Below are 67,683 nucleotides of genomic sequence, written 5' to 3' on the forward strand. Positions count from 1 at the left end.
ATTGAAAAAACATTGTCGTTAACTGAAATAAATAAAAACTAAAATTAAAAGGAAGAAACGACAACTAACTAAAACTGAATTGTGAGTTTACAAAACTAACTAAAACTAACTGAAATTATAGATATTGTTATTTTTTCAAAAGTCTTGTGGATTGATATGAAATCATTTTTTTCCTCTCTCCGAGTTTAAGCTCGGAACGCCGTCGGGCAAATGGGTGCGCATGTGCGTGCGTGCGCACACCGCGCTGCTCCTCAGAGAGTCCCATGTGGAGTGTTTTTTTTTTGTTTTTTTTTACTATGATAGCACAGATAGCAGCGAGTGTCTTGTTGTGGATGATGTTGTGGATGATGTACGGAACACTTCTTAGTCAGGAAAAAAAACACCAACATCAAAGTAGACCTGAGAAGCGCACACAAGGCAGCTACGGAAACCGCTCTCATCCTACAAGGCAACCTGGCCTGCACCTCCAGAGAAACGTGACTACTCGTCGGGTCAACGCAGCCACAACGTTGTGTTTAGTCCTTGTGCGTTTCCGGCTACTTTATCAGTCAGATAATAACAATCAGGACTAATAATCAAAGCATCAATATAAGGACTCACAAATGTCAGCAAATTCCTGGAGGGAGCTGCTGAAACTATGGGAATGGACGTGAAGAAATGAAGAAAGTGAAAAAACAGGGACAAATATGTTTGCACCCTAAAAACTGAGCACAAAGAGCAAGGACCAAAAAACCCCCAGCACACAACCACAAGGTAATTAACACACGCAATCCAGCTATACATGCATAAATGCGGACATGAGGTCGGACACTTCCGTAGGCTGCATAGCCCGCAAAGACCCTGCAAGTCTAATCAGCGAGCATCTAACCAAGCTAGCTCCAAAACAGAAGCAGCATCAGGTGGAGAGAACATCAGGATGCAGCTGGATTTGAGCTTTGACTCCTTCAAGGAGTTTGTTTTTGTCAAACACCACATGTAGCTGTTATTAATCTGCTGCCCTGAGGCTGAACTTTATTGGGAGTTTATTGTAGAATTTATCGAGTTTTGGAGTTCATATTGTTCTTTGTTTCTCCCTGTTGATGTTCATGTGTGTCCTTAATATTACACACATTTAGCATGTAGTTCTGCTGTCTGTGAACAGTTGGTTGCTGAATATATTTCTTTAAAGGGTATCTTTAAAGCGTACCTGATTAAGTATGAAAATACTAAAACTAATACTGAAACTAACTAAAACTAAGCATAAAACCAAAAATAAAAACTAATAAAAACGAGCAAAACCACTCTGAAAACTAATTAAAACTAACTGAATTAGAGAAAAAAAAGTAAAAACTAACTAAAACTAAACTATAATGTAAAATCCAAAACTATTATAACCCTGGTGTGAAACATCCTCCAAAACAAACTGAGGTTTCCTCGTTCCTTTCACAGATGTGCCAGCTCTGGGGTTGATGGAATAACTATACTTCAAATAGGGCTGGGACTCAATTAAAAACATTAATCTAATTAATTAGAAGCTTTGTAATTAATTAATCGATATTAATCGCATTTCAGTATTTAACATGAGAAATATTGATTAAGTTTGGTTGATGAATGAATCAATATACATAAGCTTACACTTCAAAATCTTGTTTATTTTCCCACCAGTCTACTACACAGACCAGCGAAGGGTGGAAGTGCTCCTGTGATAAGCAAACTCAGCATTTTTGTTTGTACTTCCACCTGGAAGTTTCTTGTATTTAAATTTCCCATCCACCAGCGTAGTCTCATCCGTCATCTCCATAGCTGTGTCCAAATTAAGGGGCGGCATCCTTCGAAGGACCCAACCCTCATAGACCGCAAAGGCCGGTTGTGAAATTGGACGGTCTAACCTTCATATCAGCATCACCTGCCCTCACCTGAGCATAGCTCATGTCGCCTAGCAACCGTGACAGCACGAAGCACAGCTGTGTAAAAGCAGCTGGTTAAACGGAGAATGAACCTTTGCTCCTTTTTGTGGTTTGATTTGAAATCTAATTCAAAATATGCTCTTAAAACAAGCATAACACACTGCAACATCAAGGAAGTGAATGATTGAATGATTAATTTCCAACCAGGGGCTGGCTGGGGTTAAAATTCAGCCCGGGAGCTTGGTTTGGAGAGGCAAACAGACAAACCATAATTTTAAGACAAGAGAACTTTATTTGCAGGTGCGACTGCACCTGTGACCAGGAGAGCTGCAGCAGGCAGCACTGCTGTGCTTAATTGGGTAAAAAAAAAAAAAAAATTCTGGCCATCAGAAGGTTCGGGAAACCTCTCAAACCTTCCGATGGCCACTATGCCCCTGTCTGAATGAGTTATATCTGTGTTTAACTTCCACTCAGGGCGAAAACCAGCCGGAGGTTGAAAATGATGTGACAGCAGTCGGACGTTCTCTCCGGCTAAAGCGAACCTCGATAGTCCGGTCAGGTGACAGCTAGCGAGGCGAGCTGCTGGTAGAGCAGCGGCAACGGAAACAGCGGAGCACTTTTTGCAAATACGCGACATGACTTTGCACACAGCTCATCACGCTTATCACATTGTGCGTAGATATAATCTGTATGCCTGGACTCCTTCAGTGAGAAACGTTCCACGGTGCAAAGTGTGATTAAAATGCGTTAAATTTTTTAATTTGTTATTTTCCCCGTAATTAATTAATCGTAATTAACATGTTAAAGTCCCACTCCTAACTTCAAAGTACTTCAAAGAGTGTAAAAATCCAACCAACACTTTTATTTGCTGTGGAGGAAACTTTTCAGACTTTCACTGCTGCTGAGAGGAGAAATGCCTCAGAGAGGAAATCAACTGAATTCAGACAGATTTATAATTAATTATATACCATTTGAACTCACATAATTAAGTTATGTCATTTGTGTTATTAATGACTACCTGTTGTTTGAACTTGATACTCTGAGTTAGAACAGCTCACAAATTTCCACTGTGAATTCAAGAAAACTAGCTTTTTCTTGTCAAAGTAAAATACATTTATATATCCTTTCAACTTATATTTTAAAATTTAACTAAGACAAGTGATATTTATATCACTTGTCTTTTCAAGTTAAGTTAACTCATGTTATTCAGGCAGATCGTTTTAAGGCAGATTGTTATCGTAGATCCTTCCTCCCAGCAGCTGTAAGACTTTATAACCATCACTGCTCCCAACAAAAACAAGAATAGAACCAATAGTATGTACATATTGTATAGTAATACATAGTATATTGTCATTTCCTGTAGTTATAATCCTTTACAGTATATATTATTTTATTTTATTATTTTGACATTTTGCTGCTGTTACACCTAAATTTCCCCTTTGCGGGACAATAAAGGCTGTTTCTTCTTCTTCAATTGAACTTAAAATTGCAATTTAAGCTAACACACATTTTCAAATTGAATCCCCTTTCTCCACTGATAACAGCAAGTTCACCAGTTTCCTAAAAAAACAAAATACACTGAATATACTTACAACTCATGTTCAAAAACATTTTCCAGACTTTTTCTCCATCAAATACAGTTTTCACAGATTTGACGAGCCTTAAAGTGAGTGTAAATCCGAACATTTATCTCCAAGACAACATGTGTGGAAGTTAAGACTATATAAAATGAGAACATTCTAACCACACTATCTAAATCCAATATATTCATAAAGCACATTTAACAGAAGTTTGCTTAAAGTGCTGTAAACATTAACATTAAACAAACTCAATAAAATCAGCCTTCATAAAGAGTCCAATATAATAAAGTGCTACAAGATCAATGTGTTAGCAATCGCACAATGACAGTGATGAGAGGGATGTTTTCTGTAAAGAACGTCATTTCAACACAATACTGAAAGTTTTTGTTTATAGAAAAAGAACTGAACAAATTTTTACAAGAGCACCTTCTAGAAGTGACAATGAAACTTAAAACATAAATGTTACAGTTTGTACCTCAGGATTCTGTTTCTCAATCCATGTACTCGAGCCAAAGCCTGCTCTGGTCTGATCTTCATCACCTCTCTGAAGAAACTCAAAGGAATACTTCATGTCATCTGAATACTTGAGATTGACACAGTACATTACACCCATAAGCACGGCAAAGCTCTGTGCCACATCTTTCATGTTGTGAAGCACAGTGGTCTCCTCCACCACAACTGCCACATCGAAGGTCTCGTGGTGAACGGGATCCCGTTCACCACCTTGACAGGCTATCAGGAGGCCAAGCTGCATCCCCTTCATAGCATCATCAAAAGTGACGAAATGAGCCTTAAAAAGAAGAAAAAATAATACATAAACATTTTTGTGTGCAAGCACAGAATGCCATTACTCCAAGGTATCTTTATATTACAAGTTGTTGGACGCTATTGTGTGGTTTAACAACCTGTATGCCTTGACACTTTAAGGAATAGTTCAGTTTTTTGAAGTGGGGTCATATGATGCTCTTCTGTTCAGTGAGTGAATAACCTGACACACACACACACACACACTCCCAGTTTGTAGAAGCACAGAGCACAAACGTCCCAGAATCAAAGCAATAAAAACTGTTGTGAATGAGGCCAACAACAAAAGATGCATTAAACATGTAAAAGAAGCTCCACCTGAAAACAAACTGTGGAAGTGTTCACCATATTTAAAGTTTTTTTCAGTGCTTTACTTTATTGTCAGGCAGCCCTTGTTTTTGACATGAACTTTTTCATCTACAGAGCTTCTGTTTTCTTGTACATGTGTAATATGCTGTGTACCATATTACACCAAAGATTACCAAAGTGAAGCACTGAAAATATCCTAAATATGTAGGAAGATCAACTAATGCTGACTTTTTTGTTTTTTATAGTAGGACTTCTCTTACATGGTTAAATTGTCCTCTGTTATTGGCCCCATCTTTAACAGTTTTTCACTCAGTTTCTGTACTAACACTGCGCTCCGTTACAACTCCCCACTCCTGCTCGCCCCAACCATACATACTCAAAAAGGTTTTTAAAAATTCAAAGATACCAAAAAAAGTGAAAGAGACAAAAATGTAAACATACAGTTGTTGAATTACAAAATTGTTGACTTACATCACACATGCTGATGAGAGCTGATGGATCTTCCCCTGATGTGTAGAGTGGCAAACCAAGCAGAGCAGCAGCCCGTCTCCTTTCATTTGTGTCCTTCAAGATATGAGACATGCAGTGAGATGAAAATATTTTAACAAACATAAATAGTGCATAATTTTCAAGCAAGTTCTAGACAGGTCCACTTACATCTTTCAGAAGGCAGTCCAAAATGTCTTTGAGAGACTTCTTCTTTCCAGACTTGGTTGCTGCTTTGTCTGCCTCCAGCAGTCTTGGGACCAGGCCATCAAGTCCATCAAGAAAAGATTCCAGAAGGTCTGTAGTGGCGAGTCTCCTGAATTCTGCTCTAATCTGAAGTGATAAAATGTCATGGTTGCCGGCAGAAAACGGACCCAGAAGCAGAGGCAACAGTGAACAGAAAACAAACAGTCTTTAATACAAAATAATGCTGACAGGGAAAACAGGGGTGAGTGAGAACTTTCTGGCAAGTACGGAGAATCTGAAATGGAAAAAGAAAAGAACAGGGTCAGGCAGGAAATTAACTAACTAAAAATTGTGATGGTCTGGGGGAGAAGGTGAGGTGGCTTACTCGGAACTCAGGTTTAACGGTCAGGTCGGGAATGAGGCTGGCGAGTGAGTCGGGGCGAGGTGGTCCGAGGGGCAGGCAGGCAGAGGCAGATGAAGGCAGGAGGAGCAGGTCCGAGTGGATGGGAATCCAGAGCAGGAAAGCGAGGGCTGGTACACCAGGGAGGATTACTAAACGGGAGGAAGGCAAGGCTGGTAAGTACAAACATGAACTTTCAGTAAATGAACCTTAACTAGTTTTACTTTGTGTAGCCGGATTACTACCACGAAGAGCAGAGCAACAATCTGGCGGCGAGTCAACGTCTCAGTCCCTCCTATATACTCCCGACCTTGATGAGCAATCGTTAACAGCTGCCTGCCCCAACGGACCACCTGGAAGACAGAAAACACTCCCAACTACACGGTCCGCCCCGATCCATGACAATAAAACATTTCTCAATAGGACACAGTCCACACTGTCTTAACATATAATTAAATCTCTCTGTGGAATTAATGCAAAGTCGTGTGATCACCTGTCTCTTGTGGAACATAGCTGGCCATCAGGAAATTAGCTCTGTGATGTTTGGTTGATCTCCAATAATCTCTTTTCTGTGCTGGGAAAACGTAGCAACCATCAGATCCTCTAGTACAGGGGTAGGGAACTCCAGGCCTCGAGAGCCGGTGTCCTGCAGATTTTAGATGTGTCCCTGATCCAGCACACCTGAATCACATATAGAAATCATTAGCAGGACTCTGGAGAACTTGACTGCATACTGAGGAGGTAATTCAGTCATTTGATTCAGGTGTGTTGGATCAGGAAAACATCTAAAACCTGCAGGACACCGGCTCTCGAGGCCTGGAGTTCCCTACCCCTGCTCTAGCAGCTGGTGATCAGGGTCTCTCTTCAGTCTTTCAGCCTCCGTCATCTTGCGCTTCTCCATGTTTTCAGGACTCTGTCCTTCAGGTGGATCAGGACAACAACAACAGTTAAAGTTGAAAAAAAGATGTGTGAGCATAGTAACAGTATTCTTAAATGACTTTAGTTAGTAGCATAACCATATCTGTCTGGCTGACATAAGAGGTCATCTTCACTGCTGTTATCAGTGGGGTGGCTGCTTTCATGATTGTGATTGCCCAAATAAGGATGCCTAATGCACTCAAACAACATCAAATATGTTTTATTATGAAGACACAGAGTTCCCTTCTATCTCTGAAAATTCAAGCCTAAAAAGATTTTAAAACAACCAACCGACTCCTCCGAAAAAAGGCTTGGGATCTATGCGATTCACGTGAATGACACTTTTGCCACTTAGTTAAAATAACATCACAGTCAACTCTACTATAAAATGTTATCTTCACCTGTTCTCTGATCTGCTCCACTCTCGGGTTAAAGAAAAGGGATCCGGCTAATTGCTGGCACTAAGACACAGAGTACCCTGGGCGCTAACTCAGCTGCAAACAGTACCAGTACCATTCAAAACTTTAACCAAGTGCAACGAATGTGCTTCTGAGAGAGTGAATCCTATAAAACTCATAAATAATTTTTATAACATATTTACACATTTGATTGCATTTAAAAAGATATCTGATAAGTGCAAGTTACCTTATTTCACTCGATCCTCATCCAGAAAAACTCCAGCTGAAAATCTGCCAGCTCTCATCCAGATCTTGCTGACAAAAAATAATCATCCGCGACTTCGCTTTCCACGTCCTCACTTTGCTCATTTATACAGCAACTTTTCCCTCAACGCATTAAATAAAATATAAAATTATATTTTTCTTCAAAAATGACATCAGGAAAAATGAGAATATTTCAAGCTGATGAAAATTTGCTAATTTTCCAGGTAAAAACTGTGATTTGAATTTTTGCACTTCATATCAACAAACTGGCAGTGTGTCCAGTTTATCAGCAAAAAGTGCAGCTGCAAACACAGCGGTGGAGACCTGCTCTGATTTTCATCCCTGAAGCTGCAGGCAGGGCTATAATAGTTTGGATTTTACATTATAGTTTAGGTTTAGTTTGTTTTTTTTTACTTTTTTTTCTCTAATTCACTTAGTTTTAGTTAGTTTTCAGAGTGGTTTTTCTCGTTTTTACTACTTTTTATTTTTGGTTTCATGCTAAGTTAGTTAGTTTCAGTATTAGTTTTAGTATTTTCATACTTAGGTGCAAGATTCAAGGCACAAAAGTGACTACTGTGCAATAAAAACTCAACAAAAGATACCGTTTAAAGAAATATATTGAACAACCAACTGTTCACAAGACAGCAGCACTACGTGCTAAATGTGTGTAATATTAAGGACACACATGAACATCAACAGGGAGAAACAAAGAAAAATATGAACTCCAAAACTCAATAAATTCTACAATAAACTTCAGCATCAGTGCAGCAGATTAACAGCACCTACATGTGGTGTTTGACAAAAACAAACTCCTGATGTTCTCACCACCTGAAGCTGCTTCTGTTTTGGAGCTAGCTTGGTTAGATGCTCCTAATTAGACTTGCAGGGTCTTTGCAGCCTCTGTACACAACCTACAGAAGTGTCCGACCTCATGTCCACATTTCTGCTTGTGTAGCTGGATTGTGTGTGTTAATTACCTTGCGGTCGCATGTTGGTGTTTTATATGTGGTGGCGGCTGAGCCTTTTTTTGGTCCTCGCTCATTGTGCTCAGTTTTTTGGCTGCAAACACATTCGTCCCTGTTTTTTCACTTTTTTCATTCCCTCACGTCCATTCCGATAGTTTCAGCGTCTCCCTCCCTCATTATTCCTGATTGTTATTCCCTCATTGATAAAGTGAGGCCGTATAAAATTAGATTGCGGGCCTTGAGTCTGACACGGGTTTTAGTTGGATTAATTTATGTATTCCACTGGCCATTTCTAGAAAATTAAAGACAATTTTAATTGAAATCCTTGTAATTATGAATAATATTCTATCATCTACCATCTAATTCATTCCTTGCATTGGCGTATATGTCTGACATGTTTCTCTACTCAAATCTTTGAAGACTGCTTTCTTTGATCTGTGTAGCTTCTCAGTATTTGGCGATTAAAACTCAAAAGACTTCTTCAGTTTTTCATTAAACTCTCTTTAATGTATTTCTTGACATGTTACTGAGCTGCCTAAAATAAAATTGTTCTAAGCAATTGAGAACCACCACTTAACCTAATCCCAGTAACTGCATGTCTTTGGACTGTTGAGGAAACCCACACAAACATGAGGAGAACATGCAAAAAGCACACTCAAAGGCCTGGGCCAAGGTGGATTCAAACCCACACCTTCTAGCTGTGAGAAAAGAGCGCTAACCACCACGCTGCCCTACATATCTGTAACTTTTGTTACATCATGAGTTTGTTTTCCAGCACAGGATTAAAGGCAGTGGGATAAGAAACGTGCTGCACAGGGTTCACAGTCCAAAGTTTCAGCTTTTACCAACAAGCTGTTCAGCCTGAGCTGTTCCTCTGTAATTTCCTCATTGTGGGACTAATAAAGGTAATTGTATTCATATTCCTAAACTCATTTCTAATTCATTTTGGTCACTCCAATGAAATCCTGAACATCTCAAACGCCACTACTTGTTTTTTGTTTCCAGACCATACATCATAGCAGGTCTCACTATCATGTTGTTGTTCTTCTTCTTCTTCTGTCACAAATCACCCTGACACTCATCTCCACCTGCTCCACCCTGCCTGCACTCCCTTCTTCATTCCACTTGTGGAGCATTGTGTTGTTTTGGAAGGTTGATCCGAGGTATTTCAACTCATCTACTTTCACACTTACTTCTGTCTCTGAACTTCTCCATCAACACTGTCAAAGAAAACATCATAGCAGTGCTCTTTCTCTTCGCTTTACTCACAGTTAACCTAATGGAGTTAACTGAGACCTGTGAATAAAAGAGGCTGTGGCATCATTGAAAGTGACAGTGAGGCCAAAAAGGGTTAAACACACAGTATCGCTCTCAGAGCGCTCCTCTTCCTGGAATGAAGCACAGCCTGATAATCCTGTTTCTTCTTCCTGCTCTTAAACACAGCACCTCCTCTCTGTTTCCCTCCCCTTCAGATCTGCAGTGTGAAGATGGGTGTAACTAACATGTGGTGCTGTGTCAGAGCTGACAGGCTCCATTCACTGCAGAAACACATGCTGCTGAGATCAGAGTTCAGACTAGTTTTACTTATAAGGAAGAGAAACTCACACAGTCACTGACACTGAGAGGAGAAATGGCGCAGAAAGGAGTTCAGCTGGACTGAGAAACCTTCTCTTGTTCCATCTGTTTGGATCTACTGAAGGATCCGGTGAATATTTGACCTGATATGAAAGATCTGCCAGCTCAGGGATTGATGTAATCACTGAACGTCAAAGAACACACTGCAAAATTCCAACCGCAGCAACTCTGCATGTTAAAGTGAAAAAAAAAAGGAACTTGAGTTTGATGCAACTGTGACGCTTTTGTTTGCTGTGGAGGAAACTTTTCAGTCTTTCACTGCTGCTGAGAGGAGAAATGGCTCAGAGAGGAAATCAGCTGAATTCAGAGAAATTCTCTTGTTCCATCTGTTTGGATCTACTGAAGGAACCGGTGGCTCTTCCCTGTGGACACAGCTACTGCATGAACTGTATTAAAAGCTTCTGGGATGAAGAGGAGGAGAAAAAGAAAATCCACAGCTGCCCTCAGTGCAGGAAGACTTTCACACCGAGGCCTGTCCTGGAGAAAAACATCATGTTAGCAGAGTTGGTGGAGGAGCTGAAGAAGACTGGACTCCAAGCTGCTCCAGCTGATCACTGCTATGCTGGACCTGAAGATGTGGCCTGTGATGTCTGCACTGGGAGGAAGCTGAAAGCCATCAAGTCCTGTTTATCTTGTCCAGCCTCTTACTGTGAGAGCCATGAAACCATAAAGCCATAAAGGCCATGAAACAGTCCCAGCTGCAGCAGAAAGGACTGAGAAGCAGAAGGAGCTCGAGGTGAGACGACTAAACATCCAGCAGAGAATCCAGGACCGAGAGAAAGATGTGAAGCTGCTTCAACAGGAGGTGGAGGCCATCAATGGCTCTGCTGATAAAGCCGTGGAGGACAGTGAGAAGATGTTGACTGAGCTGATCCGTCTGATCCAGAAAAGAAGCTCTGATGTGAAGCAGCAGGTCAGATCCCAGCAGGAAACTGAAGTGAGTTGAGTCAAAGAGCTTCAGGAGAAGCTGGAGCAGGAGATCGCTGAGCTGAAGAGGAAAGACGCCGAGCTGGAGCAGCTCTCACACACAGAGGATCACAACCAGTTTCTACACAACTACCCCTCACTGTCAGCACTCAGTGAGTCTACACACTCATCCAGCATCAATATTGGTCCTCTGAGGTACTTTGAGGATGTGACAGCAGCTGTGTCAGAGACCAGAGATAAACTACAGGACATCCTGAGAGAGGAATGGACAAACATCTCACTGAGAGTCACTGAAGAGGATGTTTTACTGTCACCATCAGAGCCATAGACCAGAGCTGGATTCTTAAAATATTCACGTGAAATCACACTGGATAGTAGAGAGAGTCTGACTGGACGTTGTTACTGGGAGGTGGAGTGGAGAGGGAGAGGAGTTTGTGTAGCAGTCGCATACAAGAATATCAGCAGAGCAGGGAGCCTCAATGAATGTGGACTTGGATGGAATGATAAATCTTGGGCATTATATTGTGACAGAAACAGTTTTCAATTTTGGCACAACGATGTCCACACTGTCCTCTCAGGTCCTCAGTCCTCCAGAGTAGGAGTGTACCTGGATCACAGAGCAGGTATTCTGTCTTTCTACAGCGTCTCTAAAACCATGACTCTCCTCCACAGAGTCCAGACCACATTCACTCAGCCGCTCTATGCTGGACTTCGGCTTGGTTTCACTGATGGAGACACTGCAGAGTTGATTAAAGTCAGATAGACAGAGAAGATCGGTTCATGTTGATCCTGACCATTATATGTACTTGTGTAGTTTCTAAATGAGGCTTTACATTTTAGAAGCTGAGAAGTTCAGTGGTCCATTGATGTCTAAAAATAATATTGCACTGATTCAAACTGTACTTACATTTATATACCTTACATCAATATAAATCTGGATCTGTTCTTATGGCTGATAATCATGTGAGTTTAAATTATACTACTCTTCATATTCAGCATGTTTTCAGTCTTGAATCAGTCTGGTTAGTGGTTTTATTCTGTAGTTGCTGTAGTGGGTTGTCAAATGTAAAGAATCCATTGGAGCTGCAGTGATTCATCAGTTAGTCGATGATTAGAGAACTGATTGTTTTATCATTATTTTAATCATATTTAAAACTGCTTCCAGTTTCTGAAATGTGAAGATTGTTGATTTTCTTGATCATATATGAAAGTAAACTTAATGTCTTTGAGGTTTGAACTTGGAACAAAAATTTGAATCTTTGAGCTGTTTGAGATTATAATGGAGATTTTAACTATGATCTGATGCTTATTGTATAAACCAATGATTGATCTAGAGTGATGTCATTTTTCAGATGAAAAGTTTGATCACAGTCAATCATTTATACATTTAAATCTAAAAACTAAATGGTACAGGCCTGTATGTTTTGTGGAGGAGAGACACATTTATTTGCCCTGAGCTGTGTCTGGCAGGCAGAGCATCTCCAAACTCCACCAATCTAATGGTTCTGTTTTGGTTTATCTGCTGGATGTTTCTGGAAGTTTAATGTCCTTTAAACAGTTTCATCTGTTTCTGTTCAGCAGCCGCTCATTCAGTCAGAGTGGGTGGAGTTTGAACAGTTTCTTCACCTGCTGTAAACGACTCATGTCTGATCTGCTTCAATTAAACTAAATGTTAAAAAGAAATAAAGTAAAAACTGTAAGAATGAGTGAAATGTGAAAAGTTTTATTTGGATTAAAATTGTGAACGTTTGGCTCTACATGAAAAACATCTGTTACACTCTCACACGAGAACGACTCTCTGGAAATATGAGCTTCTGATTTTGTGGTGTTTGAAATGAGGAAACATACTGAGGAAAATGTGCAGCAAACATGTGACAGAAATATACACTGGAAAAAGCTCATTAGAAAAGGACCAAACAGTTTTAAAGAATCAACCAGAACATCCTGAAATTGACAAACTGGACTTCAGTCGAGCATCAGAGGAATCTCTACCTGTGCTCAGAAAGTCGACCAAACACCAGTTTGAAGAACAGCAGAATTTGGGAGCTGTTTGGGTTTTAATTCCAATTCTACTTGTTTCATCTCAGACAAATATTGTTCTTTTAAAGTGAATATATGAATATATTAAATATGAAGGAGACAAATATAATTCTTTTAATGTATTGCAGCTCTAAATTTGTCTGAAAGTTTTAGTTACTCATAGTATAGAGTTAGTATATAGAAAACAAAATTATCAGATTACAGGTGCTGATAATTTTGCATGTTCATGATAAATAAAAGAGAGCTTAAACTGATGTAAATCTTCCTTTATTGGCTGAGTAAATCCTGCCACATCATAAATCTCGTAATATAATGGAAATGATCTCAGAGCTGTAAACAGGCTGATTTTTGGATAAATGAGTCTAACAGGACAGAGATGCTACAAACACAACATATTTAGAAAATATGCTTTCATGACGTAGATTAACTTACCTAAAAATATATAATGCATTTAAACATCTACGGCAGTAATATGCAACAGATACACATACAGCAGTAATATTCTTCCAAAAACACCATTTATTTCACATCACTGAGAAAAATACTCACAGGAGTTACTTTGCTTCACATTTATTTTCAAGTCAATTTTGTTGCTGATACTTAGACACACTGAATTTACAACTTTTCAAAGGCCTTTATACTTTTGACTTGAAGGACCTGAGTGCTTTTCTACCACTGAAAACAGCCACAATCCCACGTTGATGACTAAATAATTGGAACATGAACTAAAATAGCTATTTAAAATTTTTCTACCAGTCCCTCAAGAAGACTGACCAGCCTGCCTCATTAAAACATGTCAGACTAAGTTAAAAGCTCATATTTTAGTGTAATATTTTAGCTTTCCTGCAGATTGTTGGCTGTGTGAAAAAAACGGTGTTCATTGGAGCAGCTAAAAAGTTCTCTGTTCCTCATGTTGGAGCTTGTTGAATGTGCTTGGATGAAGGATTCCCTCCAGCTTTTCCCCAGTAAAGGTTTTCATGGTGATCACAGGAACAAGCGCTGCAGTTTTGGACACTAGAAAATGTTTACTTTCCCTCCACCTGAGCTCACCGTCTCTGTAACGCTCTGCCTCTTAGCTCTGCTCTGTGTAGACAAACTTCATGCTAAACTATGACAGCATCTTCTTCACTGCTGCTATATTTTATGTTTGTTTAAAAAATGAATTGGCATCAATTTATTCATATTTTAATTTGGATGTAGACTCCAGGATCCAGGCACAGTTTGGCTCAGGTGTGTGAGCTCGATTCTCGGCCTTGTGTTCACTCTGGTGTGTGCACTTCTTTGGAAAACTGAACAAACTCTTTTGGGGAGACGGGGTTGTGATGTCAATGTGTTACTTAATTATTGATCAGTTTGTTACAATGTGCATATCTTATTATGAAGCATCTATAAGATAAAAATCTTTCTGCAGTACTTGACACAGAAAGACACATCACTACTGTCAGGGTGTCATGCTATTTGCACTGTACTGTATTACTGTTAATGTATATATTGTGTTATGTCCCAAGTCTAGGGGAAAACAGGGCATAACATGGAGTGTTACTCCCCACTCCAACCACACAGGAAAAGTCAGCAACAGTATTGTGGTAAATAGTATGCAGTAGTTTATTTGCTTCAGAGGTGAGCAGTGCCAAAACAACAAACAAACCAGTGCTGAATGTCCCTAATTTAACCTACAAATAAAAAGGAAACAAAAGACAAGTGTCTGTTATATTTTATACTATATTTTGCCAATATTTTAGTTATTCTACTTTCATTTTATCCCCATATACTAGTTCAGAGTATATTTTGATTATATTTGTAAACTATTGTATTTATTTCTTTCATCTTTATGCTTTTGTTTAAGAGCAGTCAAAGAATTTCACTGTTTTTATACCTTGTATGAAGGAAAACAGTCCAGATTCTTTTCCTTTGTGACAAATAAACTGCATTGAAACTGGATCAGACTTCTATTGATGGATGATTCATTCTAATGGTGGCTATACCAGCAGCCACAGAGGACATCCAGGTGTTACAGGGGAAACTTTCATCTTACCAGGAGTGGGGTTCGAACCCACGGGGACTGATGTCCATTGGATCTTAAGTCCAACGCCTTAACCACTCGGCCATCCTGGTGCATGAAGTTGATCCACTGAAAGAAAAATGCTGAAAGAAGGATGTTAGGAACACAATCAGTGATGTTACCTGTGCAAACACAGCTGTTTGATGAAGATGGAGCAGCGGACTGAACTTAGAGGAGAGACACAAATTAAAATATTGATCCTATTAAGTTATTATTGATCCGATACCAATATCAACATCAGTCTAGTGGCTATTTGTCCACACTAAAAACAAAACTAATGGCCATTGAGGCATCTCTAGGACTGCATCTTACACAGGTCAAACAACAAGAAAAAGTCCATTCCATAAAGAGCATTTGGGACGGTTTATTCACCATAATGCAGCAAACTTACAGACATAAAGGTGTTAGTCTGCAGCCTCTCTCATATGTCCTGATGCCCCTCTGACCCATCCCACTTGACCTACTTATGTAAAGCTTGGTTACAAGTCTCTCCAATATACTGGTTTTGTTTTGGGCTCTCAGAGAGTGGACCAACCCTTTGGAGTCTGATGTAGTGCTCAAAACTCTGCTCATCACCCAGGATCCTCTTGGAGCTGTGGCATCAGCAATGATGACTAAGTCTCCTGAACAGAAACTCTTCTTCAGGGTCACAGAGGAAACTTTTGTTCCTTTGTGGGTGCCATTGTTCTTCAGTCCATGTACACAAACCCACTAATAAATAATTGACAAATAATGTATTTCAGTATGATACACATTGTAAAACTATGTCATATTCATGACATTGAGGAAAGTGGGACGAGCATCAGTGCATGCCATATTCAATCTAGAGGGCATAGGCTTTTTAGGAAATATGATTTAGAGTGTTTGACCTGCTTTTGGAAATGTTGGACATGCTTTTTTCATCCAAAAGATCTATATTTTTGCATAACTATGCAAATCCACCTAATTACAGATTAGTAAATAAACCATTTGTAATATGTAAATAATAATTATTCAGCATACAGAATTGCTATTAGTCTATCCACAGTTTGAAAACAGCAAAATGCTGTCACCACAGGAACAGTGAGCAACCCAATCGGATTAAACCACCAAAGATCACAAATGCACAGTTATGTATGAACATGCACAAATGAATAAAGCCAAGATATGCCCAGCTAGCATGTCCCATCCACTAAACCTTGTTGATAATGAACAACCCTGACAAATACGTGTCAGGATTCTGCAGTGTGGCAGGCAGGATAATGACCCAAACACAGGACTCAGGATGGAAAACACATGAAGTCAGAAATATGCAGCTTGTTGCTGGGTGCACATCATGTACAAGGAAACACCGAAAGCTCAACTGGAGTCTACAACTAAAAATACACAGGGAAACTCTGAACCAGGAAGCACATTATCTTAGTGAGACAGTGTGACAAAGAACAGGAGGACACAGACAATATACACACACAAGGTAAGCAGGGAGATAGGACACACCAGGGAGCACAACTGAACAAGACCAGGGGAGTAAAACTGAATACAAAGCACACAATAAAAAGTGTGCTTTGAGAGAGACTCCTGCCAAAGTTAAACAGGAAGTAGACATGGAAACAGAAATACAGATTTGATACAACACAAGGAAGAAGGGACTACAACACCTACACTACAGGAACAAGAACACAACATAGATAACTAAACTTAAAAGGGAGGAACACTGAAGGAGGAATTAAACTACAGCACAAGGAACAGAGACCAGGACTCAATCTAAATTAAATTAAATCATATTTTCTTCAAAAATAACATCAGACAAAATGATTTTTCAGATAAAAACTGTGACATGATATCAAAAACTCCAGAAACAAGAATCAAAAAGCTGTTTAGTTTTCTTTCTTATTTCATTTCTCCAAGCTGGTTCATTTGTTTGGGGTTGGGCTCTGAGCTGCAGAAGCTCTAAGGATGGAGTGGAGGTGCACATCAGCGAGACGACTTCTTTGTGTGGTTTTGTTCATCTTCATCACAGAGAAAAGCTGCACACACAGGTATGTACTACCAGACACGCAGAGCATTCGAGCAGCAGCAGATTTTGGGGGATTGTGTCAGGAATGAATTTGGTGAACTGTGTGAATTTCTACACTTCAAAGTCAAAATGCAGTGAAACCTCAGTGTACTCAGTGTGTTCAGTTTGACTGAATTCTTTCACTGCATCATGAATGTCAAACATTACACAATCACATTCCTGAAGCTTCAGATTTAATGCATCAAGATCCTTCGATATGTTGCACAAAAAGGCTGACTCATACACCTTTCATCCTGGGGTGTTGTGATAAATGAAAAGTCCTGGTACAGTTTTATTAACAGCAGAAATGGCCTCATCTGCAGGAGTACACCTATATAAAGGTTTTTTATTGAGCCATGAAGAAGGTCCAGTAATTCCACAAGATGGCTGCCTTCTGGTAGGATCCCAGCAGTCACCAGTCAATTTGATTTAATGTCATTTTTCTGATGAAAAGTTTGATCACACTTGATCATTTATACACTTAAATTTAACAACTAAATGATACAGACCTGTATGTAGTGGAGGAGAGACATGTTTATTTGCCCTGAGCTGCGTCTGGCAGGCAGAGCGGTTCAGCGTCTGTACTCAGCTTTAACATCACCCTGAGCTAAACTCTGTCAGCATGCTGTCTGTGCAGATGCTTGCAAAGAGTCAAAGTTTGCACTTCTCTGTTGAACACTTGTTTTCTTGTGCAACAAAAGTAAAAGTAATGTCCACATGTCTGTTGTAGACTGCCCCACGTTTATGCTCCTCCTGCACATCAACTGAAATCAGCTGATTGTAGCACAGGAAGAAAAAAGTGTGTTTTCTGTTTTTTTCCTTTGCAGATAAATGAAGAACTGTTGTAATGCAAGAAACAACATAATTGTAACTATAATGTGATTATTGAAATGTGTTACTGAAAAATATAATGTGATTACAGTAATCACCTCATTTCTTTACTGTTTCACCAACAGAGCTAAGAAAGAAATGTGCTGACTGCTGATCCTCTCTGTGGTGAAAATGAAATGGCTTTAAGACTAATGCATCATTTTGATATTTTACAGACATCCCTGTGAAAAGAAGTTATTGGTCTCCACCTCCCCTTCATCAGTACATGATGAAAATAAAGTTTAAAAATAACTGTCCCTAAAACAATATGAAATATGCAATAAAATAACACAACAATCTTTAAGACAAACCTTCAATGATTTAAACAGATCGAGACATGCAGCGATGTTTCTGCAGTGATCCATCAGAGGCTCTACAGACTTCCTGGATCTGACACAAAACTTAAAGACACACAAAGTCAGTGTGGCCTTAATGTCAAACTTCAGTTTATGGAAACTACTGAACTTCTCTTCAGTGGATGAGTAAAGGACAGAAGGAAAACACCTCGACCCCAAAGTGTGCCGAGACCTCTTTCACTTCAGCTACTGCGGTTTTGCTTACACTTGCCAGATGATGCCTGTGGCTGTGTTAGTACTGTCATGCTGACTTTCATAGATTCATTCAGCTCATCCAGCTAAAGGACATTTTAGCCCAGCAGCTTACATGTTCCTCAAGTTTCTTTAATGCAGAGCAGAAACTTGTGAAACAGGTTTCACTGCACTCATGTCACACCCAACCATCCACAGTGAGACTGTTGTATGTGCAAAACACAGCTGTCCATGACAAAGGACCCGGCCCACGTCCTTCGCAGCCCACGAAGACCGAAAAGGCCGGAAGTGAGCGGCTAGCCTTCATATCAGTATGACCTGCCCTCACCTCTGTGTAGCTGATGTCGCCTAGCAACCATGAGTGGGAAGCACAGCTGTGTAAAAGCAGCTGGTTAAACGGAGAACGAACGTTTGCTCCTTTTTGTGGTTTAATTTTAAGTCTTCAAAATAAGGTGTTAAAACAAGCATAACAACATCAAGGAATACAGCTGAGTGAATGATTAATATTCAACTATATTAAGTGAGACATTAATGTTGAATAAAACTATCCAGTTATGATGCTTAACTTTAATTTCAGGAGTTTGCTTATCACAGGAGCACTTCCACCCTTCGTTGGTCTGTGTAGTAGACTGGTGGGAAGATAAACAAGATTTTGAAGTTTAAGCTTATGTATACTGATTCATTCATCAGCCAAACTTAAATTAATATTTATCATGTTAAATATTAAAGTGCGATTAATTTCGATTAATTAATTATAAAGCTTCTAATTAATTCCATTATTTTTTAATCGAGTCCCACCCCTAATATAGATATATATTAGGGGTGGGACATATATATATATGTATATATATATATATATATATATATATATATATATATATATATATATATATATATATATATATATATATATATATATATATATATATATATATATATGATTCTACCAGCACTTAAAGTAGGTGTGAGACAAAAATAAATAAATAGATAAAATTACAAATCAATGAATTGTTATGAAAGTGGAACCACTGGAAAGCTCCCGAAAAAAAGAGCTTTTCACGGAGAACAAGATCAGCTTTGTAGAACAATAAATAAGAAAGTTATCACATTTTAAGTTGCACAAAAAGTGCAGCTTCTTCAGCTATTAATTACACGCAGGCAAACCTCTAAGAATGCTGATATACTCACTTTCCTTCATTGCAGTTACCACATGCTACTTTAAAGGCTCACACACACACACACACACACACACAAACTCGTTCACTAGCTACCTCACACCTACCTCATCCTGCATTTTTTCATTAAAAAAAGTTTTTTCTTTAAAAAATATAATTTAATATAGCAGATAAACACAATGAAAGGGTTTTTTTTTTAACTAAACCATCTCATTCTAAACTATTAAAAACACTCAAGTTTCTAAACTTGAAACCAATGAGCAGTTCATTTAAAAAGACCAATTTTTTTCCTCCTTTGGTTATTTATTATTGTTCATTAGTAAGACAAAAGTATCTCTTATCCGATTAATCAGTGGAGAAATTCCTAAAATACTCGAAGCTGAATGTCCCATTTAACATACAAACATCAGGATTAATCAGAGCTGATGTTAGTTTGGTTATTTTGCGGCTCTGCTTTGACTCTGTCTGCTCGTTTCTCTCTAACATTTTAGGGAGAAACGAGCAGACAGTTCACTTGTTGAGCTCAAAGAAAGGCAGTTTATTCACAGGAGCCAAACAGAGTACTGCGGTAAGGCCACAGTAGTTCAACACCGCTTATATACTTTGAGGTAAGTTAATGTGCATAATGAAATCATATTTTATATGTTGTGTTTGTAGCATCTCTGTCCTGTTAGACCCATTTATCCAAAATTCAGTGTTTACAGCTCTGAGATCTTTTCCATCATATTAAGAGATTTTCTCAGCTAATAATGGAAGACTTACATCAGTTTACTCTTCATTTTTATCACGATTATGTAAAATGTTCACATTGTGTGATTTATTTATTTTTTTTCCATATACTAACACTATACTACGAGTAACTACAGCTTTCAGACAAATGTAGAGCTGCAATACAATACATCCTGCAGAGCTCCCAAATTCTGCTGTTCTTCAAACTGCTGTTTGGTCGACTTTCTGAGCACAGGTAGAGATTCCTCTGATACTCAGCTGAAGTCCAGTTTGTCAGTTTTAGGACATTCTGGTCAGTTCTTTGTAAGATAAACTGTTTGGGCCTTTTCTAATGAGCTTTTTCCAGTGTATAATTCTGTCACATGTTTGCTGCACATTTTCCTCAGTATGTTTCCTCATTTCAAACACCACAAAATCAGAAACTCATATTTCCATGTCAAAAGAGAGTCGTACTCATGTCAGAGTGTAACAGACATTTTCATGTAGAGCCAAACATTCACATTTTTAATCCAAATAAAACTTTTCACATTTCACTCATTCTTACAGTTTTTACTTTATTTCTTTTTAACATTTAGTTTAACTGAAGCAGATCAGACATGAGTCGTTTACAGCAGGTGAAGAAACTGTTCAAACTCCACCCACTCTGACTGAATGAGCGGCTGCTGAACAGAAACAGATGAAACTGTTTAAAGGACATTAAACTTCCAGAAACATCCAGCAGATAAACCAAAACAGAACCATTAGATTGGTGGAGTTTGGAGACGCTCTGCCTGCCAGACACAGCTCAGGGCAAATAAACATGTCTCTCCTCCATAACATACTGTATCATTTAGTTTTTAGATTTTAATGTGTAAATGATACTCTGTGGTCAAACTTTTCATCTGAAAAATGACATTAAATAACATCACTCTAGATCAATCATTGATTTTTAGTATAAGCATCAGATCATAGTTAAAATGTTCATTATAATCTCAAACAGCTCAAAGATTCAAATTTTTGTTCAATTTTCAAAGTTCAAACCTCAAAAACATTAAGTTTACTTTCATATATGATCAAGAAAATCAACAATCTTCACATTTCATAAACTGGAAGCAGTTTTAAATATGATTAAAATAATGATAAAACAATCAATTCTCTAATCATCGACTAACTGATGAATCACTGCAGCTCCAATGGATTCTTTGCATTTGACAACCCACTACAGCAACTACAGAATAAAACCACTAACCAGACTGATTCAAGACTGAAAACATGCTGAATATGAAGAGTAGTATAATTTAAACTCACATGATTATCAGCCATAAGAACAGATCCAGATTTATATTGATGTAAGGTATATAAATGTAAGTACAGTTTGAATCAGTGCAATATTATTTTCAGACATCAATGGACCACTGAACTTCTCAGCTTCTAAAATGTAAAGCCTCATTTAGAAACTACACAAGTACATATAATGGTCAGGATCAACATGAACCTATCTTCTCTGTCTATCTGACTTTAATCAACTCTGCAGTGTCTCCATCTCCCCAAAGATAAAGTCCAGCATAGAGCGGCTGAGTGAATGTGGTCTGGACTCTGTGGAGGAGAGTCATGGTTTCAGAGACGCTGTAGAAAGACAGAATACCTGCTCTGTGATCCAGGTACACTCCTACTCTGGAGGACCGAGGACCTGAGAGGACAGTTTGGACATCGTTGTGCCAAAATTGAAAACTGTTTGTGTCACAATATAATGCCCAAGATTTATCATTCCATCCAAGTCCACATTCATATGAGCTCCCTGCTCTGCTGATATTCTTGTATGTGACTGCTACAAAAACTCCTCCCCCTCTCCACTCCACCTCCCAGTAACAACGTCCAGTCAGACTCTCTCTACTCAGGACCTGATAATATACAGTGAATCTGTCTGGATGATGAGAATAAGACTGTTGTTGTTCCATTTTTGTTACTTTTCTGTTCCCCTCAGATAATAACAGATATCTGTTTGCTGTGTTTGGATCCAGTGTGATTTCATGTGAATATTTTAAGAATCCAGCTCTGGTCTTTGGCTCTGATGGTGACAGTAAAACATCCTCTTCAGTGACTGTCAGTGAGATGTTTGTCCATTCCTCTCTCAGGATGTCCTGTAGTTTATCTCTGGTCTCTGACACAGCTGCTGTCACATCCTCAAAGTACCTCAGAGGACCAATATTGATGCTGGATGAGTGTGTAGACTCACTGAGTGCTGACAGTGAGGGGTAGTTGTGTAGAAACTGGTTGTGATGCTCTGTGTGTGAGAGCTGCTCCAGCTCGCCGTCTTTCCTCTTCAGCTCAGCGATCTCCTGCTCCAGCTTCTCCTGAAGCTCTTTGACTCGACTCACTTCAGTTTCCTGCTGGGATCTGACCTGCTGCTTCACATCAGAGCTTCTTTTCTGGATCAAACGGATCAGCTCAGTGTACATCTTCTCACTGTCCTCCACTGCTTTATCAGCAGAGCCATTGATGGCCTCCACCTCCTGTTGAAGCAGCTTCACATCTTTCTCTCGGTCCTGGATTCTCTGCTGGATGTTTAGTCGTCTCACCTCGAGCTCCTTCTGCTTCTCAGTCCTTTCTGCTGCAGCTGGGACTGTTTCATGGCCTTGATGTTCATCCATTGTGCAGAGATAACAGATACTCTGCTGATCAGTACGACAGAAAATCTTCATCACCTCATCATGACGAGAGCAGATGTTCTCCTGGAGCTTCTTGGAGGGGGCCACCAGCTTGTGTTTCTTAAATGTAGGTGAATCAAAATGAGGCTGAAGATGTTTCTCACAATATGATGCCAGACAGACTAAACAGGACTTGATGGCTTTCAGCTTCCTCCCAGTGCAGACATCACAGGTCACATCTTCAGGTCCAGCATAGCAGAGATCAGCTGGAGCAGCTTGGAGTCCAGTCTTCTTCAGCTCCTCCACTAACTCTGCTAACATGATGTTTTTCTCCAGGACAGGCCTCGGTGTGAAAGTCTTCCTGCACTGAGGGCAGCTGTAGATTTTCTTCTTCTCCTCCTCTTCATCCCAGAAACATTTAATACAGTTCATACAGTAGCTGTGTCCACAGGGAAGAGCCACCGGATCCTTCAGTAGATCCAAACAGATGGAACAAGAGAATTTTTCTGAATTCATCTGATTTCCTCTCTGAGCCATTTCTCCTCTCAGCAGCAGTGAATGACTGAAAAGTTTCCTCCACAGCAAACAAAAGCGTCACAGTTGTATCAAACTCAAGTTACTTTTCTTTCACTTTCACATGTAGAGTTGCTGCAGTTGAACTTTTGCCCTCTGCAATTTGAAGTATAGTGATTCCACCAATCCCTGAACTGGCAGATCTGTCATGTCAGGTCAAATATTCACTGGATCCTTGAGTAGATCCAAACAGATGGAACAAGTGAAGGTTTCTCGGTCCAGCTGAACTCCTTTCTGCGCCATTTCTCCTCTCAGTGTCAGTGACTGTGTGAGTTTCTCTTCCTTATAACTGAAACTAGTCTGAGCTCTGATCTCAGCAGCATGTGTTTCTACAGTGAATGGAGTCTGTCAGCTCTGACACGTCACCACATGTTGGTTACACCCATCTTCAAACTGCAGATCTGAAGGGGAGGGAACGAGGAAACAGGGAGGAGGTGAAGAGGAGGAGTTGTGCTTCATTCCAGGAAGAGGAGCTCTCTGAGAGCGATACTGTGTGTTTAACCCTTTTTATTTACTGATCACCTGAACTTCTGAGCTTGTTAACCCTTCTATATAAATAAACTTCACTTTAGAAATCCCAGAGTTCTCAAAGTTAACAAACAGTCCTTCAGTTTTAGTCAAAGCAGGAAGATAATGATCCTAAACATAGAGATAAAGCAGCCACTGACATGATGCTTATGTTGCATTAAGTTCATGTTAACTTCAACTTTCACTCCCTCAAACACCATCAAAGTGAGAGGGTGGTGCAGGTGTAGTATTTGATGTATGACACAGTAAAGTGTTAGAAGCACACAGAGGGACAGAAGAGGAGGAAGGCAAAAGGTAAACAAGACTCCAGCAGAAAGAGAGTCTGTAGTTTACTATCAGTACTGAAGTTGATGATTAACAGGAAGCAGCAGGTTGAGGACAGTTAAGTAATATTTTGTGGCACTTTATTTGTCTTTTATTTTTTCTACTTCTGCTCCAATTCAGAGTCTATTTAATCCATTTTCTTGACCACTTGTCCAGTCACAGGAAACCCACACAGGCACAGGGAGAACATGCAAACTCCACAGAGACCAGTGTTGTCAGTAACGCGTTACTCTAATCTGAATACTTTTCTCGGTAACGAGTAATCTAACGCGTTACTATCTGCAGTCTAATAATCAGATTAAAGTTACTTATCCAAGTCACTGTGCATTACTATTTTTGTCATTTTCTTCAGTAAAAATATATATTTTTTGCTTTCTTCTTGCGTCTCGGGGAGTGACGTAAGGCCAATGCAACAATTCAGTCCTGTTTTCAGCATGAGGACAATAATAGCACACAACAACACAAACATAAACAGTGGAGGGAGGAGAAAGATTTGCATTTTCTAGCTGGAATTACAGGCACTATTTTGAGTTTGTGTCAGCTAAAAATGACAACATCAAGGTTTGTTGTTCACTCTGTGCTGGCAACAAAGTGATATCAAGCTTGCAAAATGCTGTGTCAAATATGAAGAGACATCTGGAGTCGCAGCACAGCACAGTCACACTTACAGAGTCAGTCCCACCAGGCTGTGCAAAGCAGAGCTGCGGCTAATGCAGGAGGCCCCCCAGCACCCAAATAAAAAAAGCTGGACTTTGGTACTAACCAGTAAGTGGGGGAGAGCTGAAGAAGTTGGTCGGACAGTATGTAGTAGAGGAAATGCTGCCTTTAAACACGGCTGGTGAGCCCTCGTTTCCTTGTTGTCATTTTTATGTTGAGACAGTGGGGGGTGCTGCCAGTGTTGTGCCAAAAAGTGATTTTCAGTGTTTGCCAGAATGTGAGTGCCTGTACTTAAATGGCTGTAAATGACTTGTTGACCTATAATCTGTGAAACATATCAAATATATCTCTCATGAATGATATCAGGTCATTTTGAGAGAGAAACAGCATTTCTATCACAAGGTAGAAGCTGTACTCAGTTTTTGGCAAAGTGACTTTTATATATTTGTTTTTTTAATCAAGATAAAAACTGTCACTGATGTTAAAAATGTGTTTTTAAACAGAAATCTGGCTCAGAAGGCTGCAGAAATTCCAACAAATATAACATCACAGTTCTATGAAGATATTTTAAGTGACCAAAAAGCTCTGGATTGATGAAGGTACAATAACACAGACTCCTAAAGATTCTTGTAAAACAGGTTATTTCTTCATTTTATATAAAAGCCCTTCATGAATCATGTTGACTGCACTCTATTTAATAATATAAGCAAAGACATTAGACATAAAAACACAGAAATATCAGAATCACTTTATGGCAGACGATCACTTTTTGGCACAACACCGGCAGCTGTTGAAAGTAACTAGTAAAGTAACTTATAATCTAACTTAGTTTCTTATAAAATTAAGTAATCAGTAAAGTATCTAAGTTACTTTTAAAGGAGTAATAAATCAGTAATCAGATTACTTTTTCAAGGTAACTACTCCATCACTGACAAAGACACACAGATTGTTCATTTTCAGTGTGTTTGAGCAAAGTTTCATAAGGCTTCAAACACATTCAGCCGCACAAAAATGTGTTCAGTGTTTGATAAGAATATAAAAACTCGCCTGACTATTTCTTTATGTTCATCAGGGAACATCTGAAAATATATCAAAAAGTTTTTCTTAGTTATTTTGGTGGAGTTGATCACAACGTCTACAATCAGCAGGGATATGGATGAATGGGGGCATGGGGTGGTGCTGTCCCCGTGAAATCTGATTGGCTCCTTGAACATTTCATATTGATTCTTCTTCATTGGCCTCAGTGTAACTGGTCACTTTCAACGATGCCACAGCCTCCTTTATTCAAATGTCTCAGTAAACTACACTGAGTTAACTGTGAGTAAACCCAAGAGAAAGAACACTGCTGTGATGACAGATGTAATGATGAAAGTAGATGACTTTAAATACCTCGGCTCAGCCTTCCAAAGGAACACGATGCTCCAAAAGTGAGATGAAGAAGAGGGTGCAGGCAGGGTGGAGTGGGTGACCCTGACAAAAAATAGGCAGTGGAGTTGGAGGTGTTCAGATTTTTTACTGGAGTGACCAGAATGAATTAGAAATGAGTAAAATTACAGAAAATGACAAAGTTACATTTCTAATGGACTGGCAGTTTTTCTTGATTTACTGACCATTCAAATCCATTTTCTCACACTTCTTCTGCATTTTTTGCTCAGTTTTGGTTAAATAAATAATGACTACCACGTTAGTTCTACTAGTGGTCCAAGCCATACTTTTTAAAATATGCTGTTCGGCAGTGATTCTCAAAGTGTGGGCTGGGGTCCTCCTGGTGGGCTGCAAAGGTAGTGCAGTGGGGCTGCAGTAATAACAGAAATTTAGTTTAAAATTACTCAAGTATGTACAACAGACCAGCAGTGTTTTATGTATCAGGGAAACTTTCCCATCGATCACTAAAGTTACTGCAAGACTGAGCAGTATGTTGTTTTTTGGAACAACAAATGGTCGACTCTTAAAGTTTTGACACCTCTACCTACAAATGTCCATCAAAGTCCACCTAAGCTGTGAAAATTTCCAGATGCTCCTCGGGGATAACCCTAACCCCATAGCAATGTGAAATAACAGCAGGGATTGCTGTAGAAGACAGTCCCCTTCTTGCCATGTCTGCAATTGCCTCAGAATGTGTTTCTAAAGCCATCCTGACTAACAGCTCTGAAAATCGTAAACTAACAATAGCAAATGTCAACTACACTCCTTTAGTCTCCTTTAATTTATCCATTTCCTGTTCTTTGCAAATTTATGTTTTTATTTCAGATGGGATCAAGCTCGTAACTTTGGGTCCAACATTGGGGGGGTTAAGCTCTCTGCCTATCCAGTTGTTAAGTGATGACGTAGAATTCCATTTCCTGGTCCAAACTATCACGTGATCAATAACCCACAATGCTGTTTTCCTGGTTGTTTTAACCGATCCGACTGGAGAAAAACCCACTGGACAGGTATTCATAGTGTGTCTGATACACAGCAGCATAGTTATTAAATCATCAGCTAGCAATACATGTACATTTACCTCATTTTGATTTTTTCACTTTTTACAAGGTGGTGTTGTTGTCCAACAATGAAAAATTGTTGGCTGTCCGCTTTTTGGCTTTTTTTTTCCAACCACCCCCCCCAGCAGCTGCTTCCATAAGCAAACGGTGAACGCTGCTGCTTGGTAGAGAAAGCGGGATGGGTCATACCAAGTTTTTGTGGGAGAGGGGGTGTTACATTACCAAATGATTAAACATGCTAGTATTTTACCCCAAATTGATAATGAATAAAGAAAATTAACATGTTATTCACGTAAGATGTTCTTTGTAAATCGAAATGATGTGACTTTATTGTGTGTGTGTGTGTGTGTGTGTATGGGATAAAAGAAATATAATTTGATTTGCATGGTATGGATTTGTTGTATATAATGAAAATTAAAAAACAATCCGTTTTTTGTTTTTCAATATCAGTTTTCAAAATAGAAAAACGAGAAACAGTTTAATTAAAAAATTAAGACATTTAATCTATTAAAGAATCAGAAGATTTCACATGTACACGGGCCGATCTTGTTCAGGGAGACAGGCCTTCCCAGCCAGCTGCCTGTGCTCCCTTCCCCAGAAAGAGCACCACTCTAAGCTAAACATAACTTTATACTACAAGCACTATCTAGAAGAAGAAGAGCCTTATTTGTCACATACATATACATGCAATGAAATTCAGTCTCTGCATTTAACCCATCACACATGAAGTATGTAGCATACACAGCACAACATGGAGCAGGGGAGAGCCTGGGGAGCAACCTGGTGGGGTCAGGGCTTTGCTCAGGGATCCACAGATCTCTATCAGAAAGAGTTGTTAATGTCACAACTTTTGGAGTTGAACGTTCACCAGGAAACTGATGTTCCTGATGTTTATTTATCCTGGAAAGCAACCAATCAGCACTAAGAGTAAATCCGGGAAGTGAGGGAGCAGGTTAATGGGGGTGACCATAAAACAAGACGTTAGATGGACCAATGCCCTGAGGTCCTGCGTAACAATGTTAAATGTCCAAACAAGCTGTGTGGCTAAGAGCGCTATCAATGTGATAAGAAAATAACACCTCAAACTTGACAGCGCAGCAGGAGGAACATTTCTTCAAATGCTGCTTCGTTGGTGCCTGTAAATGGAGCACATATGAGTCACTAAATTTGACCAACACGTGAACTTTGGTGCTTTTTCCACTTTTGAAAGACTGGTAAAGTTACCTGCTGCACCATGAGGAGGATTCACCTGACAGTAACATCCTGTCTGCAGCTCACACTCACCTGGAGGAACTTTATAAAACCTCCTGAATCAGTTAAAGTGAATGAGTCCTCCACACTAAACCACTAGTTTAAACGCTGCAGGTTGACCTGGTTTTATATATTTAGACATAAAAGGTTTAACAGCCTTGTTGAAGGTGGTCGGTGTAAAATTCTCATTTAACCTTGATTTAACACAGAGGAACCATTCTCTCTGAGGGCTTAAATATACATCAGATAATCAGGGCAAGCGGAAACAGCAGGTCACAACAGGTGAAAGAAATGAAACTAATAACAGGGGGAGCAAAACTAAACACAAAGCACAGGGAACACAAGACTGTCAAAATAATACAGGAAGTGACTAAACAAGGTTTACGCAGACTTGACATGGGGAACTGGCACACGGAAAACTAAACAGGGACCACGGCACAGGGAAACAGACAAAGAGACTCAGACATGGGACAGAAACGCAAACTAGTCCACAACGCCGGGAATAAAACTCAATAAGAAAACACAGGAGGTCAGGGTCAAGACAAAAGGATAAAACAAACACAAGACCACAGACGGAGGAGAGACAGGGACAAAGGGAACTAGAAAACCAAAACAAACTAGGAAACAATAAAACTCAATGAAAACAAATCCAAACACAAAACACAAAATGCTGGGCAGAGGGTTCAGGACCATGACATCCATTTTTTTTTAATCTAATTTGTCAGAATTTGTCAAATTCAGCACCGCACTGCTGGCTGACTGAATCCTCCAATAAATTAAAAAGAAAATGTGTGAAAAAGCATGAAAAATAAATGGTTTACACTTATGTTATGAAATCTTGGACGATGTAACCAAAAATGATCAGCATGCAGTTAAAGAAGCAAAAGTATCTTTTTTATTTCTCTAATTTAATTTTAGAAAATCAATCAAACACTAAACTTACTCAGTTGTAACCCTCTCATCATTTTACCGACGCATCATAAGAAGCATGTGAGAAGTTTTTGTATTTGTTCTTAGAGTAAATGATATAAGGCAGCAAAGTGTAAAACTGGACCCGTGTTCACATTCCTGTGGAGAAACTTTTAATTATTGAGGTGATTGTTGTTGTGAACTGATGCTCAGAAGTGGGAAGTACAAATACTTCATTACTGTACTTAAGTAGAATTTTCAGGTATCTGTACTTTACTTGAAAATTTATTTTTCTGACTACTTTTTACTTTTACTCCCTATATTTTTCATACATCTGTACTTTCTGCTGCTTACATTTTCAAAACAGAATCGTTACTTTAGGTTTAACATCTGAGGAAGATTTTGTTTCCAGTCACTGCGCCTACAAACATCAAACCAACCTGAGACTAAATGGAGGAACAACAACACATGAAAGCCAGTCGTATTAGTGTATCCTCCATCACCGGGGCTTATTGCATACAAAGACATGAAAGAGGCAAGACCATAATTTATACATCATTTAAAGCACTGTACTCAGAGGTTACAGTGTACAAGTGAGGATGTCTGTAAATTGTGGTTGCAGTACTTCAGCATCTAGCTAGCGCTACAGAAGAGGAGCATAAATGGAGTAACATGCTGTGAAATTCAAATGCAACGTTTCTAACAGCTCAACAAATATCAGCAAACACACACTGTGTGCAGTTTGTCTGACAGTGTGCTTGTGAGCTAAAGGTCCAGCTGCTGTATTTCCCACAATCAGAGAGAAGTTCACTCAGAGAGAAAGATGGAAGAAAGAGGAGAGGAAGGAGAGGTTAGATTTAAAGGTAAGGGCTGCTCAGTGACATCTGATAAACTGCAAATTTAAAGGTTACATGTAATCTCCTCTTTTTTTAATCAAATATTGGATTTGTATATGATGTGAAGTTATGTTTTTTCAAATTGTGAAACATCCTCCAAAACAAACTGAGGTTTCCTCGTTCCTCCCCTTTCACAGATGTGCCAGCTCAGGGATTGATGGAATAACTATACTTCAAGGTACTTCAAAGAGTGTAAAAATCCAACCAACACTTATATTTGCTGTGGAGGAAACTTTTCAGACTTTCACTGCTGCTGAGAGGAGAAATGGCTCAGACAAGAAATCAGATGAATTCAGAGAAATTCTCTTGTTCCATCTGTTTGGATCTATTGAAGGATCAGGTGACTATTCCCTGTGGACACAGCTACTGCATGAACTTTATCAAAACCCACTTCAATGAAGAGGACCGAAAGGGAATCTACAGCTGCCCTCAGTGCAGGAAGACTTTCATACCGAGGCCTGTCCTGGAGAGAAACATCATGTTAGCTGTTTTAGTGGAGGAGCTGAAGAAGACTGGACTCCAAGCTGCTCCAGCTGATCACTGCTATGCTGGACCTGAAGATGTGGCCTGTGATGTCTGCACTGGGAGGAAGCTGAAAGCCACCAAGTCCTGTTTATCTTGTCCGGCCTCTTACTGTGAGAAACACCTCCAACCTCACTATGATGCAGCTCCATTAAAGAAACACAAGCTGGTGGCCCCCTCCAAGAAGCTGGGAATAACTAGAGCATTCTGCAAGGAATCCACACAACAAGAGGGAGAATGCGACAAGCCACAAAGTGAAACTGAGACAATAAATACACACAGGATAACGAGGAGCACGACATGACAGTAATTATAGATATACATTGTTATTTTTATGTTATCATATATAGAGAGAGTTATTTAATGAGTTATTACATTTTATGTTTAAAAAATGAACTGGCATCAATTTATTCATATTTTAATTTGGATGTAGCCTCCAGGATCCAGGCACAGTTTGGCTCAGGTGTGTGAGCTCGATTCTCGGCCTTGTGTTCACTCTGGTGTGTGCACTTCTTTGGAAAACTGAACAAACTCTTTTGGGGAGACGGGGTTGTGATGTCAATGTGTTACTTAATTATTGATCAGTTTGTTACAATGTGCATATCTTATTATGAAGCATCTATAAGATAAAAGTCTTTCTGCAGTACTTGACACAGAAAGACACATCACTACTGTCAGGGTGTCATTGTTAATGTTTATATTGTGTTATGTCCCAAGTCTAGGGGAAAACAGGGCATAACATGGAGTGTTACTCCCCCACTCCAACCACACTCAAGAAAAGTCAGCAACAGTATTGTGGTAAATAGTATGCAGTAGTTTATTTGCTTCAGAGGTGAGCAGTGCCAAAACAACAAGCAAACCAGTGCTGAATGTCCCTAATTTAACCTATTTTATACTTAGACAGTGTTTTAGTTATTCTATTTTCATTTTATATACTAGTTCAAAGTATATTTTGATTATACTTGTAAACTATTGTATTTATATCTTTAATCTTTATGCTTTTGTTTAAGAGCAGTCAAAGCATTTCACTGTTTTTATACCTTGTATGAAGGAAAACAGTCCAGATTCTTTTCCTTTGTGACAAATAAACTGCATTGAAACTGGATCAGCCTTCTATTGATGGATGATTCATTCTAATGGCAGCTATACCAACAGCCACAGAGGACATCCAGGTGTTACAGGGGAAACTTTCATCTTACCAGGAGTGGGGTTCGAACCCACGGGGACTGATGTCCATTGGATCTTAAGTCCAACGCCTTAACCACTCGGCCATCCTGGTGCATGAAGTTGATCCACTGAAAGAGAAATGATGAAAGAAGGATGTTAGGAACACAATCAGTGATGTTACCTGTGCAAACACAGCTGTTTGATGAAGATGGAGCAGCGGACTGAACTTAGAGGAGAGACACAAATTAAAATATTGATCCTATTAAGTTATTATTGATCCGATACCAATATCAACATCAGTCTAGTGGCTATTTGTCCACACTAAAAACAAAACTAATGGCCATTGAGGCATCTCTAGGACTGCATCTTACACAGGTCAAACAACAAGAAAAAGTCCATTCCATAAAGGGCATTTGGGACGGTTTATTCACCATAATGCAGCAAACTTACAGACATAAAGGTGTTAGTCTGCAGCCTCTCTCATATGTCCTGATGCCCCTCTGACCCATCCCACTTGACCTACTTATGTAAAGCTTGGTTACAAGTCTCTCCAATATACTGGTTTTGTTTTGGGCTCTCAGAGAGTGGACCAACCCTTTGGAGTCTGATGTAGTGCTCAAAACTCTGCTCATCACCCAGGATCCTCTTGGAGCTGTGGCATCAGCAATGATGACTAAGTCTCCTGAACAGAAACTCTTCTTCAGGGTCACAGAGGAAACTTTTGTTCCTTTGTGGGTGCCATTGTTTTTCAGTCCATGTACACAAACCCAAATAATGCATTTCAGTATGATACACATTGTAAAACTATGTCATATTCATGACATTGAGGAAAGTGGGACAAGCATCAGTGCATGTCATATTCAATCTAGAGGGCATAGGCTTTTTAGGAAATATGATTTAGAGTGTTTGACCTGCTTTTGGAAATGTTGGACATGCTTTTTTCATCCAAAAGATCTATATTTTTGCATAACTATGCAAATCCACCTAATTACAGATTAGTAAATAAACCATTTGTAATATTAAATAATAATTATTCAGCATACAGAATTGCTATTAGTCTATCCACAGTGTGAAAACAGCAAAATGCTGTCACCACAGGAACAGTGAGCAACCCAATTAGATTAAACCACCAAAGATCACAAATGCACAGTTATGTATGAACATGCACAAATTAATAAAGCCAAGATATGCAAAGCTAGCATGTCCCATCCACTAAATATTGTCAATATTGAACAACCCTGACGTGTCAGGATTCTGCAGTGTGGCAGGCAGGATAATGACCCAAACACAGGACTCAGGATGGAAAACACATGAAGTCAGAAATATGCAGCTTGTTGCTGGGTGCACATCATGTACAAGGAAACACCGAAAGCTCAACTGGAGCAAATAAGTCTACAACTAAAAATACACAGGGAAACTCTGAACCAGGAAGCACATTATCTTAGTGAGACAGTGTGACAAAGAACAGGAGGACACAGACAATATACACACACAAGGTAAGCAGGGAGATAGGACACACCAGGGAGCACAACTGAACAAGACCAGGGGAGTAAAACTGAATACAGTGATACAAAGGACTGCCAAAGTAAAACAGGAAGTAGACATAGAAAGAGAAATGCTGACTTGACACAACACAGTGAAGCAGACACACTTAAGGACTACAAAACCTACACTAGAGGAACAAGAACACAACAGTTAGCTAAACACAAGAGGAAGAAACACAGATGAAGGAGAAGCTGCAGTACAATGAACTGAGACCAGGACTAAATCTACTTAACAGGAGAATAAACCAGAAACAATAAAACACCAGACACAGGAACACAGGAAGCCTGAGAAATAAAACACAGGACTGAATACAAAGTGAACAGTCATGATCACAACTCAGAAAACTAAACCAAGAAACCTGAGGACACAAACAAAGAAACAACCAGGAATTATCAGAACAAGACAAAAATTCAAAACTGCAAAAACACAATAAACTAGGAATCAAACAGTAACCTTAAACAATCGAAAACTAAAAACACTGGACCCAGGACCATGACAGTAAGATCCAAGCTCTGGTCGTAGAAACATATCTTTGTCTTCTTACCTTTTTCCTTCCTCTAATCTTGTCCCTTTCCTCTTCTCTGTCCCAGAGTGACAGGCTCTTTTCTGTGACATTTCCTTTTTGCATCCTCATCCACAAATGAGGATGAGGATGATCTGTACCTGTTCAGGCTGTTTTCATAAGATATTAATAAAGTTTCAGAGGAGAGGGAAAAATAGTCACGTGACTGCAGGACAGCCAACCACAGCAGAGCAGGAGAGGAGGGGGCGGAGCAAAGTGTTTCCGCGGGAGAGGAGCGATGGCTGCGCAGACATAGCAACTGTGTGATGAAGCCGGAGTAGCTGAGTGAGCTAACGTTACTGTCGATCCGATACCAATACCAACGCAGGACATGGACTGCTGGATATCAGCCGGAAAACCCGACACAAACTCACACATCACAGGTATGAAAATGTTTGTAACTCTGCTGTTGAAGACCTCAGTCACTCCATTCACACCAGAGAGATGCGGTTAATTTATAAATCTACGTAGCTACGTACTGTTCTGTCCATGCTACCGTTAGTTTAGTTACTTTGGCTTTGGTGAGATAAACACGGCTGTGATTGCTTTGTTGTTTTGTTCTTTTATGTAGTGTTTTATATAATTAGCGCTAAAATCAATCAACCTAAAAATTCTGTATCAATACAAATGTCATTTTCATGCCTTAGTTTCACTGTTTTATTGTTTAACCCCTTAACTGACGCTCCAAAATCACCAAAAATGCCTGAAAAAGCATTCCCAAATTAAATCAGCTGCTGTTACTGAACTCTTTGGAGTACATGTGAAAGCTTTTTTTTTTTTTTTTTTTTTTTTATTTATTTGGGACAATGCACATTAATAAAACAATCAATACTTAGTACAGATTGTAAATGAGCCAGATTATAGCATATTTGCTAATTTGCATCTGTAGTCCCTAGGCAGAAGGACAAACAACAGAAAACGTCATGAATATACAATAGTAGTAAAAGACAACACGTTGACAAACATTAAAACAATATACAAATGGAAAAAGAAAAAAGGAGAAAAAAAAAAAAAAATAGTGAAAGTGCGAACATGTCTGGGAACTTTTAATGAACTGCTTAAGGTGCTTTTTAAAAGTACTGTAAGTGGAGCATTCTCTGATGTTAGTTGGTACAGTATTCCAGAAATGACCCCCTCTGACTGACAGAACCGTTTGTCCAAAGGTTGTTTTTCTACGGGGGATCTCAAGGTCTCCTCTGGAAGAGGCTCTGGTGCCAAAACCTCGGTCAGTAGATGTCCCCCTTGTGTCCTGGATTGTTGACTACCTGACTGGCAGACCACAGTATGTACGGCTGCAGCACTGTGTGTCTGACAGAGTAGTTAGCAACACTGGAGCCCCACAAGGGACTGTCCTCTCTCCCTTCCTCTTCACCCTCTACACCACAGACTTCAGCTACTGCTCAGAGACCTGCCATCTTCAAAAGTTTTCTGATGACTCTGCAATAGTTGGATGTATCAGCAGGGGTGATGAGGACGAGTACAGGAGGACAGTGAAGGACTTTGTCACATGGTGCAAGCGGAACCATCTAGAGCTCAACGTGACAAAGACAAAGGAACTGGTGGTGGACTTGAGGAAAGACAAGGCACCGGTGGCCCCTATGTCCATCGGTGGGGTCAGTGTGGACACCGTTGAGGACTACAAATATCTGGGAGTACACATTGACAACAAACTGGACTGGGCTAAGAACACTGATGCCCTATACAGGAAGGGCCAAAGTCGCCTCTATTTTCTGAGACGCCTGAGGTCCTTCAACATCTGCCGGACTACGCTCAGGATCTTCTATGAGTCTGTGGTGGCGAGTGCCATCCTCTATGCTGTTGCATGCTGGGGCAGCAGACTGAGGGCGGCAGACGCCAACAGACTCAATAAACTGATCCACAAAGCCAGTGATGTGGTGGGAGTGGAGCTGGATTCGCTTATGGCAGTGTCGGAGAGGAGGATGCTGTCTAAGCTGCAGGCCATTATGAACAATGGCTCCCACCCACTCTACAACACAGTGATGGGACACAGGAGCACATTCAGTGCAAGACTCATCCCACCAAAATGCACCACAGAGCGCCACAGGAGGTCATTTCTACCTGTGGCCATCAGACTCTATAACTCCTCCCTTAATAGGTGACATTGTGGTTCATCAGTGTCATTCATTTATCAGTATTCAATTGTACATAAAATTGTTTAAATTTCCATATACATTGTACATACACTATATACATTGTACAAAAAAGGACTGTGCATATATATATAATGACACCTATTTAAAAATTTTTGCACTCACAATTTTCATATGTGTATAGATTTAGATGTGTATATAGTCAAAATATCTCTTTAGTCTTTATACTTTTATGCCTTTAGTGTATGTTATTGTGTTTTAGGTTTACTCGTTTAAATGAAACGGTTGCAGCTGTAACAGTAGTAATTTCCCTTTGGGATCAATAAAGTATTCTGACTGACTGACTGACTGAGTTCTTGATTTAATGTATGTTGAAAGTGGAACTGGAGCTAGTCCATGAAGAACTTTATAGATCAAGCAGCTATTTTTAAATTTAATAAAATTTTCAAAATTGAGCATATTGTATTTTTCCAAAATATTACACTGATGATATGATAAGGGCTTTTGATCAAGGATTTTTATAGCCTTTTTAAATAATATTTCTATTGGTTTTAAGAACGTATCTCCAGTGAGTGACCAAGATGTAATGCAATAATCTATATGTGATAATATCATTGAATGTAGAAAAACCTTAGCTAAAATAATTGTCATTGATGGTCTAATTTGTTTGAAGTTATTTAAATTTAATTTAATTATGCTTGCTGTAAGTTTTATATGTTTTTTAAAAGACAGTGTGGGATCCAGTGTGACCCCAAGGTACCTGAAATCCTGCACAAGATCAAGCTCTTCGCCCCCCAGGAACACACTAGACCGCTCCAGTTTTATAGGTTTTTTTGTAAACATCATTGTAACTGTTTTTTTCTTATTCAGCAGTAAGGAGGACTGAAGGAGCCAGTGTTGTATAATCTCCAAGGCTAATGTGAGGATTGAAGATGCTTCCTGTGGACTTTTGGCAGGTGTAAAAATAACAGCATCATCAGCGTACATTTGGAAGTGGACACTTTAACACACATTAGGCAAATCATTTATATACAAAGAAAACAGAACTGGTCCCAAAATAGAGCCCTGGGGAACCCCTGCTGGACAGTCAAGGTATGACGACATTGTGCCCCTGACAGACACAGACTGTCTCCTGTTGGATAAATAAGATTGAAACCAAGCTAATGCATCTTCGGCAAAGTTAAAATAAGTCAGTTTGGACAGAAGGACCTGATGGTCCACTGTATCAAATGCCTTCTTTAAATCTAGAAAGACTGCACCAACACAGGTGGTTTTATCGAGCAGGGATTTCACTGTTTCTATAAGGACACAATTTGCCGTCTCTGTGGAATGATGCTGGCGAAACCCGAACTGCATGGGGTGCAGAAGAGAATGGTCGCTGAGATGTTTGTTCAGCAGCTTGGCAATCCATTTTTCTGCAACTTTAGAAACAACAGGGAGGATGCTAATGGGATGATAGTTAGAAATATTTGATTTGTCTCCTGATTTAAAAATTGGTGAGACTATGGCAGCCTTCCAACTTGCTGGGACTGTTGCCATTCTGATGGATAAATTTATCAGATGTGTTATTGGACAAACCAGTGCATCTTTGTGTGTTTTTAAAAAGTGTGTGTCAAGCCCGTATGCATCTTTAGTTTTTGAAGCCCTCATTGATTGAATTATACTAGCGACTTCCATATCTGTAATTTGATCTAATCTAAAAAGAGGCTGTCCAGAGTCATTAGAATTGCAAACTATCTCTGACTGACTAAACATATGTCTTATTTCATCAATAGACTTAATGAAAAAGTTATTGAACTCAGTTGCTAATTCTTTTGGATTAATCAACAACTTGTTATTAACTTTTATTTCCAATCTATCATTGATCATTTTATGTTCCTTACCTATCAGTTTATTTATGATTTTGACATTTCCATTAGCACCTTTGATTACATCCAGAAAGAAATTTGCTTTGGCTTTACGTAATGCATTAGTAGTTTTATTCCTCATGGAAGTAAATCTTCCATGAGGAATAAAACTTTGTGGTCTCTTTGCGGTCTCTTTGTGAAGAAGACAAGCTATATTTTTTTTATTTTTGCAGTCAAAAATGCTGTAACTGTAATGAGTATGTAGCTATTAAGTTTGGAACACAGAAAAATTAGACAACTTTTGCCCCGCCTGGATTGTTCCTGTTTGTTTTTATGTAACTACACACTGAGTGTTGAAGGTATGGATTGGAAAATATAATGAAGCTGTAGCATGAAGTCTTTTTACCGTGTATTTCAAATGTTATCAAGACAAAAACCTAATGTGTTGTAAAGTTTTTTGTGTGTTGATCTCAGGCGTGGTCTCACATGTGCCATTTGGAGATTCCCAAGTACCACATGTGAGCCCGCGGGGGGGGCCGTTACCAGTTAACAGGTTAATGTATCAGCAGACCCCTTTGTGACAGTCTTCATGGATTTATAAAAACTAAAGTAATACATCTGTTAGGGCTGGGTATTGTTAGGAACCTCACGATTCGATTCGATTTCGATTATTGCTGTTGCGATTCGATTTGATATTGATTTAAAGTTGTGAAGACACAAATGATTTAAGATAATGTTGATATTTTTAAAATATTTATTTTCATACAAACTTCTGTAACATCACATTTCTGAGCAAAGAAACAAACTTCTTTCTGCAATGTGCTTAAAGTAGAAAACTGTTCTTAATAAACAATAAAAAATAAAGTGCATGTAAAATAAAATTAGGCATAGCTTATCTCTTGAAAGTCTAATATAAATAAAAATGCATTTCAATAACATCTCTGCATATCAGTGCAGATTTAAACACAAATCATAGGGTTGTACTCAACTGAATTGCACTGAAAAAGTTTAGTGCTTGTAAACATTCTTAGCTTTTGAACATGTAGTGATTAACCTCTAATTTTTGAACATATCTTGAACTGAACTATAGTACTGTAGCCAGAAATAAAGAATTGTACTGTAACAGTACAGTTCTTCATTTCTGGTTACACACTAAGTGGGCACGTGGAGATTCTTGTTCAGAAAAAGCAGCTAATCCACATGCTCAGGCTTCAATGCACTTCTCTGGGCTGTGACTATGTCACCTGCTGTGGAAAAGATCCTTTCAGCAGGTACACTACTGCCTGGGATGCAAAGGTACCTTTTAGCTTGGCATGACAACAACAGGTTGTGCTTCGTGTATTTGTAGCGCATCTGCGTGGTATCTGGTTAAGTGGTTGCGCAGGTTTGTCGTGTTACTGCAGTACTTTAATTCTCTCTGGCACAGCTTACATACCACCTTGCTTTTGTCGACTTCTTGAGTTCCAGATTTAGACGGGAAAGCAAAATGAGCCCAAACATCTGACTTAAAAGTTGACGGAGTTAGCTTTCTACAGCTGCTCGCCATGACTGTTGTTATGCGCTCAGGTGCTCAGCACAGTAACCAAACTCTCAGCGCCCCCAACGTGTCAGGAGGTGAATCGATTCTGAGGAGCCCCCTAATCGATTATGAATTTTGCGTGAAATTATTGCGATGCATCGATTCTTCAATTATTTTACCCACCCCTAACATCTGCAGTGCTAAACATGCAGATTTATGTATTTCTATGAATATTTATAACAGTATATTTATCAGCAGATAACTCAGTATTCTTGTTCAGCCTGTTTTCAGCTGCATCTGGGATCATTTCCACATTTTAGAGCTGCAGCATTTTGAAATCATTAGCTTCCAAAATTGCAATATTATCAGTTTCACTTCTGTATAAGCTAGGGTTGCAATGGTATGAGATTTTCACGGTATGATAATTGTCTCAGAAATTATCGTGCTATCACCGTATTTCACATATATTATTATAAGTTATGAAATGTCATAAGAAATGACAACAAAAGGTTTTTGTTTAACACATTATTTTATTGTACTTGGAACCATTTTTAATGACAGTTTTGTTTAAAATGTCTCCTTTAAAACAAACAAAAAAAGCTATACACCTCCTGTTTTATTTGCAAAAATTGCAATATTATAATGAGGGAAAAGCCAAATTTTTAAATAAAAATGAATCTGTCTCTTTAGACAGAAAAAATTATTTGTCTTTGTAAACAAATATGAGATAGTACAGTTTTTATTAGATCTGATTTTTATTATAATAATAATGAATACAATTAAAATGGTATTATACACACACACACACACACACACACACACACACTTTATATGTACTCTTAGAATTATACATCCTGCATTTAAAATGTTCAGTAAAATTATGTATCACCATAAAAACATATTTAATATCTGAGAAATTGAGCCTGGGTCAGTGTCTGATCAACTACTGTTGACTGCTTTATAACATTCGTTGTGCTGCTAAATTTGGTGGGAAATAACCAGATACTGCAGACAGAGGGGATTATTTCTGACATGATCCTCATAATACAGATTTCACTCTTAAGGCTTTGATGCTGAGTCTGATTTTAAGGGCTGAAAAATAGACACGCCAAAGTTTTAAAATAAACACACGTAAATATGCCATCTTTCAAAAGGCCCTTAACACGACATGCGCATCCAGCAGAGCACGCGCTTCACGGCCACGGGGACCGGCGTGTCCATAGTTCGGATGACTCAGCACTTTTGCTGGTGGTTAGCATGTGGCACGAGCACAAGGAAACATAGATGGGTTTATAGTTAACATTTCCCACATTTTTGTTAGAGACAGGTATTAACGAGATACCTACTTTAATCTGCACGGAGGGATGATGTTGTAGTAGATGTGAGAACAAGTTTGAAGTATTCCCTCCTTTAGGGGCCACTTTACTTCCACACTGTTTGCAAGCGAGATACCCATCCTCATGTACATTTGGTGGGTATCCGAAGTAGTCCCACACGGCTAATTTTAGTTTAGCTTTTTTTTCCTTTTTTTTTTAAGGAGGATGGAGACTGCTTAAATCTGTCGCCATTTTCACCGCTGTGTGCCTGAGAGTGGCGCCACTGAGCAAGGGGCAGCTGAGACGGAGCGGAGCTGCTTGTGCGAGATTATCAGATGGCTTGCTTTTTTCCCTTATTATCAGTAATAAGCAAACACCCACGGTATGATAACCGTGCATTTTAATACCATGGTATACCGTGAAACCGGTTACTGCTGCAACCCTAGTATAAGCACATATTTGAAAATCCATAAAAATTTTAACTTGTTTTGTGCAAATATCAACATATTCTTGTTCAGCATGCTACTAGGTACCTGTGACGGTATTTTTGAATAAATGGATTCCGGAATCAGAATATTTTTTACAGAAAATAATGTAGAGCATGGAGAAGTGTGAACTAGACTAGTGAACAGTGTTGCCAACTTGGCGACTTTGACGCTAGATTTAGCGGATTTTCAGACCCCCCTGGCGAGTTTTTTTCCACAAAGCGACTAGCGACAAATTTAGCAAGTTTTCCCGGTGACGTCGGGGACTTTTGGAGAGTTTTTTTGTTAACCTGAAATCCTCCGCTGGCGCTGGGTTTTGTGTACATACAAACTTCATACTGCGTCCGTTTAGACGCTTTAGCATCGCCCAGACCCTCAAGAGTACCTGACTGTTGGTATGTACTGTAAGTCACGTGACCTTAATGGCGGAAGTGGGTCTGTTCCTGTCTTCCTGAGGCAGGCGGCGGATACGACGCCGCATTGAGCGGGTGGGCGCGTTGCTGTGATACGTCAGCATATATGTCTATGGATTCACAAATCCTGCTGACTGAAGGATGGAAGTTTGTTCATTCAGTCTGTTTACATGTTTGTTACCTTACACAGGAGGAAGCACTTTGGTGAAGTCTACCTCACTACAGACTGGCTTTTAAAGAATCAATCAGCCATTTGCTATTTTTGCTCTGTATCTTTTCTGTTTACATTTTAATACCACAGCTGCGCGTCTTTTGTTATGGAGGAAAAAAGCATTAATTTATTTGAGGAGCATTATTATTTAAATGCCAGTGGTTTATTTTTGAGCAATTTCTCCTGTACATCTACAGCTGAATGGTAATAAAATTGTCTGTGTGACATTTGGGACATGTAGCGTTGACTCAGAGGTGCCTTGTTGTTTATACCTTTGTGAAGAAAAAATATCAAGATATATTTTGTATATCACCATTCAGCTAAAAAATATTGAGATATTATTTTGGTCCATATCGCCCAGCCCTAGTAGTTCTAAACATATTTAGGGTGTTTTTCCTGCACTATTTGTCTCTCCAAAGATGTTTTTCCTCTCTCCTACATCCTCGATTGCAACTACATGCAAATAACCAATTATGCAAATTAGGTGATGACATCATATAGCGACTTCTGGCGACTTTTAGTACAGCCAATAGCTACTTTCCTTGCTGAGGAGTTGGCAACAGTGCTAGTGAAGACTGCAGCTTTAAGAAGAAAACGTAATTAGAATTCCGGTAAATAATATACTAAATATATCTATTTAACCCCACAAACACTGAAAGAGACGCATGCAGCTGAGTAAAGAATAATGCAGGAGTCTTGAGCCACCCCTCATTTCTTCATGCTTTGCTAAACATAAATGGAAATACAGCATAAAAAGCAAACACAGGGTTTGTACAATTCTAACAAGCTTGAAAGTCAATATTTGGTGTGACCACCTTTATTCTTCAGCACAGCCTGAACTCTCTGAGGCAACTTTCTGTCATTTCTCTAAGTTGTGCTAAATGCCATATCAGCTTGCTAACTCAGTGATGGTGAACTGTTGGATAATATGCTGCAACTATTCCTCGAGTAACTTGAATAATGCGATTATAAAAAAATCCTTTAAACAAATTTTTTGCTTCGATGCCTCGTTTAACCTCTTAACTGGCAGCAAAAAAATCACCTGACAAAAACTACATAACGCCTTCTGGTTATTATTGGCTCTGAAAAACCCATTTCATAGCCTTGTAACTGGCCGCGTCTGGTCCGCCGACCGAATGAAGTGCGTTTTATATGGCAGGCTAGACCCTCCCATTTTGATTGACACCTCATTCGGCCAATCATGTTAAGAAATGGGTTTGCTAGAGCCAGTGATACTCAGAGGGCGTCACGTAGCTTTGTCAGGTGATTTGGTACATCCAGTTAGATGATTGGCCGAATGAGGTGTCAATAAAAATGGGAGGGCCTAGCCTGCCATATAAAAGGGACTACAAACGGCCCGTCAGCGGGCCCTTGCCAGTTAAGGGGCTACACTCTGCAGCACTCAGGTGTCTGTGTAATTGGAGCATTTCACCCATATTAGCTGCATTAAACTTCTCCGTTGGTGTCGTCTTCTTCTTCTTATGGGGTTAATGGCAGTGGGTAAACCAGCTTAGAGCTGCATTACCGCCACCTACTGGACTGGAGTGTGGATCAGGAGTTAGAAAAGAACCCCTCAGATTCTATAAAGTTCTCTGTCGCTGCAACGGATTCCCTTTAAGGGCCACAATCTTACAACCCCCTCCCAAACAAATACCCCCACCCCCGCAAACCAAACAACTTATACAAAGCTCACCACAAAGCATAAAGCTTTTTGTAAAACTTTAGACACTTAACTGGTTAAAAAAAGCTCTGAGCCATTGTCCTCCTCATCCTGCCGTAAATGTTATAAAGACCCCCGTGAAAGCCTTATCGAGAACTTTAAAAACATTCCCTGCCCCCAACACTGCTCTTGTAAATTTCCATATACAAAGCACACACACACAATATAATAAGTGGTGTAACAATAGTGTACGGTGATATTTTCTGTGTAATGGTGCATGTCAAGCTCACCATTACATACATATTTACATCTAAACGGCATATAATAGGAGGAAGAGCTGAGAATAAAAGATTACATGTACCTTGAATCGCCTTCAGAGTAACAGCTGTTCATTCGTGGGATTTTGCAGCGATAAAACCGGTCGAATCAGTGACGAAATCCTCTAATAAATAATAATCCACTCTTGTGAGTCATTTAGTTACTTCGCTGAATAAATATAGTCTGTTTTTGATGCATTCTGACAATCAGTTGGTGAGAAAAAGTATTGTAAACACTGTTTACGCATGACGCACACACTCTTACTTCCTGCTCAGTTTCATGCACGGAGGACGCACTGACTATGCACTGACTACGCAGGGAGATTGTGGATTCATGTGAAAACACACCCCATTGCGCCATATACTCACGTGTCAGGAATTGTATTGGCTATACATCTGTAGTTTCGGATTTTGGGTCAGAGTTGACCAATCAGAACAATTGGAGAACATTTGGGGCATGTCCAGAGAAGTCACATGACGCTGTGTGCTTATTATTAGCTCTGAAAAATCCATTTCATAACATGATTGGCCAAATGAGGTGTCAATCCAATTCTGAGGGTCTAGTCTGTCAGATAAAAGCCTCACTGCAACGTTACTGTGACGCTATGAGGCTTCAAATTCAAAGCACTACAAACGGCCCGCCTGCGGGCCACTGCCAGTTAACAGGTTAATAATTGATTTAATAATAGGAGGAGGAGTAGCCACAATCTTCTATTCCAGCTTATTAATCAACCAAAGACCCAGACAAAGTTTTAATTCTTTTGAAAACCTGACTCTTAGTCTTGTCCATCCTAATTGGTAAATTCAAAAACCTGTTTTTCTTTTTGTTATTATCTATCATCTACCTGGTCCTTACTCAGAGTTTCTGTCTGATTTCTCAGACTTTTTATCTGATTTTTCTGCTCAGTTCAGATAAAATAATTATAGTGGGTGATTTTAACATCCATGTAGATGCTGAAAATGACAGCCTTAACACTGCATTTAATCTATTATTAGATTCAATTGGCTTCTCTCAAAATGTAAAGGTGCTCACCCACCATTTTAATCATACTCTGGATCCTGTCCTGATATATGGCATAGAAACTGAAGACTTATCAGTATTCCCTGAAAGCCCCCTCCTGTCTGATCATTTCTTAGCAACATTTACATTTACTCTAATGGATTACACAGCAGTGAGGAATATGTTCTATTAAAGTAGATGTCATTCTGAAAGTGCTGCAACTAAGTTTAAGGATCTAATTCCTTCATTATTATGCTCTTCAGTGCCATCCCTGCCAGCACACATAGGTGGGCCCCATATGGGATAAGTAAGGGCAAACATTATGGGCCCCATAAGGTTTTGTCCGCGGTTTCCATGGTGGCCCTACAGGGGCTTGCCCAGATAGATTTTAACCGGCCCTGAATATGTGTTCATTGGGACCGTCGAGAAGCCATATTCTTGTGGCACCTGTGGGAAAAGATTCAGTCAGAAATCAGACATGGAGCGTCATGTAAGAATTCACACCGGCAAGAAGCCATATACTTGTGGCACCTGTGGGAAAAGATTCAGTCAGAAATCAGACATGGAGCGTCATGTAAGAATTCACACCGGCGAGAAGCCATATACTTGTGGCACCTGTGGGAAAAGATTCAGTTGGAAGATACAGTTAAAGAAACACACAAGAATGCATGCTGGTTCAAAGTTTCATGCTTTAAAAAATGTGGGACAGCTGTGAGTTGTAGCAGTGTTGGTTGTAGAGCTCACACTGAGCAGAAGTCAAATCACTGCAGCACCTGAGTGAAAAGATGACCCATATTCAGGTCAGTATTTTCTGTGCAGAGCTATAAAGAACTCTCAGCATTCTTCAGTTTATTATATTATTCTTATAATTGTATCAGGGAAACTCCTGCTGGTTCATTGTTTAGTTCTTTTTTTTGTTTGTTTTTTGCATTTGTTATGTGTTCTCAACGTTTAAATAAAGATTTCATTCAAATTTCTTTTGAATATTTTTTTTTTCTGTGGTGTAATCTCTAAATGTGTCCAAACTTGGTAGTGTATAACAGCAGCATATCCATCCATCCATCCATTCTCTTCCGCTTGTCCTTTTCAGGGTCGTGGGCCTATCCCAGCTGACATAGGGCAAGAGGTGGGGTACACACTGTACAAGTCACAGCATACATTAGTCTTATGTCCTTTAAACATAAGGCAGATATGCTGATATATGGCATGTATCTGCCTTATTTCACACAAGTTTTTCTTTGTACTTTTGACTATTTGGATAAACATGCCTCAGTCTATATTACAGTTCTTCCTTGAAGCAACTTAACACAGTACCTTAACCCCATAAAATTCAATTTGACTTATATAGCACCCAAACAACCGCTGAGCAAACATTTGGTGACAGTGGGAAGGAAAAGCTCCCTTTTAACAGGAAGAAACCTCCAACAGAACCAGGCGCAGGGAGGGGCAGTCATCTGCTGGGTTGATGTGAGGGGGAGAGAGGAGAGAGCAGAGGGAGAAAGGAAAGAACACAAACTAATGGAGGTAGAATACACAATTTAAATGGTAAATGGACTAGTTCTTATATAGCACTTTTCTAATCTGTCTGAGCACTCTATGTGCTTATACACAACATTTACATTTACCCATTCATGCAAGCACTTCCATGAGTAACTATGCTAAGTGCTTTTATTGTCTAACATTCACACACACATTCATACTCCAATGCTTGCTTCGGAGAGCAACTTGGGGTTAAGTATCTTGCCCAAGGATACTTTGGCATGCAGCCTGGAGCAGCCAGGAATTGAACCGCTGACCTTCCAATCAATAGGTGACCTGCCCTACCTCCTGACTTACAGCCACCCAATTTAAGGTGTATAAACACCTGGGGAGTGAAAAATGGGAGGAGATGCTTCAGTGCATCATAGGAAGTCCCACAGCAGCCTGAGCCAATGAAAAGAAGGTATGTTTCTATGAGCAATTACAATACATTTAGTTGGTAACAGTGACGTGCGGTGAGGGTCGTGACTGGTGAGGCACTGACGTCATCACATCAGATTTACAAACATATAGCTTATTCACCATTTGATTGGCAACAGTTGTTTTGTTTAACATTAACATAGTCTGAAGCAAACCTTTTAGCTCCGGTGTTGGTCTTCCTTTAATTATTATCTTCTGCTTCGATTGAAAGTCCAGTTTAGAAAATTCTTTCAGTTGAGTTATGTAATCTTCCATGTTGAACATAAGGCCAAGCAACAGGAAAAACTAACTGGCCTTGCTAACTGTTTATGGTAGCTTGCCGCCGAGGAGTCGTAGAGTCCCTGGGATCACCAGCGCCCCCTACCATGAGGCACGAGAACTGCGTGCCTCACCTAGTGTCTCTTCGCAGCAGTTTCATGATCGCTCAACACAAGAATGCATTACACACACATACAGTTGTTAATGAAAAAAACAACAAAAAAAAACTGTGCATTATATACACCAGCTAAAATATAGAAATTTAGTTCATATAGTAAAAGTGTTAGAACATTTTAATAGCCACATGCAAAGGGAAAGTAATCCGGTCTCACTGCATAGCATGCCAGCACAGTTAGTAGTCATTGGCAATGACTATACTGAGCCGCACCACGGATTGCGCAATCCGTGGTGCGGCTCGCCAGGCTGGTGCCTCACCGTTCGTCTCTTAGTATTTGACCGGCAAATGCAAAAATTCAGCGATTTTGAAAAAACTAATCTAAAAATGGTGTAGTTAAATGGAAAAGAACTTTAAAATACAAATCACTGAATGAATATAACCATTTAATTTATTTTTTAATTTTATATTTCCACGATGACAGGTGAGGCCGTGCCTCACCTGCCTCCCCTGACTGCACGTCACTGGTTGGTAACCAACACCAAAGAGTTGTATAGTTAGCTATTGCTAGCTGGCTATATATGGTCTTTATACTGTTGCTAGATCTCAATTAAAAAGGACAACCTGTCCAACTTCAGTGTGTTTGTAATTAATATACGTAATGTACAGCATTTTTGTTTTAGGACTTTTCTTTTGTTTAAGGTTACTGTTTGATTCCATACTAATTATGTTTTTGCAGTGTTGAATTTTTATGCCTTTTTCTGGTAATTCGTGGTTGTTGTTTGTTTGTTGGTGTTTTGTTAACAAAACAAACAAAGGTGGAATTGAACACAACTAAATTCTAATTACACATAGATGTGAGTGTGTTGTCTTTCTATGTGTTTCTATGTGTACAGGGTGTACCCTGCTTATTGCGCTATGTTAGCTGGGCTCAGCCCCAGCTGTACTCCCTGGTGTGTCTTATATCCCCAATTACCTCGTGTGTGTGTATATATATATATATATAGTATCTGTCCTCCTGTTCTTTGTCATGCCCTGTAACTTATGTAGTGAGTTTTATGGTTCAGAGTTTCCCCATGTATTCCTAGTTGTTGGCGTCTTAGTTCCAGTTGAGCATTCCTAGTTTCCTTGTACCTGATGTGCAACCAGATATAAAACTGTGCATTTCTGAGTTCATGCTTTTCCCCTCCTGAGTCCTGTGTTTCGGTCCTTATCCTGCTTGCCATGCTTCAGAATCATGACTCTTATATGTCATGTTGAATATCTGTTGAATATCTACAAGGTTCAGTGGATGGGACATGTTAGCTGGGCATATCTTGGCTTTATTCATGCATGTTCAGACATAGCTGTGCATTTTTATGCTTAGTGCTTCAATCAATGGTTTACTCACTGTTTCTGTAGTGTGTTTTATTGTTTTCACACTGGCCCTTTTTCCGTCAACTGGGTGCCAGTGCTAGTATTTGAACCATTCAGCGTTTTTTTCCTTTATGAACACACTCGGTGCTCAGCTGAAAAGCAGCTTCAGCTCTGGCCCCGCAAGCTAGCTGGTCTCGAACCAAGAGCATGTGACAAAAGCAGCAGAAGGGCATGACTATGATCTCAATATAAAGTTTTCAACCACTATTTCACTGCATGGTGTGTATTACATGAGAAAAGCGATGTGATTTTCATGGCTGTGAATTAGGTTGGGCTCTAAGGCTGAACTTGCTGCTTTGTATCAGTTCATATGACAGATAAAAGGATGCAAAGTGCGTACTTGTCATCTTGCTCATAATTGATGTCTGTGTTTACCTCTGTGCTGCACACAGATGCTGCAGTAGTTTGGTTTGGATGTTAAACTATGTTCAAAGCACAAGAAAGGGGACCGTGTTCTCCCACGTTTTTGCTCTTTGGCTTCTGTATCCAGAAGAGGAACCACTCATAGTCATACGTAAAGGATCAGTTCACAAAGCACGGTGGAAATGAAGGCTCGTTCTTAAGCTTTTGCCAGTTCATTGAAACCGACACCAGCACTGGCACAAGCACCAGCACCTCGAGGGTGGAAACATAGTAACTGTGGCCAGGTTGTATGGATAGACTAGTGGACCTTGATTTCATGCCTTATTTGTTGTCTTGGGCTGGCACCACACCATTTTATGGCATAGCAGCGTAATAACATATTTACAGCACTTATTATAGCACTGGGCCCAATTGCTGACCACTTTTATTTGATATTATTCCACTGATGCTCAGTAACGCTGTATGTTGAATAATTATTATTTGTAGGAATGACCCAATAGGTCGAGCAAGCTCTCAAAAGTTTGTCAACTCTAACTCCAAATGTCATAAAGAGAAATAAAGTTTGTAAAATAAAATTGTAAATAAAATCTGAGTAAGCATATTTAAAGTATGCAACTGTTGAAAAAAAGCCATTTGGACAAATATTGAATTAAAAAAGTACAGCCCGGATCTGAAGATATGACACAATAAAAATGGGTGTGGTTAGACCACCCATAAATGATAAAAAGCGACTCGCAAAGCCCCAAAAGTCTCTGCGTGCTTTTGTCACCGTTGACCTCTGTGCGCTGTGTGCTGCTTCTGTGTATTACAGCGCCCCCTGCTGCTATGAATAATAAACGTGCAGATCCTGTCAGTAGATGCTGTCAGTAGATGCTGTGAGCTTTGGTCTGCTTCTTGCACTGACTTTTTCTGGTCGGAGTTCTGGTTGAGTAGACGCTACTCTCTGACAAATTTTTTTTACATCCTGATGAGTTTATGATCTGCAGTTCTTTGGCCGAGTGAACTTTTTCTATGCATGTGAGCTATCTTTTTCAGTCCAGTTTCTAGTCGGGTAACAATATTCCCTCCTGCTCTCTGAAGGAGACGGTCGCATTCTATCTCTCTCCCTGCCCTCCCTATCTCTCCTGCTTGCTGTAAGAGCGTCTCTTACACACTGTCCGAATAAGAATTAGATTAAGAGCAACATGGATCTGGCAAACTGAGCCCTAAACACCATTGATCGAATGGGTTCCCCAGTGAAACTGAAGGCTGTTGGAAAAAACAAGCAGCCTGTTCCAAAACAACATCTGCATTATCAGGAATTCAGCTCCCTAGCCGGCCTTGGGCTGGTAATCATATCTCTCCAGGACAATGTGTGATGGTCGCTCTTCCCCTCAGCCCCCTCTGTGATTTGTGAAGCTGGATCTGGTGTACCAAGGCCGCTGACGAACTTCCATCACTATCAGGGAACTGTTTTGGCTAGGAGCTGGCATCTGGCTCTGCAATGCCCCCCACCCTCTCGTCTCCATCTACATCCCCTCCCGCCCCCTCCCTTCCCCACCATATTGCTATCCTGGCTTTAAATGTGCAAATATGCTTTGCTAAGGTGGTTTCTTGGACCCTGGTATGGTGCTCATCTTGAGCACAGTACCAGATGACTTTTTTTTTTTAACCTAACTACCCCATGATGTGTGTTTGTTTCCTTTTCCGGGGACTGATTGTAGCGGTGGTGCCAGAGCGGCAGCGGCTGCGGACACCCATCTCCCCTATGTTAGTCTTGTCTGTTCTTCTCTGGATGGTTGTTCCAAATGCAATTTCGTTATATTATGACGGAATGTCGTTATATAATTTGTTGTATAATGATTAATTTCGTTGTATGTATAATGACAACAAAGTTCTATTCTATTCTAATAGTCCCTAACACTCTAATTGGGCAGCTTCGTTACCTTGCTTGGCCACTGCGACTCACAATGTGGGTCAGCCTGATTTACATCAGGTCTGCTCTTGTTTGGACTCTTCTGCCACTTCTCATTCAACCTGTGTCAAGTCTCCAGTTTATGGCTGCTGATCTTCTTCAACTTCGCTGGCACCTGTCTGTATCTCTGTGACGCTGTGTCTTCACCCAGACATTGCTCTCCCACCTTACTGAAGATATTTTCACTGAGGGTCTCACCAAAACTTTCAGCTCCATCAGGTCCATCACTTGTTGGCCTTGCAAGAACGCCACCCAGTCTGCTCATCTCAACCTGCTGACTGAAACCTGGCAACAACACATGGACTTTTTGCAACTTAACGACTCCCCTCCACCTCGCTTTGTTTACACCTGTCAACCGAGTGGCACAAGTCGCGGTGAGGGTCTCGTGATAATTCACTGTAAAAAGTGGAAAGTTCTGTCTGGTTCCATAACCACCATCAGCTCATTTGAGTATATTGTCTGTAAACTGCCTGGACCCACTCCAACCATCCTACCATCATTGCCAAGTCTGTCCTCATCCCTTCCAACTGCTCTGCAGATGAACTACTATAATTTTTTTTTCTTTCCTTTGATGTTTCACTCTGTCTTTCCCAATCTAAAGCATCATGGCTTATTACATTCAGGAATATTAACTACATTGATTTTGATATCCTTTTGTTTGGTCATGATTTTAGGGGTCCCTGCATTTCTTTTTGGCCAAAATGAAGTGGATTCAATCCTGTATAAAACTCAATTAAAACAAAGTTTCCAAAAAATAACTGGGATGGATCCAGTGCAGGCTGTTTATTAGACATATTGGTTACACAGAACACAGACAAGAGAGAATCACACACAGACAATAACAGGACACCGACAGTAACAGAAATAGGACAACGCTACACACATGGAGGAAAGGAAAGGAAAGGAAAGGAAAGGAAAGGAAAGGAAAGGAAAGGAAAGGAAAGGAAAGGAAAGGAAAGGAAAGGGAGAAACAAGGATACAGGGACAGGAAGAGGTACCCCATGATATACAACAATTGTGGCAGGTCTCGTAAATGATAGATTCATACTACACAAACACAGGTTGGTCTGCAGAACCATGTTTCAGGGCACACACTGTCATAAAATAACCTAAAATACAACATAAAGTGATATGTTACTACTAAAGTGATACTAAGAATAGCAATTATCAATACTAATACCAAAGTATTAGTATTGCATTAATATTGCAAACACTCTGATTGTTGACCCCTGATGTACTGGCAGCTCAACATAACACTTGTTTAACTGACATCCTCAATTCTCTTGCCCCAGTGAAAACACGGTCTGTTTCCTTCACCCATCATTCCCCCTGGCTACCCCTGAACTCCAGTCCACGAGAGCCAAAGGGGAAAAATTGGAGTGTCTGTATAAAAAAAAAAAAAAAATTGGTCTCACTATCCACAAAGACATGTATTTATCTCATGTATTATAATATTAGGATTCAATCACTCAAACCAAATCTGTCTACTTTCTGGCCTTATTTCCTCAAATGAAGGCAACCAAGACCCTGTTTTCACTGTTAAAGGGTGTTCTTCAACCCCCTGACTTGTTTCTCTTGCATTTTTATTCAGCTGTAACTTGCATCTCCCGTATGCTATTTTTCAATGAAAAAATTATCAAAATCCACCAGCACCTTTGCACCCCCCCTTTCTCATATCTCTTTGATCCTCTTTGTACAGTTCTGGTTAAATCCTGCCTCCCCTCTCTCCTCCCTTTCATATTTTCCATTATTCACTCTTCTCTTACCACTGGAATTGTTCCCACTGTTTTAAAACCTGCAGCTGTTACTGCAAATCTGAAAAAGCCTGGTTTCACCACATCATAGTTGTGGTGGACCCAGGCCTTTTCAGCCTGGATTAAATTCACCCCGAGTTCCTAAAGGCTCTAGATGTTGTAGGGCTGTCTTAGTTGACACACCTCTGCAACATCGTGTGGAGATCTGGGGTGTTGCTCCTGGATTGGCAGACTGGGATGATTGTCCCATCTTTAAGAAGGGAGACCGGAGAGTGTGGTCCAAATATCAGAGGATCACACTCTTCAGCCTCCCTGGTATGGTCTATGCCAAGGTGCTGGAAAGGAGGGTCCAAACGTCAGTTGAACCTCAGGGTATCCTGCGGGAGGTGCTGTGGAAGTATGGGGTGCCTGGCCCGTTGTTGCAAAGTAGAGCCGCTGCCCCTCGGGCATCTGACTAGGATGCCTGCTGGAAATGGATGGATGGAAAACCCGTTGCTATTCAACTTCGCTTCTATTTAACCCAAAACAGTCTGTATAAACCAGGTATCCTCAAATCCACGCCTCGAGGTCCGGTGTCTTGCAGCTTTTAGATGTGTCTCTGATCCAACACACCTGAATTAAATGGCTGAATTACCTCCTCAGTATGCAGTTTTCCAGAGTCCTGCTAATGACTTCTATATTTGACTCAGGTGTGTTGAAGCAGAGACACATCTAAAAGGTGCAGGACACTGGACCTCAAGGCCTGGATTTGAGGATCCCTGGTATAAACAATTCCAGTCTGGTTTCTGCCTCCATCATAGCACAGAAACTGCTCTACTCAAAATTACAAATGACCTTCTAATGGTAGCCAATTCAGGACTACTCTCCATCCTCATCCTCCATGATCTGAGTGCAACCCACAACATCCTCCTCTACAAATTATCTTCTACTGGCATCACCCACACCCCTCTTCAATGGCTGCAATCTTATCTCACAGGCTGCACTCAGTTCATCCAGCTTAAGTCTTTCAAATCCCACCCCTCCCCTGTTACCACAGGTGTGCCTCATGGTTCAGTCCTGGGGCCCCTCCTTTTTATTACTTATCTTCTTCCTCTTGGCAATATCGTTTGCAAATTTAACATTAATTTTCATTTCTTCACACCCAGCTCTATTTATTCACCAAACCTAACTCGTCACTCTAACCCTCCTCCCTCACCACCTGCTTATCTGAAATCAAATCTTGGTTCACCTCAAACTTTCTTAAATTAACCAGTCATAAAAGTTTCTCCTGAACAAAATCCATTCTATCCAAAGTCGACAGGTTCTCCTTCACAGTTGACAGCTCCTCAGTTTCTCCCTCCCCTCAGTTTAAGAGTCTGGGTTTCATCCTTAACAGCACTATATCTTTCTACTTCCATATCAATCATATTGCCCGGATTCCATACTTTCATCTCCAAAACATTGATTTTCTCCACCCCTCCCTTTCCTCGCATGCTACCTCCATTCTTGTCCACAGTCTTGCTACCTCCCATATTGATTATTGCAATTCTCTTCTATTTAGCATTCCTCTCAAATTCCTCCATAAGCTTCAGACGGTTCAAAATTCAGCCGCTCGTATTATTACCAAAACCCCCTCATTTCACCATATCACCACAGTCCTACAGCACAGCACAGTCCTGGCTCCCAGTTAAATTCCAAATGCATTTCAAAATTATTTTGTATCCTCCTCCTCCTGCTTCTTTTACTCTTCCTCGTCCATCTGCTGTACCACCTGCCTGCCTCAGCACCATGGGGAACAGAGCTTTTTCCCGCTCCATTCCCAGACTGTGAAACTCTCTCGTCTGACATCCGTAATATTCACTCACTCCCTGTCTTCAAATCACAAATCAAAACTCACCTGTTTAAGATCTACTCAGTTTAGTTCCTAGGTCATTTTGATTCAATTTCTTATTCTGTGCTTTTATGTGATTGTTGGTTTCTGTCTCTGTAAAGTGTCCTTGGGTGTTTTGAAAGATGCTAACAAACAGAATACATTATTAGGGATGCGCGATCTGATATTCAGTATCGGTATTGGTCCGATCCTGACCTAAATTACTGGATCGGATATCGGAAGAAATAAAAAAATGCAATCCACTCCATTAAATAGCGTTTCATCTACATTAGCTGCATTACAGTTCTCTGTCATTGTCTTCTTGTGGGTTGACCAAACCAGCTTAGAGCTGCATTACAGCTACCTACTGGAATGGAGTAGTAATCAGGAGTTAGAAAAAAACCCTCAGATTCTAAAAAGTTCTCTGTCGCTGCAAAGGATTCCCTTTGACACTGAGTGGATCATTGCTGACATGTTTTTCCACGCCGCCACCGCTCTATACCATGTTTGTGTGTTGTGCTTGCTGTGCTGAGAATTTCAGCTGTTATTTTTTTCTCTACTTCAGCTCCCAGAACAGAAAAGTATGTTACCAAGAGCTGGTACTGGAAGGACCCCTTCCTCGTCAAAATATTTTTCATACTTCTCTCCCTGATCAGTGACTAAATATAGATCTGCTGTAGAAAAGTATTTAGGAGAATGTGTGTGAATATAAAGCATTACAAGATTACACTCATGCAGCCCCCAGTTTTTCAACATAAACACTGATAGAACAACAACAGCAGTCAGCTGTTTTTTGTGCCGTCTGTCTGCACAAGCACAACGAGTCTGAGCCGGTGCCAGAGACGGTGAGCTCAGGTGGAGCAGAACGAAATGTTTTTCTAGCATCCAAAAGAAGCTTTTTTTCCCCCCTGTAACCACCATTAAACCTTTACAGTGAAACAGCTGGAGGTCCTTCATCAACCACCTGATCAGTTAGTAAAGAAAGCTGCTCCATCCACCCTGTTTTTTTTTTCACACAGGGAAAAACTGCAATATGGAAGTGAAAATATGCAGATGAACTGTTAATGTGAAAAAAGTATTTCTTATCCAGTTACTTTAGTAATTGATGGAATAATAGAATACTCGATTATTAAAATAATTGACAGTTGCAGCTCTAATGAAATTTGCAACATACCATAAGCCAATGCATCACCTTTTCACATAGGAACAACAGGATTCAGGTGGTTGTAAGTAAGTAAGTGATTAAATTTTATTTATATAGTGCTTTTCACAGACAAAACGTTACAAAGTGCTGCACAATCATTAAACCACAATATAAAAAACAGATAAAATATGTTAAAACCATATTAACATTACCTATTAAAAAAGAATAAAAATAAAGTCAACAGAAAGCCTGGATAAACAGAAAAGTTCAGCTGTTTTTTAAAAGATGCCAAGGAGTCAGTTAAATGGAGCTGGAGTGGTAAACAGTTCCAGAGCTTTGGTGCTACTGGCTGAAAAGCTCTGTCCCCATGGTCCTTAGTCTTGTATGTGGGACAACTAAAAGATTTTGATTTTGATGTGTGAGAGACTGTTGACTTATGTAAAATGTATCCAGGCATTTAAAAATAATTGCTATTTTTTTTTTTTTTAAGATTGGATTTGTATTGTACCAGCAGATATCAAATGTAAAATATTGGTTTCAGACATAAAAACATGATATCGTGCGATCCTTAATTATTATTATCATTACTGTTGATCCAACTTGAAGTACTTTGGTTACAGGTCCAGCTACCTCATCTGAAACCTATACTAGTTGGCTGCTGTTACAGACCACTGTGTTCTAATATCCAGCAACATGTAGAATACAGTCAGTCACTGATATGACAGAGAAATACATTTTGTTGAAGACCTTTATAATGACTGGTTCTCACATACCTGTACACTGAAAACCATTAAGTAATGTAGACCTTGTTTAGTCAAACTCAAACTAAAACTGAAAAAAGAATATAAAATGTTCATGGAGCCAATCAGATTTCAAGGGTACAGCATCACCCAAGACCCCCAATTTGACTACATCCCTGCTCAAGATGACTGAAGAAGTTGTGATCGGTTCAACCATAAAAACAGGAAAAAAAAAACAACCTTTTTGATGTGTTTGAGTTTTCAGATCTGTCCCCTGATGTGCAATAAAACACTGATGATGAATACACCAATATGATTGTATATGTGTTACTGTTCCCACCATTTAGGTTCAAACTGGTTTGATGTTTGAAGGAAATAATAACACCCCTCAAATTTCTTGCACCTAAAGTAACAAGCCTGTTATGAAAGTGTAATAAGTGGCAGTGGCGCAGTGGGTAGGCGCTCAACTTGCAGCCAGAAGGTTGCAGGTTCGAGCCACTGTCCCTGTACTGCATTGTGTCCTTGGGCAAGACACTTAAACCACATTGCCTAACGGTAGCGCCGGTCTCTGGCTGCATGACCGCAGATGCTCGTCTCTGGATGAGTGATCTGGAACGATCATTTTGTGGTGTGCCTTGTGTGCACAATGACAATGAGTTGAATCTAATCTAATCTAATCTAATCTAAAGAATAGAAAGCAAAGCTATACCTGAAAATATGTATGGAGTAAAAGTGAAAAGCCGTGAGAAGAATAAATATTCAAGTAAAGTACAAATAAATGATAATTCTATTTAAGTAAAGTAACAAAGTGTTTTTTACTTCCCACCTTACTGCTTCATACACTAACTACAACACCTGCTTCACCCTCCCACCTTTGATGGCATTTGAAGGAGCAAAACAATTAAAGCTAATATGAACTTAAATGCAACATAAGCATCATGTCAGTGGCTGCTTTATCTCTATGTTTAGGATTATTATCTTCCTGGTTTGAGTAAAAGTGAAGGAATGTTTGTTAATTTTAGAACTCTGACATTTCTAAAGTGAAGTTTATTTATAAAGAAGAAAGGGTTAACAAGCTGAGAAGTTCAGGTGATCAGTGAATAAAAAGGGTTAAACACACAGTATTGCTCTCAGAGAGCTCCTCTTCCTGGAATGAAGCACAGCCTGATAACTCCTCCCTCTTCTTCCTGCTTTTAAACACAGCACCTCCTCTCTGTCCATGTTTCCTCGTTCCCTCCCCTTCAGATCTGCAGTTTGAAGATGGGTGTAACCAACATGGTGACGTGCCAGAGCTGACAGGCTCCATTCACTGCAGAAACACATGCTGTTGAGATCAGAGTTCAGACTAGTTTCAGGTATAAGGAAGTGAAACTCACACAGTCACTGACACTGAGAGGAGAAATGGCACAGAAAGGAGTTCAGCTGGACCGAGAAACCTTCTCTTGTTCCATCTGTTTGGATCTACTGAAGGATCCTGTGACTATTCCCTGTGGACACAGCTACTGCATGAACTGTATTAAAAGTTTCTGCAATGAAGAAGAGGAGAAGAAGAAAATCCACAGCTGCCCTCAGTGCAAGAAGACTTTCATACCGAGGCCTGTCCTGGAGAAAAACACCATGTTAGCTGTTTTAGTGGAGGAGCTGAAGAAGACTGGACTCCAAGCTGCTCCAGCTGATCACTGCTATGCTGGACCTGAAGATGTGGCCTGTGATGTCTGCACTGGGAGGAAGCTGAAAGCCATCAAGTCCTGTTTATCTTGTCCAGCCTCTTACTGTGAGAAACACCTCCAACCTCACTATGATGCAGCTCCATTAAAGAAACATGAGCTGGTGGCCCCCTCCAAGAAGCTCCAGGAGAACATCTGCTCTCATCATAATGAGATTTTGAAGATTTTCTGTCGTACTGATCAGCAGAGTATCTGTTATCTCTGCACAATGGATGAACATAAAGGCCATGAAACAGTCCTAGCTGCAGCAGAAAGGACTGAGAAGCAGAAGGAGCTCGAGGTGAGACGACTAAACATCCAGCAGAGAATCCAGGACCGAGAGAAAGATGTGAAGCTGCTTCAACAGGAGGTGGAGGCCATCAATGGCTCTGCTGATAAAGCAGTGGAGGACAGTGAGAAGATGTTCACTGAGCTGATCCGTCTGATCCAGAAAAGAAGCTCTGATGTGAAGCAGCAGGTCAGATCCCAGCAGGAAACTGAAGTGAGTCGAGTCAAAGAGCTTCAGGAGAAGCTGGAGCAGGAGATCGCTGAGCTGAAGAGGAAAGACGCCGAGCTGGAGCAGCTCTCACACACAGAGGATCACAACCAGTTTCTACACAACTACCCCTCACTGTCAGCACTCAGTGAGTCTACACACTCATCCAGCATCAATATTGGTCCTCTGAGGTACTTTGAGGATGTGACAGCAGCTGTGTCAGAGACCAGAGATAAACTACAGGACATCCTGAGAGAGGAATGGACAAACATCTCACTGAGAGTCACTGAAGAGGATGTTTTACTGTCACCATCAGAGCCAAAGACCAGAGCTGGATTCTTAAAATATTCACATGAAATCACACTGGATCCAAACACAGCAAACACACATCTGTTATTATCTGAGGGGAACAGAAAAGCAACATTTATGGAACAACAACAGTCTTATATTGATCATCCAGACAGATTCACTGTATGGTGTCAGGTCCTGAGTAGAGAGAGTCTGACTGGACGTTGTTACTGGGAGGTGGAGTGGAGCGGGGGAGCAGTTTATGTAGCAGTCGCATACAAGGATATCAGCAGAGAGGGGAGCTCATATGACTGTGGGTTTGGATGGAATAATAAATCTTGGGCATTATATTGTGACAGAAACAGTTCTATTTTTCAGCACAATGGTGTCAAAACTCCCCTCTCAGGTCCTCGGTCCTCCAGAGTAGGAGTGTACCTGGATCACAGAGCAGGTATTCTGTCTTTCTACAGCGTCTCTGAAACCATGACTCTCCTCCACAGAGTTCAGACCACATTCACTCAGCCGCTCTATGCTGGACTTCGGCTTGGTTTCACTGATGGAGACACTGCAGAGTTGATTAAAGTCAGATAGACAGAGAAGATAGGTTCATGTTGATCCTGACCATTATATGTACTTGTGTAGTTTCTAAATGAGGCTTTACATTTTAGAAGCTGAGAAGTTCAGTGGTCCATTGATGTCTGAAAATAATATTGCACTGATTCAAACTGTACTTACATTTATATACCTTACATCAATATAAATCTGGATCTGTTCTTATGGCTGATAATCATGTGAGTTTAAATTATACTACTCTTCATATTCAGCATGTTTTCAGTCTTGAATCAGTCTGGTTAGTGGTTTTATTCTGTAGTTGCTGTAGTGGGTTGTCAAATGCAAAGAATCCATTGGAGCTGCAGTGATTCATCAGTTACTCAATGATGAGATAATTGATTGTTTTATCTATAGTTTAGTCATATTTAAAACTGCTTCCAGTTTCTGAAATGAAGATTGTTGATTTTCTTGATCATATATGACCATAAACTTAATGTCTTTGAGGTCTGAACTCTGATGCTTATACTAAAAATCAATGAATGTATCTATAAAGATATAATTTAGTGTCATTTTTCCAAATGAAAATTTTGATCACACTCAATCATTCATACATTAAAAGCTAAAAACTAAATGATACAGGCCTGTATGTTGTGTATTCAATTTCTGTATACAGTTTCCCCACCTGCTATAAATGACTCATGTCTTATATGTTACAATTAAACTGTTAAGAAGAAATAAAGTAAAAAATCATAAGAATGACTGAAATGTGTTAAAGTTTTATATTAAGTTTTATATTTATATTAAAAATGGGAACGTTTGACTCTTCATGAAAATATCTGTTATAGGAAGATTTCTGTCTCAGTCACACGTAGCACTTGTGTTGTAAACTTCAATGAATTTCACCAAAACACCTCTTTTCTGTTAAATGTTTATTTTGGACAGTAATCTCTTGCCTGTATGTTTTGAGTCTGTGTGTGTGCATGTATACAGTGATCCCTCACCTATTGCGGGAGTTACCTTCTAGAGACCTACATGATAGGTGAAAATCTGTGAAGTAGCAGTGTTATACTTATTATATATTTATTTTTTATATATATATTTAAGGTGAGGAGTGCGGCCATCAGGGAGGGTCTCAGAGTAGAGCAGCTGCTCCTCCACATCAAAAGGAGCCAGTTGAGGTGGCTTGGGCATCTGATTAGGATGCCTCCTGGCCGCCTCTTGGGTGAGGTGTTCCAGGCATGTCCCACCGGGAGGAGGCCCCAGGGTAGACCCAGGACACGCTGGAGAGATTATATCTCTCGGCTGGCCTGGGAACGCCTTGGGGTCCCTTCACATGAGCTGGAGGAGGTGGCTGGGGAGAGGCAAGCCCGGGCTTCTCTGCTTAGGTTCCTGCCCCCGCGACCCGGTCCCGGATAAGCGGAAGAGAATGGATGGATGGATGGATATATTTTAAGGCTTTATAAACCCTTCCCACATGCCTATAAACCTTTCCCACTCTCTTACTACAACTTGAAAATATGAAGATGATAAATTATGTACCTGTGCCGCACTGATAGTGATGAAGGTGGTGCAGCATCTTCGCCCTCGGCCGTAACTTCTATTTCCGCTAAAGGCGTAGGCGTAACTTATCTTCGTCCAAGTGATGAACCTAGTTATGGGGTGTTACAGAAATACCCATAAACTGCAAAATTCCACGATATATAGAGAAAACGCCATGAAACAGAATTAGAAATAATTTTTAAAAAAATCCATGATTCAGTGAGGCCACAATAAGTTAACCGCGATATCACGAGGGACCACTGTACTGTGTGATGATGTAGGTACGTCCGTGTGTGCTCTGGTCACAAGGCTTTCTAACATGGATGGAGGTATGTTGTTGGCATGTTTCTCTTTGTTGACAATAATTGGTTAAAGCCATTAGTTGTAATTTGTATATGACTAGACTGTTGTATCTTGCTCTATTTGTTATCTGACTCATCCTGTTTGAGTCTCACAGAGGTTTGAGTTCGCTATTTGAAGTTTTTAATGAGTTTCATCTCGAGAGTATAAGGTTAATGCTAGCATGCTATGTTAGCCTGGTTGCAAGAAGAGAGTAAAGAAATCTGTACTTTAATGGCATGCATTCTCTTTCATCGGGAGAGCCAGGCTTGGCAGGCACACAGCACACACTGCTCATGGATTTCTCTGTCCTTGTATTATAGATGGCTGCTACTGAAAGAACCAGAGACCCAGTTCTGTCTCCTGTCTCGTCATTTCACACTACGCAGAACCAAAGATCTGCGTCTGATTCTTAAAATATTCTTGTGGAATCACATTGGATCCAACCACAGCACACACACATCTGTTATTATCTGAGGGGAACAGAAGAGCAACAGTAATGGAACAACAGTCTTATTCTCGTTGTTCAGAAAGATTCACCGATAGGTTTCAGGTCTTGAGTAAAGAGAGTCTGATTGGACGTTGTTACTGGGAGGTGGAGTGGAGAGGAATAGAAGTCTATTTAGCAGTCACATACAAGAATATCAGCAGAGCAGGGAGCTTACATGAATGTTTATTTGGATGGAATGACAAATCTTGGGCAATACAATGTGAAATAAACAGTTACTATTTTTGGCACAACAATCTCCAAATTCCCCTCTCAGGTCCTCGGTCCTCCAGAGTAGGACACACACACACACACACACACACACACACACACACACACACACACACACACACACACACACACACACACACACACACACAGGTTTGCATTGGTGATGTAACCCAGATGGCGTTACAAAGGTTGAGAGACAATAATCTTAAACTGAGCCGTAAGAAGCCTCTACTTCAGAGATCAGTCCAGTTCTTCGATCATGTCAAATGTCATCAACCAGAGTGGTGTTGCTTTGGACCTGGCTAAGGTGGATGTAATTTCTATCATGCCTAGAGAAGGTCTAATGGAAGAGGATGGTTGCACTTCCTCTGTGAAGAAGATTAAATCTTTCTTAGGCATAGTCTTTTTCTATCAGAATTTCATCCCTGGTCGCTCAGCCATTGCCAAGCCATATTCAGCATGTTTTCAATCTTGAATTAGTTTGGTTAGTGGTTTTATTCTGTAGTTGCTGTATTGGGTTGTCAAATACAAAGAATTCATTGGAGCTGATTCACAAGTTAGTCAATAATTCGAGAACTGATTGTTTTCTTATTATTTTAGTCATATTTAAAGCAAGTTCCAATTTCTGAAACGTGAAGATTGATTTTCTTGATCATATATGACTGTAAACTTAATCTCTTTAAGATTTGAACTTTGAAAATGATGGATCGCTTCGAGGCTGCCCAAAAGTCTTTTTCCATGGCCTCATCAAACTCCTCCCACAACAAGTTTTTGCTTCAGCAACCACCTGTGTCGTGTTTGGCTTGACCTGCCAGTAACCGTCAGCTGCCTCTAGAGTCCCACAGGCCAACCAAGCTCGATAGGACTCTATTAGGTGGATGGCTCCATTCATCTCTGGTGACTACCATCTGGTTTAGGGATTACCACCACAGCAGGCACCAACCACCTCACAGGTGGAGGGTGGAGTGCCCACTCTGGCTCAGGGACAAGTTGCTGCCCCAGGTGGAGGAGTTTAAGTATCTTGGGGTCTTGTTCACGGGTGACAGGAGAAGGGAACAGAAGATTGACAGAAGATAGCTGTCGATTTACAAGTCAATCTACGTCCCTACCCTCAACTGTGGTCACAAACTTTGGGTAGTGACTGAAAGAATGAGATCGTGAATACAAGCAGCAGAAACAAGCATCCTCCAGAGGGTGGCTGACCTCTCCTTTAGAGATAGGGTGAAGAGTTCAACCATTCAGGAGAGGCTCAAAGTAGAGCCGCTGCATCTCCACTGGGCGCCTCATGGGTGAGGTGTTCCGGGCATGTCCTACCGGAAGGAGACCCTGGGGCAGACCCAGGACATGTAGCAGAGAATATATCATGTCAGTGACTGCTTTATCTGCAGCACGCCTTGGGGTCCCCCTGGATGAGCTGCAGGAGGTGGCTGGGGAGAGGGAGGTCTAGGCTTCTCTGCCTAGGCTGCTGCCCCCACGACCTGGCCCTGAATAAGCAGAAGAAGATGGATGGATGGATGGATGGATGGGTGAGTGGGTGGGTGGATGGATATACAACTGTAAAGTTAATGTCTCTAAGGTTTGAACTTTGAAAATGGAACAAAAATTTGAATCCTTGAGCTGTTTGAGATTATAATGGACATTTTAAACTATGATCTGATCCTTGAACTAAAAATCAATGATTGTATCTAGAGTCATGTCATTCAGTTATTTTTCAAATTAAATGTTTGTTCACATGCAATTATTTATACATTCCAGTCTAAAAACTAAATGATACAGGCCTATATATTGTGGAGGACTGATATGTTTATGTCTGTCTGACATTATTTGAAAACAATATCCCACTGCCACCAGGGTGCAATGAATCTTGGGGTAGGGTGGTCCACAAAAGAACAGTGTCAACAACACATGCAGAAACAAATCATTATTTTTCAAAAATTGGTTTAGAAACAACATCCAACTCGTGAAACAGCTTTTTAATTCTGAAGGGCCTCTGTACTCTATGGGGACTTTCTGCAGAAATAGAGTTCCTGTGTTTACTGTATTTAAGTTGACAGCCTGGTGTTCAGAGAACAGCCTGATGCTAAACACCATGAAAACCAAAGAAATCATCCTGGAATTCAGGAAACACAGGACTGACCCAGCCCCGTTCTGCATCAACGTGAGCATGTGGAGAGGGTCCACACATTCAGGTTTCTTGGTGTCCTCATCTCTGCTGATCTCTCTTGGTCAGATGAAATCACAGCTGTTATCAAGAAGTTGGTCTTCCTGATGATCCTCAGGAAGAACAACTTAGACTTAAATCTGCTGCTGACCTTCTATCACTCGTATACTGAGAGCCTGCTGGCATACTAGATCACAATATGGTATGGCAGCTGCACTGAGACAGACAGGTGAAGGCTTCAGAGGGTAGTCAGGGTAGTATATTCTATGCCTTACATTTATATAATCTATTTCTACATCTTGATTTTCTTGTAATGAACATATTGTTTACAGAAGGTATTGTAAATTTTTTTAGTTTAATTAAAAAAAAACTTCAAATCCCAGAAGAGAATGATACCCCAGTGACGTAATTGCCCTTCAGAGGAAGCAGGTCAGACACAGCGCATGATCTATTTCAAAAGGAAACTGAACAGTAACATCGAAAGCATTTCTGATTCAGTTAATAAGAAAGGACGCTAATAAGAAAGTTCATGAGAAAGCTATTAAAACTTCTAATTTGTTTTCCTTATTTAATATATATTTATTATTACCCCCCCCCCCCCCCCCCCCCGCCCCAAGCTAATGTTGTTCTTATCTGTTCAAATGTTTATTAATACCAGTTTGTATGTTGGTTAAGTTTTTCAATAAAGTTATCCCAAAAAAAAAGCGCAGGAAATGACGCAACGCTCAAGTCAACGAATCGGCATGTGTGTTTGAGTCAGGTGACAGCAGGATAGCAAACCACAGCAGAGGAGGGGAGGAGGGGGAGGAGCAAAGTGTGCCGCGCGAGAGGAGAGGTGCGTACGCAGACATGGCTGCTGTGTGATGGAGCTGGAGCAGCGGACTGAACTAAGAGGAGAGACACAAACTAAAGTATTGATCCTATCGCGTTATCCTCGGTCCGAGACCAATACCGACGGCGGTATCGCTTCAATCCATATTTGGATCGATCTGCTCAGCCCCAGTTGAATCAGCAATGTGTTCAGTTCACAATCTCAGAGAGTTCATCAAGGAGAGACTAAGTGCTGCTTGTGAAGAAATCTTCTCAGAGGTTCAAAAAACCATCCTCCAGTATGAGGAGGAGATCGACCGTCAGCGCAAACTGCTGGATATCAGCCGGAAACCCGATACAAACTCACACGTCGCAGGTATGGAAATGTTTTTAACTCTGTTAACTCTGCTCCAGCTGTTGCTGCTTCCGGGAAGTTCAGTTGTATTAACTGACGTTACAAGCCAAACAAGATAACTCATTTAATTTACCACCTTCTTGATCCGCTTTTTATTGTGGCAGCAACTGGCACGTCTGCCCGGCAGATGCATCCTGTTACTCAGCCACACTTCCTGCTGCTCCCCGGTGATCTGCTCCTGGCAGTGCAGGGGGGCTCACACTCCTAGCTCTGTGTTATCGCTTCTTCTTCCTGTGTCGTTATCCACACCACTGCTTCTGATTATTGATAGTATTACATATATCACCATCTGTTAGCGATCAGAATACAGGAAAATGCTTTTGACAGATCAAATGCAATAAATGTGAAATTGGTGATAACAGGAAAGAGTAAAGAATCCAAATTTAATTCAATATTTTATACAATATATATAAATATATATGTGTGTGTGTATGTACAATATTTAACAAAGCTCAGTTTCCCAAACTATTACAATGTAAACAATGAAAGACTTTAAGCAACAGCTGTCAGATCCAAACTAGTTTATATCACAAAACCAGATTACAGTAAATAGTTAAATAATGCCCACTGAAGTTAAGAGAGCTTGTTTTTAAGAATTATACATTTTGATTAATTCATTTCTTAAACTTTTCTCTGTCAATGTCTAGTGTTGAGTGCATCGGGCTGTTTTAGATCCACTGCGAGCTCTGAGGCTCTGCAGTAAAGACATAAGTTCGATCTCAGCAGATACACATTTAATAAGCTGTTAACAGACGTCTCTGAAGGGGAGCTGACGTTTCATTTAAAGGTACTCTCAGTTGATTTTTGAGGGTTTTTTTTTTAATCAGAAAAAGACAATGTTGTACTCATAAATAAAACTAAACAGATTAGTTTGTACTGACGTCTTCCAACAGATGGATACATTCTTATAAATTGACACATTAAAAATGCATAACGGGCACCAGTTTGGGGAAGTCAGGAGGTCATAGGATCAGAGGGTGGCACCTCTGTTGCCATGACCTTCTTAGTAGAGCAAATTGTAGGACTGAATTTACTGACTTTAACTTAATCAGATAACAGGACGTCGGCCCTTTTTCTTTTTCACTCGTCTCCATAATTTTCCTCGTCACTGCTTTGATCCTTCGCTCATACCGAGGCTGCTAGCTTGTGGCTGGGTCTGTGCTCTGGCTACTTTAACTTTAGCCCCTTTTCCTTTGTTAGCTTCTTTAACACGTCCATGTTAAAGTGTCTGATCAGGTTTGTTATTTTAAACATTGTGATCACCCCACAGTTTACTTTGAACTTTGTGTCCCAGCTCACAGCGAGGAGCTTCGATGTTAACAACACATGATAACAGCGACCTCCACCAATCAGTAACGTCGCTAGTTCAGTGTAGGATTGTGTTTGAGTTGTTCTTTTCCACAACATCATGAATAGACATTTTTTGTTCAAACACACTTGATATCACACAGACTTGCGGTTTCTACAGGGGCACATACCATTGTTTCGCAGTGTCATAGCTCTTAGCAAGTTTGCTTTAGATGGTCACAGCATTATGGCTCATAATCAGAATCCCTCATTGGGATTTTCACTTTGTGAGCCTCACTGTTGAGCTTTGTTGTGAGTTTGTGTGTGTTTGGTTGTGTAGTTATTAACTTTCCCTGTTCAGCCAGTCTTTCTGCTTCAGGCTCTGTGTGCGCTCACATAAGAGGGACTGTTTGATTCCTTCTTTTTCTCTTCTTCATCACACAATGGGCCAACTGAGCGATGGCTACTCTGATCACAGACATTGTTAGATGACCTGCTGATGAAGATCTGCAGGGAACATAAAAATATAACACCAAAATGCAACACTGTTGCTGCAAATATGACAAGAGAGCATTGCTGGCAGAAAAGTATTAATCTTGTAAATTCACAAATGAATATATTTCTCTGCTTGGTGCTGCCTTTATTTCTAACCTGACAGTTGCACATTTGAGCTCTGAAAC

The 67,683-nt window shown here is 40.1% G+C and overlaps 3 protein-coding genes, 2 non-coding genes and 1 pseudogene across 6 annotated transcripts in view; 3 read left to right on the forward strand and 3 right to left on the reverse strand.

Moving 5' to 3' along the window:
* The first annotated feature begins 9,747 nt into the window (after positions 1-9,747).
* LOC115796907 (tripartite motif-containing protein 16-like) lies at positions 9,748-12,435 on the forward strand (annotated as a pseudogene).
* A 2,395-nt stretch (positions 12,436-14,830) lies between these two features.
* On the reverse strand, positions 14,831-14,913 carry trnal-uaa (transfer RNA leucine (anticodon UAA)). The gene has a single exon. It is a non-coding gene; the product is annotated as a tRNA-Leu (tRNA).
* Positions 14,914-20,753: 5,840 nt separating this feature from the next.
* On the reverse strand, positions 20,754-23,670 carry LOC115796889 (tripartite motif-containing protein 16-like). The gene has a single exon (XM_030753367.1). The coding sequence runs from the start codon at positions 23,379-23,381 to the stop codon at positions 21,705-21,707; it is 1,677 nt and encodes a 558-aa protein (XP_030609227.1). The 5' UTR covers positions 23,382-23,670; the 3' UTR covers positions 20,754-21,704.
* Positions 23,671-32,183: 8,513 nt separating this feature from the next.
* Positions 32,184-32,266, reverse strand: trnal-uaa (transfer RNA leucine (anticodon UAA)). Its single transcript has one exon. It is a non-coding gene; the product is annotated as a tRNA-Leu (tRNA).
* Positions 32,267-52,633: 20,367 nt separating this feature from the next.
* Positions 52,634-60,151, forward strand: LOC115796895 (tripartite motif-containing protein 16-like). 2 transcript variants are annotated; one of them, XM_030753375.1, is made up of 2 exons: positions 52,634-52,648; positions 58,115-60,151. In XM_030753375.1, exons 1-2 carry the CDS (start codon positions 52,634-52,636, stop codon positions 59,771-59,773), a joined length of 1,674 nt encoding a protein of 557 aa, XP_030609235.1. In that variant the 3' UTR covers positions 59,774-60,151. The 2 variants fall into 2 exon arrangements, with proteins under 2 accessions (XP_030609235.1, XP_030609236.1); XM_030753376.1 differs by lacking the exon at positions 52,634-52,648 and having other exon boundaries at positions 58,079-60,151.
* Positions 60,152-65,313: 5,162 nt separating this feature from the next.
* The window catches only part of LOC115796903 (zinc finger protein 391-like), a 9,550-nt gene continuing 7,180 nt past the window's right edge, over positions 65,314-67,683 (forward strand). The window contains exon 1 of the mRNA XM_030753387.1: positions 65,314-65,677. Within this exon, the coding sequence (XP_030609247.1) occupies positions 65,506-65,677 (172 nt within the window). The 5' untranslated portion in view covers positions 65,314-65,505. The remainder of the gene's footprint in view (positions 65,678-67,683) is intronic.

The sequence above is a fragment of the Archocentrus centrarchus genome, chromosome 18 (genome assembly GCF_007364275.1).
Source record: "Archocentrus centrarchus isolate MPI-CPG fArcCen1 chromosome 18, fArcCen1, whole genome shotgun sequence".
NCBI lineage: Eukaryota > Metazoa > Chordata > Actinopteri > Cichliformes > Cichlidae > Archocentrus > Archocentrus centrarchus.

What these genes read in the sequence shown, in the direction of transcription:
- LOC115796889 (XM_030753367.1), bottom strand. Translation starts at nt 23,381, where the DNA reads ATGGCTCAGAGAGGAAATCAGATGAATTCAGAAAAATTCTCTTGTTCC.
- LOC115796895 (XM_030753376.1), top strand. Translation starts at nt 58,094, where the DNA reads ATGGCACAGAAAGGAGTTCAGCTGGACCGAGAAACCTTCTCTTGTTCC.